Here is a 71,317-nt window from a genome sequence, read left to right on the forward strand (position 1 = left end):
AAAGTATTACCATTAATGTAATGTTAACAGTACTGTTGTGGGGCATTTCAGTTTCCCTAATGATTCTTATTTTCTAAAATTTTCATCACCTTTAGCCTGCATTATTTTTAAATTTTTAAAATTACAATTATCAATTCAAGTATAAATGCATCTCCATAATGTTCAAGGATTATTAAAAAAACAATGTTGAGAGCACAACTGAGTATTCTTATCTGATAAGATATGCATTTAAGTTATTCAGAATAGGCAACGGCCAGAAACTGTTTGTTGTTTGGACACCTTCTTCTTGCCCCACCTTGTAGGTCCTCAGAGATAAATCATCACTGCTCTTATGTTCTATTTATTTTTTTGTAAAGGCTGCACCAAATAGTATAAATATGGGTGCAAATATTTAATTCACATTAAGACACATATAAACTCACCCTGTGATTTAACTTTCTTAGACAATATGGTGTCTGTGCAGAGGTGGCCAGAGAAGTGTTGGGCACTCTTACAACTATTGCTGGTGGTGTCTGTCTCTCAGTGTGAGGAGCTGGTGTGCAGACGGAGAGGGGATCCTGAGAACCCCCAGCTATCTAATGATGGAGACATTATCTTAGGGGGAATCCTCTCTTTCCACAGCAGCTGGAAAACCAGACAGGACAACTACATGCACAAGCCACTGCCACTGCAATGCACCAGGTAAGTTATACTGAAGAAATCGATTTTGATTTTGATTTATATGTGGAAGTTTGTAAAGATACAAAACAGGTACAAATACTGCTAATAACATAATAATATATATCAAATTGAATATTAAAATAAGAAATATTGCCTCTTTTATGTAATACCATTAAATGCTTTGATTTCCTGTGCTACTGTTTGAATTCCAATAATACATTGTATGCAATTCCAATATTTATATCTATCAACATTTAGTTTGAATTTAAGAGCTTTCCAGCTTGCCCAGGCTATGCGCTTTGCCATAGTGGAGATTAATAACAGGACAGACCTGCTGCCTGGCATCTCTCTGGGCTATAAGATCTATGATGCCTGTCGCTCCATGGCCAGAGCTGTGAGGGTTACACTGGCTTTGGCTAATGGTAATGAGGTGTTATCTGCACCCTCGAAAGCACCTTGTACCAGATCAGCCCAAGTGCAGGCCATTATTGGAGAGACCTCTTCCTCTCCTTCCATGGCCATAGCTACTGTAATCGGAAGCTTTCATATCCCAGTGGTGGGTAAGATTGTTCAAAATGAATTAATGAGATTAACTTTACTTAATAGTCATTTTAATGTTAACAACAATGAATTGATAATTGAATACTGTTTACTAATTATTAACACTGCAATATTTATGTTAATTTAACAGTATTGTTACAAATATTGTAACTTTTCTCCACCATATTTTGTATTTCTTCAGGATTTAAATATTTAACACGTAAGAAATTATTTGCAAAAAAAAAAATTATATTGATGGACCAGATATTTTTAACACTTTGTTGATTGGTTTTTAACGTGTTTATACCCATCATTTGTATGTTTATTATACAGCTGCAACTGATGATTTTACTTTGTTAAATGGTTAATAAATATTGTGTAGGGCATCTACAAAAAGTGCACCATTATACTGGACAACCATATAATGTTTATAGACAATTTAAAAAAACAATTATTAACCATTAACAAACTCTTACTGCTATCTTGTCTGATGTTATATTTTTTCGACAAACAATTTATTTAAGATTTATAAATAAGTTGATCATCATTTTCAGATAGGCAAGAAAGGACATGAAGTGATAAAGTTGTAAAGTAAATATATCTGGCATTGGCAATTGTTGTAAGTAGTGATTATTTAATATATCATTGTTTAACAGTAAAGTTATTGAACAAATCAATGACCATTATTAACAATAAATTTACCATTTATCAATTATGATTATTTCTGAATGTTTCCACATTGTAGTGTGTTGTGTGATTGTATTATATTTCAAATATTTATCTCAGGATATCGTTTTTATTTTTCTTTTTTTCTCCTAGATCAGCCCCTTTGCCACCTGTGCTTGTCTCAGTGATAAAACCAAGTACCCATCCTTCCTCAGGACAATACCCAGTGACGACTACCAGAGCAGAGCCCTGGCACAGTTGGTCAAGCACTTTGGTTGGACTTGGGTTGGAGCTATTAGAACAAATGATGATTATGGGAACAATGGCATGGCCACATTTACAGAAACAGCCCAGCAGCTGGGCATCTGTCTGGAGTACTCTGTGTCTTTCTTTAGAACAGATCCACCAGACAAATTACAAAAGATAATTGACATCATCAAGGCTTCCACTTCCAAGGTGATTGTCACTTTCCTCGCCCTTGCCGATATTGACATGCTGATACATGAGATGTCTCACCACAACTTGACTGGGTACCAGTGGGTCGGTAGTGAAAGCTGGATCTTTGATCCTGAAACTGCAGCCATAGATAAACATCACATTCTGGATGGTGCCATAGGCCTGTCCATCCCCAAAGCACATGTCAGTGGCATGAAAGAGTTCATGTTGGATGTGAAGCCACTCAGTTCATCTGGTACTGAACTATTTACGGAGTTTTGGGAGACATTATTCAGCTGTAAGTTTAAGCAGTCAAAGTTGTCCAGAGAGAATCACAGAGAATGTACCGGACATGAAAATCTGACTAGAGTGCAGAACAGCTTCACTGATATGTCACTCATGCCTATCTTAAACAATGTCTATAAAGGAGTGTATGCTGTGGCCCACGCACTTCACAGTATTCTTAGTTGTAACTTAACATGTAACATGACGGTACAGCTAAATCCATATACGGTGAGTTCATAAATAAATCACGATCATGGTGTATTGCCACCAGGCCTGTAGGCTGTTTGTCAGATAATGATCTACATTGATTCGTGTCTTTTTAGATTTTACAACACATAAAAAGGATTCATTTCAAAACAAAGGAAGGAGAGGAAGTTTACTTTAATGAGAATGGAGACCCAGCAGCAAAGTATGAAATTATAAATTGGCAGCCAAAAGAAAATGGCATTGTGGACTTTGTCACAGTTGGTTTTTATGATACATCTTCACCTGCAGACAAACAGCTGAATCTACAAAATGAGTCTTTAATTTGGGCAAACAACTCACAACAAGTAAGCTACTGTAATGTTCATATGGTCTATTTTAAAAGTTAAATATTGTATATGTCACTAGGTGTTGTGTCATAATGCTTGTTTAAAATGCATCAAACTGCTTAACAGAACCTAAAAAAGACAGTACCTTGTCAACGTGAATGCCAGCATATTTTCTTTTAATCATTTTGTTAATGTAGGAGCCTGTGTCAGTTTGCAGTGGTAAGTGTCGTCCAGGAACTCGCAAGGTTCTCCAGAAAGGAAAGCCTGTCTGCTGCTATGACTGTTTAAGATGTGCAGAGGGAGAGATAAGCAACATGACAGGTGTAGTATTATTTTGTCATTAGAAAAAAAAAAAAAAAAATATATATATATATATATATATATATATATATACCTGTTGAGGTTGAGGTTGAGGTTTTTCCCTCTCTCTTTCTAAAACTCCAATTATTGAGATTGGGAGAAATTGTGTTTACAATTGGACTGAAAATTGAAATTGTAAAAAAAAAAAAAAAAAAAAAACAACAACATACAGTGCTTTGTTGTTAAGAAATACAACATAGCAAATACAACCAAAAATAAAAATGTCATAAGGCTTTCCATTTATTTAATGGGAATTATGTGATGTATGTCTTATAGAGAGAAAAACATCAAATGTACCTGACAAGGCTTGCACCTGTTTCAAAATCAATTTTCAGATTCTATCACCTGTGTGCGATGCCACCCTGAGTTCTGGTCAAATGAGAGAAGAGATGCCTGTGTAAAGAAGGAGGCAGAGTTTCTATCATATGAAGAGATAATGGGAGCACTGCTCACTGCAGCGTCCTTGCTGGGAACATGCATCACTGCTGTTGTGGCATTCATTTTCTTCAGATACAGGAAAACTCCTATTGTTCGGGCCAACAACTCTGAGCTGAGCTTCCTGCTGCTCTTCTCCTTGACTCTGTGTTTCCTGTGTTCTCTGACCTTCATCGGCCGGCCCTCTGAGTGGTCCTGCATGCTGCGACACACAGCATTTGGAATCACATTTGTTCTCTGTATCTCATGTTTGCTGGGGAAAACTATAGTGGTGTTAATGGCCTTCAGGGCAACACTTCCTGGTAGTAATGTGATGAAATGGTTTGGGCCTGCACAGCAGAGGCTCACTGTTCTGGGTTTCACTTTTGTACAAGTTATCATATGTATCCTCTGGTTAACAATTTCTCCTCCTTTTCCATTCAAGAACTTTAAACAATTTAAAGACAGAATTATTTTAGAGTGCACTCTGGGCTCAGCTGTAGGCTTCTGGGCTGTTCTTGGGTACATCGGACTTCTGGCCATGTTATGTTTTATTCTTGCTTTCCTGGCTCGGAAACTGCCTGATAATTTCAATGAAGCCAAATTTATCACGTTTAGCATGCTGATATTCTGTGCAGTATGGATCACCTTTATTCCAGCATATGTCAGCTCTCCTGGGAAGTTCAGTGTTGCTGTGGAGATATTTGCTATTCTGGCCTCCAGTTTTGGACTGCTCATTTGTATATTTTTTCCAAAATGTTATATTATCTTACTGAAACCTGAGAAGAATACAAAAAAGGAGATGATGGGGAAGGGGGCACCAAAATCATTTTGAAAACTTAAAATATAATTATGGAAAATGCCATTATAATTTTGACATAAATTCGAGATAACAGCTTTAAATACAACTTGATCAGCAATTACATAAACCATTGTGGTTAGAACAATAAATTTTAATTTCTGTGTGTGTGTGTGTGTGTGTGTGTGTGTGTGTGTGTGTGTGTGTGTGTGTGTGTCTGTTTGTCTGTGTGTGTCTCTGAGAGTGTATGGATCTTTCTGTCTGCAGCTAATCTCAAATACTGTACATTGACTCCTCTAAACCATCATTGACTCCTCACTCTTCTTCAGCAGCTGGTTGGTGTTGCAAAGTTTCTGAAGAACTTGAACTTGCCTTCAAACATAAAGCCTAACTTAGTCTGTTGTAGGCCACACGTAAGCCTTTATTGTAGTTAAAAAACTGACATCCATAGGATTGTTTGGTCTTATTTTGAACCAACCAGAGCATCTGTAGATTAATTTTATATCTGATATGTTACGATCCACTAAAGTGAGGCAGGATACCATATGAATAAGTCATTTTTTTTTTGTCATTTTTGACACTATCTTGACGGTAAGTGAGCAGGATGGGGCCAATTCCATTGAGTGCTACTGCACTGTGTTCCAGCCACCATGGCTGCAACCCAGTTTTGTTACATCCACCACATGGTGCTTCGACCCAAAGTAAATGAATGGGCTATGTAGTTAAACATTTTAATTTTTGTATTTTTAAAAAAAAATTTCATTGTTGTTATTTCCTACTTTGATGTACCGTGGCTTACACACAAAGCTAATGCTGTTAAAAGTTCAGTCATGAATGACATGGATCAAAGATTTCTGGCTGTGTTTTAAAAATGCATTCATCCTCATAATTATATTGTATCTATATTTTACATACAGTGAACTCAGTCTGCTTTGTGCAACACACCACAGCTTCATCAAAAATAAATTAGTTACATATTTTTCTTAGCATGTTCGACTCTTCTGACATCTGGAATCATTAATCATCTAGTGTGGCAGCGATCAGCCTTGATCTGCATCTGAGTGCACTTTTCTAGTTTTGTTTTGACTTGTTTAAAGGGCCTCTTGGGGGCAGTGAAAGAAGTGTTACATACAGCATTATCACCTTATAAACCTCTTGGGTTTGTCTCAGGCTGTGCTCAGCAGAGAAGGAGAACTGCTGATCCGAACTGAGGATATCGCTGGGCAATGAAAGGCGTACTTTGAGGAACTCCTGAACTTGGCTGTTACATCCACTGTGGAGGAGGCAGAGTTTGAAGACTCCCCAGCGGCAAGGCGCCAGGTGTGGATGAGATTCGCCCTGAGATGCTGAAGGCTCTGGACCCTGTTTGGCTGTCTTGGCTGACATGCCTTTCCAGTGTCGCGTGGAGGTCAGGTATGATGCCTGCACCTTTGCAGCCCGGGGTGGTGGTCCCTGTTATTAAACATGGGGACCGGAGGTTGTGCTCCAACTATTGGGGTATCACACTGCTAAGCCTCCTGGTTAAAGTTTACTCCAGGGTGCTGGAAAGGAGGCTCCAATTGGCATCCAGTCCCTGTATGACCAAAGTGAGAGCTGCGTCTTCATACTCAGCGCAAAGTCACACACGTTCTTAGTGGGTGTTGGCCTCTGTCAGGGTTGTCCCTTGTCATAGAACATGTTTGTGATATTCATAGACAGGATCTCAAGGCGCAGCTGGGGAGAGGAAGGGGTTCAGTTTGGGGACCTCGGAATTGTATCTCTGCTTTTTGCAGATGATGTGGTTCCATTGGCTTCATCACTCCATGACCTCAAGCATGCACTGGGGCAGTTTGCAGCTGAGTGTGAAGTGGTCGGGATAAGAGTCAGCACCTCCAAATCTGAGGCCATGGTTCTCTGCCAGAAACCGGTGGATTGCCCCCTCCAGGTTGGCAGAGAGATACTGCCTAAAGTGAGGTAGTTCAAGTATTTTGGGTTCTTGTTGCCAAATTAGGGTAGAATGGAGAATGAGATGTATTGGCAGTTTGGTAGGGCTTCTGCAGTAATGTGGGCGCTGTGCTAGATTGCAGATACAAGCGGCGGAAATACGTTTTCTCCATGGGGTGGCTTGGCTCAGCCTTAGAGATGGGGTAAGGTGCTCGCACATCCAGAGGGAACTCAAATTAGAGCTGCTGCTCTGTCGCATAGAAAGGGGTCAGTTGAGGTGGTTCAGGCATCTGATCAGGATGTCTCCTGGGCATCTACTGTTGGAGGTGTTCCAGGCAAGTCCCACTGGTAGGGAGCCCCAGGGTAGACCCAGGACACGCTGGAGGGATTTCATATCTCATCTGGCCTGGGAATGCCTTGGGGTCTTCCAGGAGGTGCTGGAAAATGTTGCTGAGGAGAGGGACATCTGGGGTGCTCTGCTTGGACTGCTGCCTCCATGACCCGGCCCCAGATAAGTGGATGACAATGGATGGATGAATGGATGGATGGGAGCAGGGAAACAAGCATTACATAGAACATTATCACCTTATAAAGTTGATAGGGCTATTGTACCTGATCAATGTAAGTCCGACATTGATTCTCCTTGTAGTTCTGTTTTGGTGCTTGGGCAGGTGAAGGAGGTTGTCAAGTGGAAAACCACAAAACCACAGTTCGGGGAGGCTAGAGAGAAGGGCTTTCGGTCAGCCTCAGGAAAGTTCTGGCAAACCGTTAAAGAACTCAGGAAGGGAAAACCGGGCTTTTCACATTGCTGTTGTTGGCATGAGAAGTGTGGATCTAAACTGAAGAGATTGTCAAATGGTGGAGAGAGCACTTTAAATAACTCCTGAACCCAACCAACATGTCCTCTGTGGAGAAGGCACACTTTGAAGATTAGGGGAACACTTCACACATATCCCTGGTAGAAATCAGATAATCAAGAAGCTCCTCAGTGGCAAGGGGCCAGGTTTGGTTGACATTAGCCTGAGATGCTGAAGGATCTGGACTGATATTGGCTCACACACCTCTGTAGTATTGCATGGAGATCGGAACAGTGCAGACCAGGAAGGTTGTTCCCAATTTTATAGAAAGAGACCAGTAATTGTGCTCCAATTATCAGGTTTAATCACACTACTCAGCATTCATGACAAACATTATTGCAGGGTGCTGGAAACAAGGCTCTGACTGACTGATATCCATGGGGAGCAATGTGCATTCTGGTTTGGCCATGTAACATGTGTTTTATGGACTTGGAAAAGGCTTAGGACTGTGTCCCCAGGGCAGTCCTGTGGGGGTACTGCAGGGGTATAGGGTACTAGGATCCTTGCTACAAGCCATTAGGGTTTTTTATATATCCAAAGTACTCTACAAATCAAACACTTTTTTGTGGGGTTGTTGGTGGTTTGTTTACTCTAATCAGCTGTGTTTGTGATATTAATGGACAGGATTTAAGGACACAGCTGAGGACAAGGGAGTGTCCCAGGACCTCCTGAATGCGAGTCTCCTCTCTTCAGACAGTGTGGTTCTATTGGCTTCATCAGGCTGTGACCTCCAGCACTCACTGGGGTGAGTTGCGGCCAAGTGTGAGGCGATTGAATATATATGTATATATATATCAAACTGAAATCATATCATGGCAGACTTTGTAATATTAGCAAATAGCGTATTGCTGTGCAAGAAACTGATGTAGTGTCGTCATGTGATGACAGTGATGCACACCCCTCGTTGTAACATTTACGTATTTCTGCTGTAAAGTTGTACATTTTAACATGGATGTCTTTGGGGGCTGAGTTGCTTGTGGAGCCAGCCTTGAGTGGCCATTCAAGGAAATGTATTACATCACCGATTGGTGCTCTGAAGAGGGGAGTGTTGTGTTAGAGCATGCACAAAGAAGCTTGATCAGTGGGTACAGCTCAAGGGAAAGCACGTCTCTTTTGCTGTGTGAGAATGATGTTTGGTTTAAATTGTGTAATTTAGTGAGACATTTTTGGGCTTGACTGCATCATTGATGCTAGAATGAAAGGCCATCAGTCTGAGACTGACTGAGTGCTGTCACTTCCTGGATCAAGTTAAAATTCCTCATTTCAAAGTAAAAGCCCTGACTTGTTTCATACACAGTCCAGTAATATACTAGGTTTTGACCTGAGCCCTGTAGTTCGAAACCTAGATGAGGGATTAAGCCGGGATATGTTCGTTATCCTGGCTTAATTTAGCATTGATTCGGTTGTTCGAAAGCAGAGGCACATATGTTGCCATGGAGATTTATTCTGTGCACTTAGCCTGGTCCCGACCAGGCTAACAACCAGGCTTAGTTTAGCCTGGTCCCTTATCTGTCCAGTCAGTTGTCAATGCGATCGGAAATCAATGTGTTTTACGTCATTTCATGTTCTTATGTACATATTTGCCTCATTTTTGAATAAAAATACATTAAGCCTATAATAATAAAAAAAAAACATTTAACATTTAATACTTTTTGTCATAGCCTAATTATCCATGTGATAATGTGTTTGTCTGTATATCTATGTTTTATGTTCAATGTCCTTTATGTTGGAACCTGTATCAATGAGCTGTACTGGAAACAAATTCCACCAGCCTGGCTGTGTGGTCATTAAAAGAATCAATCAATCAATCAATAAGCATCATCAGATGCATACAGGGTGCATATAATATTGGGGTTCAGCATCTTGCCCAAGCATACTTTGACATGCACATATCCTTACCAATAAAAAAGGATTAATTGTTGGAATAAACATACAAGTAGGTGTATTTGGCATTAACACAGTTTGTGGTTATTAGGTGTCATAACTGTATGACCTTCCCAAATTATATTCCCAGTTAACTGGACCAATAACTCCAGTGTACTTTACATCAATGAATGAAAACATGAAGATGAAACCACAATATTCTTTGACCTCATTTTATTTAAATGAAAAATACTAAAATCAGTCACTGTCTGATTTGAGCTGTGGAGAGAAAGAGAGAAATAATATTGATTAATACATTGCATCACAGTCATGCTTACAATGTGCATTAAAATCACTTACTTCTTTCTGTAGTTTTTCTTAATTTCTAAGTCCAGTTTCCTTAAGGTCTTTCTTTTAATTTGTCTGTCAAGCTCCATGTCCTGAAGCTTTCTCTTTTCACACTGGAGCTTGACATCTGCCAGGGCTATTTGCTTCCTCAGATGAGTAGCATATAGCTATCTGACAGTTTGTGAATTCTGTAAAACACATATCTATTAGCACAGCAATTGTAGACACCGTGGATGTCCTTCAGGCAATACTCACTACATATCCAGGCAGGCTGTCAGGCTGTTCATCTGTGTCCTGTTACAAATATATTTTCTATGAGCACCACATCACTGACTTCTTATACATTAAGGACTAAATTATCTCCACAAGACTGGCAGGTTACCTCAAACCTTCTGGAGTCCAGATAAAGTGTCTCCTCCTCATCTGCTGCATCCACTGCTGCAGACGTGCCTTCACCCTGCCACATTAAATAGAATTTGTATTGACCTAATGTAAACTTGCAAGACATGTCAAGCAAATGGCTCTAATGAATAACACTCACCGGATCATCTTCCGGTGGCTCCAGAAGGGTCAGTGTGTCACCTGATACTGCAAGACAATCCAAAGTCAGACAGTCCACATAACACCAGTGGTTGATTAATGAATGAATAAAATGATTGATTCCATGTACAGTATACTGGAATAATGTACCTTGTATGAAGAGGGCCGTTTCTGTGGGTGGGACTGTTACGCCCCGGTCTAGGGGTGTGGGTGCGTAACATAAGGACACACAGAAACACGGAAGTAAATGTACAGGTGAGCAATTTATTGCTACACACTCCAAAAACACACTGTACAATATCGCACACAAAATGGAGCAAAAGACGTCAGGGTGAGCCCAGGCCAAAACAACAAACAAAAAGCAACCTGTCTACCGACCGGCGAAATAACTAATCCCTAACAAAAACAAAAGAAACAAAAATACAATACTAGGCCTAACTCCCTAGGCTAACGAAAAACAGGAGAAAACAGGTATAACAAAAATAACAGCTCACCCCTACGCTCCGTGCAAACAATAATATGTGACAATGACTATTTACAATATACACAAACGACTCAGTTGGCCCTAAGGTGCTGGTCTTAACAAAAGAATTAATTATTTAGCAAGCAAGCTAAATAATCACACGTGGATCACACAACAAAGTACTTATCAATCACAAAACCAGAGAACGATACAATGTGCTGCTGCCATGTACGAGAGTAGGGCCGTGGCTTCCGTGTGGCCGGCGTTATGAAGGCCGAGCCCCTTGCTCCACCAACCCGGCAGCGGTGACGTCACGCTTGTTATCCAGTAGGCGACCGTTGACACTGAAGGCCGAGCCCCTTGCTCAGCCAATCCAGTCGGAGCAACGTCACGATCGTCCAGCGAATCACCTGCACACCTGTTAACACAATACACACATGATCTCCGGACAGAAAGAGAGGTCTGACTCTCCACTAAACATGATCAAATCCATAGACTACATAGACATAAACACATACACATAATAAATACACAGGCGGCTGGGGAACGTAACAGGGACAGAGTCTGAAGCTGTCCCCCCCTGTATCCCCTCCACCATCGACCTGCCTCAGTTCTGATCCAGGGCGAGCTCTTCCGCTGGTGTGAAATCAGCAGTTGGTGCCCCCTCATGGTACATTTCCTGAGTAATATTAACTTCCACTGCTCACCTTTAAGGTGAAGTGTACAACTGTAAATTTGTGGAAGGAACTGTAATTGTAATTATGACAGATTCATTTGCGCAGCAAGTGTATATTTTTAGATTGCTTACGCATTCAGTCGGTCCGCAGTTGTTTGCCACGCACTCTCTCTCTGCTTTATTATCGCTGCAGTGTTTCCTTTCTTCGTGATTATATGTTTTACCTCTTGTCCATGATGAGACGCTGCTCACTGGGTGAGAAGTATGCGGCACGCGTCCTCTCCATTGCTGCATCGGTGAACCTGTGATCGATCTTAGGGTCTATTTAAGAAAGCCAAGGAAGCGCACTTATCCGAATGAGTTACACCTGGCTTGACAAAGCCACGCCTCCTCAGCCTGGCTTGGCGTTCAAACAACCAATTAAGCCAGGATGGACTTTGGGGAATTTGTCCAGCCTTGCTTTTCCACTTATCCTGGATTAGTTAATTCTACTTTCGAACAACAGGCCCCTGGTCTTGTTATCATTATTATTATTATTATTATTTTGTATGATGAATTATTGAGAAAAACTACAAAATACGAAATTCACACTTTAAATACAAGTAACAGAAATGCTACCCACCTCTTATTTTTATTTTGCTTGGAGGCTCTATACACAAAGTTAAGGTGATGACATTGTGTACCTGAGAATCTCAAAGGAAAAATACTAGCAACAAATCATTCCTACCTACATTTTTTTATAATTTTAGGTTCAGTTCCAGATTTACATATTTAGTTAAGAAATTACTTTGTAATTTCCGTCATAATTAAAGTGGCTCTATGCAAACGTCAAAACGTATATTTTTCACACTGGGGCTTTAACCTGAGCTAAGTGCTAAGTGTTTGGAATTAGTCAGCACCTCTAGGTCTGAGGCCATGGTGGATTTTTTTCCCCTGTGTTAGAATGTGTGGCCCCAAATGAAAGAGTACTTGGGGACTTGTTCACGAGTGAGGGTAAAATGGAGCGTGGGATAGAAAGGCGGATTGGTGCAGCATGATGGGGGCATTGCAATATTGTTGTCAAAAGGGAGCTGAGCTGTAAGACAAAGCTTTGGACTTAGAAAGCAGTCTACGTTTCAACCCTTACCGTTGGTCATGAACTTTGGGTAGTGAATGAAAGAATGAGATTGTGAATACAAGTGGCTGAAATGAGTTTCCCCTATAGGATGGCCGGGCTCACTCTTCTCGACTGGGTGAAGAACTCACACATTTAGTGGGAGCTAAGAGTCAAGCCAATGCTTTCTTTGTGTAGGGGAAATACCTTTTTGAGAATATTTGCACTCGTAATAAAATTTTGGGGCACCACCCTCCTAATGAGGCAAGCGACTAATCAAATTAATAACTCCTTAAACCAATTATTAATTAGTCAGCACGCTTTTCAATAATGAATCAATCTCAGTATCTGGGTTATGAATCCTCTATACAGGGATCTCAGCTCATGTCCAAAAGATATACACAGACAACGACTTGGCGATAAATGAAGATTTATTTAAGCTAAATATGTAATAACTGAATAAATGAATAGCAAATGATAATTATATGACACAACACAGAGTCAACAGTATATAAATGGAATGAAATGAGAGGCAACACTCGTGTGAGTTATTTAGTTTGGCGATAGTGGGACAGAGTATGTAGATAAATTGGGAACGCAGGGATGTGCAAAACCATTCACCTAATGAAACCTAAATTAAAATCAGGATAATTAACTAAGCCTCCTGCTTGAACCTCACTCTTCATCGCACAGCTTCTTACTCAAGTTATGGAAGTTCTTTGCCTACTTTTTTAGCAGCAGGGATCAAAGGTGAAGCTCCTCTTGGGGCCCCAGACTGTCGCTTCGCAGCTCCCGGACTTTCCAGCAGAATGAAGCCGGCTGTCCCACAGCAGTGTGGGAACGGTTGAGTCTGTGATGTCCTGCAGGTGGCCCCAAACGTTGTTTCCCTTGCGTTGCAGAGTCTTTGGGTTTGGCGCAAGAACCACGGTGATGAGTGGCTGGCAGCTGCTGGTTCTGATGAATCTGGGGCAAAGAGGTCAGTCGGCATTTGCTGGTTTACTTCATTATGATTACTCGCTTATAATAATCGTGAAAACACTATTGTTGGCCGTTCGATATTGTTGTCAAAATTATTATTGATGCGAAAAAATGGCGAAAACACTGGAGATAAAAGAAAACTGGATAAGCAAAATTTAAAAGTTTAAAAAATTGAGTTTAAAATTGATCATGAGCACAAAAGAGTTACGTAGAAACCAAACATAACTGGTTAAAAAAATAAGATACGCAAAAGCAAATAGATAATGCAAAAACAAAAGAGTGTAAGCAAAACATAAAAGCAAGAGGCTAAAATGAAGAAGAGCACAACAAGAGAGTAACAGAAAACTAGATAGCAAGAGAATACAAGAAGCGGAAATTACAAGGACAGAAAATACAAGAGGCCACAGCGCACCAGAGCGCACATGTTTTTAATCGGCCAAAGTGGACGGGACTGAAAAGGTGGCCCCTTAGTGAAAAAAACAAAGTATATTTTATTTTGGAGGAAACTTAATGCTTTTCTTATACGAGATCATATACTTTGATACGTTACGCACGATGGACACATACTCTTCCCATTATGGTCAACATTGATTCTTAACATCCAATTAAAAATACAAATTAACATTAAATCCAAATACAATTATTATGCGTATATATATATGTATATAAGTGGAGTACCATATAAACTAAGCTACTTCAAATACACACACTCTAGACTAACCTATAGTTGGAATATATAATAATAATAACTTAAAAAGCATTTGAAGCACCTCAAATTAAATCTTTACACCCCCTTTGGGAACCCGGATGTCTGGAGGACGCATCCCTCCTGACCGGAGTAAGCTCGGGGACAGGGTAATAAACATTTGACCCTCGCTTGTGGCCTTCCCATTGTCTATTTACTTGTAGTCCAGAATCTGGAGAGTTTAGGTCACCTGTATGCTCTTACATTTGTATGTTTTCCAGGCATGTCCAACTGGTAGGAGACCCTGAGGAAGACCCGGAACATGCTGGAGTGAGTACACATCTCATCTCACCGGGGAACACTAGGAAAGGTTGCCTAAAAAGGGACGCATGGACAGCCTTCCTTCGCCTGCTGCCACCATGATGTGGCACACAGTTTAAAAAAAAGGGATATAAAAAGGTGATGGTGAAAGTGAAGTACAGCGAAGTTGCAGTTTGCCCGTAGCCAGAGGGATGCAACATTTTTTGTCCCCAAGAATGTTTCAAACAAGGCAGTACTGCTTGGAAAATAATGACAATAATAACTAGAACTGCAAGCAGTTATGAACGGGGGCCAAGCCCCCCTGTGCGACTCGGTCCCCGCGTCCCGCGGAGCCCATGAAAGTTCTCCCCGAAGGACGATGGGCTCCGGGCGAGCCCATGTTTATGAATGTGTCATTTAAAATGTGGAAGTTACAGGCAAAACTGCCTTTGCATCCGTTATAGCGCCACCTATAGACCAATTTGCGGTGGCACAAAGCCTCTGGATGACCTCAGGAAAGAGTGACTAAAGTTTGATGTTGAAAGCATCTACTTTGAGCGAAATATGAAACAATGTGTGTTTTTTAGCTAGCAAAAAAGATTGTTTGGTTGGAACAAGCGCATTTTTTGGAGTGCCAAAATTCTTTTGATAACTTTTCATCAGACACATCTGGAGATTCTATGTGCAAAGTTTCAGGCAGGTGGCACTTAAAATGTAGGAGGAATTCGAAAAAGTAGGTTTTGGACATGTGGCGAATTAGCAAAGAGAATGTGCAGCAGAAGTGGGCGGGGCCTGTGTCAGAAAACCCAGCTCTATCCAGGGAACACATGGATATAATGTTTGTGAAAGTGTCATTTAAAATGTGTAAGTTGCAGGCAAAAACGCATTTGCATCCGTTTTAGCGCCACCTAGTGGAGTACATGTGCAACTTTGGTACGGAAGATCTGTGTCGTATTCTATATGTACCCTTAAAATTTCAAAGCCCTCAGCATAATAGTTTGGCTGAAATTAATGTTTGTTGTTTATCTTGTAATAAGCCACGCCCACATTGACCAGTCATGACCACCTTCAAGATATGACCTCAGAATTGGCCCTACATCATACCAACCGCATTTCGTAGAAATTGGTGCAGCCGTTCAAGAGATATAAACTTACCATATTTGTAGCGCCCCCTAGTTGCCAAAATTTGCCAAATTCGGCTCATACCCTCACAGTCTCATGCCAACCAATGATCTCAAATTTGGTGTTAATAGCATTTAGTTTGACCGAGATATCCAACAGTTTGCATTTTTATAGCTAGCTATAGAAGTTTGTTTGTTAATAATTTGCGCATTTTTTGACCGAATAAAATTCTTTTGATAATTTTAGATCAGGTCCAGTAGAAGAGTGTATATGTCAAGTTTCACGCAGATTGGACAAAATCCCAAGGAGAAGTTTGAAAAAGTAGGTTTTCCAGTTTTCGCGATTTTGCAAAAAAACTTCCTAGGCGCAAGTGGGCGTGGCCTATGGCAAAGTGATTCAGCTCTATTCAGGGAAGCTGGGGATACAAGATTTTTGAATGTGCGACATACGGTGTGGGAGCTATAGGCAAAAGCGCATTGGCCTAGGTTATAACGCCCCCTGCAGGCAGATATACATAGTTCTTTGCATCTCAGGTACGTGCAGGGGTCTGGACCGCCCCTCCAAATTGCACCGCCCTCCCTTGCACGGTTTAGCCTGCAGCACCACTTTTACCTACGGAAGAATAAAAATAAAAATCTTTACAAAAACAATAGGGTTCCTAGCACCGCTGGTCCTAGGAAACGCATCTGCTTGCATACGCGTTCCCTCAGCCCCTCGGGCTTGGCCCCCTAATAATGCCAGTGGAACACAGACAAATGGACTAAGATACACGTACAGCCAGACCAGCCACCATGACTGTGAACAAAGAAGCTTAGTTTACAGCACACACAGAGGGGGCGTAACTTAATCTCTGCTGGAGACGCTGTTACTCTACTGTATCTTTATAAAACGAATAGTTGTTTGCTGCTAGATCAATGCTCTGAATGTTGCCTACAACTTCTTTAAAGTGTAAATATAGTACAAAATACACACACACACACACAAATTAAAATATATAGTTCAGACCATAACAGTTTATATAATTGTTGATCAAGTTGTATTTAAAGTTGTTATCTCTAATTTCTATGTCACAATTTTAATGACATTGTCCATAATGATATTTTATTTTGGTGCCCCCTTCCCCATCATCTCCTTTTTTGTATTCTTCTCAGGTTTCAGTAAGATAATATAACATTTTGGAAAAAATATACAAATGAGCAGTCCAAAACTGGAGGCCAGAATAGCAAATATCTCCACAGCAACACTGAACTTCCCAGGAGAGCTGACATATGCTGGAATAAAGGTGATCCATACTGCACAGAATATCAGCATGCTAAAAGTGATAAATTTGGCTTCATTGAAATTATCAGGGAGTTTCCGAGCCAGAAAAGCAAGAATAAAACATAACATGGCCAGAAGTCCGATGTACCCAAGAACAGCCCAAAAGCCTACAGCTGAACCCAGAGTGCACTCTAAGATGATTCTGTCTTTAAATTGTTTAAAGTTCTTGAATGGAAAAGGAGGTGAAATTGTTAACCAGAGGATACATATGATTACTTGTACAAAACTGAATGCCAGAACAGTGAGTCTCTGCTGTGCAGGCCCAAACCATTTCATCACATCACTACCAGGAAGTGTTGCCCTGAAGGCCATTAACACCACTATAGTTTTCCCCAGAACACATGAGATACAGAGAACAAAGGTGATGCCAAATGCTGTGTGTCGCAGCATGCAGGACCACTCAGAGGGCCGGCCAATGAAGGTCAGAGAACACAGGAAACAAAGAATCAAGGAGAAGAGCAGCAGGAAGCTCAGCTCAGAGTTGTTGGCCCTAACAATAGGAGTTTTCCTATATGTGAAGAAAATGAATGCCACAACAGCAGTGATGCATGTTCCCAGCAAGGACGCTGCAGTGAGCAGTGCTCCCATTATCTCTTCATATGATAGAAACTCTTTCTCCTTCTTTACACAGGCATCTCTTCTCTCATTTGACCAGAACTCAGGGTGGCATCTCACACAGGTGATAGAATCTGAAAATTGATTTTAAAACAGGCGTTAGCCTTTTTCGGTACATTTGATGTTTCCTCTCTATATTGTTTATTTTACGTGCATACAAGACGTACAGCACATAATTACTGAATAATAAATAGAAAGCTGTAGGACAGTTTTATTTTGGTTGTCTTTGTTTTATTTAATTTCTAAGCCTTGTAACTTTTTTAAATTGCAATTTTCAGTCCAATTGCGCACACAATTTCATCCACTCTAATTAATTCCAGTTTCAGAAAGAGAGATGTCAAAATCTCAGCACACACACAAACACACACACACACACACACACACACACACACACATATATATGTGTATATATATATATATATATCTATATATATATATACACACACTTTTTTTTCTTTTTCTAATGACATAATAATACTGCACCTGTCATGTTGCTTATCTCTCCCTCTGCACATCTTAAACAGTCATAGCAGCAGACAGGCTTTCCTTTCTGGAGAACCTTGCGAGTTCCTGGAAGACACTTCACACTGCAAACTGACACAGGCACCTACATTAACAAAATGATTAAGAGAAAATATGCTGGCAGGTGCTGTCTTTTTTAGGTTCTGTTATGCAGTTTGATGTATCTTAAACAAGCATTATGATACGAAATCATGTAACATATCCAATTATTAACTTTTAAAATAGACTACAGTACATAAATATTACAATAGCTTACCTGTTGTGAGTTGTTTGCCCAAATTAGAGACTTATTTTGCAGATTCAGCTGTTTGTCTGCAGGTAAAGATGCATCATAAAAACCAACTGTGACAAAGTCCACAATGCCATTTTCTGTTGGCTGCCAGTTTATAATTTCATACTTTGCTGCTGGGTCTCCATTCTCATTAAAGTAAACTTCCTCTCCTTCCTTTGTTTTGAAATGAATCCTTTTTATGTGTTGTAAAATCTAAAAAGATATGAATCAATGTAGATCATTACCTGACAAACATCTTGTAGGCCCAATGGCAATACAGTACAGAAGACTGATAAATTATTTATGAACTCACCGTATATGGATCAAGCGGCACCTCGCTGTAACATGTTTTATTACAGCTGAGTATACTATGTAGTGCGTGGGCCACAGCATACACTCCTTTATAGACATTGTTTAAGATAGGCATGGACGACATATCAGTGAAGCTGTTCTGCACTCCAGTCAGATCTTCATGTCCAGTACATTCTCTCTGATTCTCTGTGGATGACTTTGACTGCTTGAATTTACAGCTGAATAATGTCTCCCAAAACTCTGTAAACACTTCATTACTGGATGAATTGAGTGGCTTTACATCCAACATGAACTCTCTCATGCCACTGACATGTGCTTTGGGGATGGACAGGCCTATGGCACCATCCAGAATGTGATGCTTATCTGTGGCTGCAGTTTGGGGATCAAAGATCCAGCCTTCACTACCGACCCACTGGTACCCAGTCAAGTTGTGGTGAGACAATGGATGTATAAGTATAGGGATATCAGCGGGGGAGAGAAAAGCGACAATCACCTTGGAAGTGGAAGCCTTGATAATGTCGATTATCTTTTGTATTTTGTCTGGTGGATCTGTTCTAAACAAAGACACAGAGTACTCCAGACAGATGCCCAGCTGCTGGGCTGTTTCTGTAAATGTGGCCATGCCATTGTTCCCATAATCATCATCTGTTCTAATAGCTCCAACCCAAGTCCAACCAAAGTGCTTGACCAACTGTGCCAGGGCTCTGCTCTGGTAGTCGTCGCTGGGTATTGTCCTGAGGAAGGATGGGTACTTGGTTTTATCACTGAGACAAGCACAGGTGGCAAAGTGGCTGATCTAGGAGAAAAAGAAAACAATATCCTGAGATAAATATTTGAAATATAAAACATTTACACAGCACACTACAATGTGGAAACACTCAATATTACTCATCATTGATAAATGGTAAAGTTATTGTAAATAAACTTCAGTGAATAGTTTAATAATTTTACTGTTAACAAACAATGAAATATTAAATAATTACTACTTACAACTATTGGCAATACCATAAATATTTATTTGAACACTTTATCACTATATATACCTTCTTGCCTATCTGAAAATGATGATGAACGCATTTGTAAACCTTAAAGAAATTGTTCGTAAAAAATTATAACATCAGACCAGATATTTGTAAAACTTTGTTAATGGTTAATAATTGTTTTTAAACCATCTATAAACATTATATGGTTGTCCAGTATAATGCTGCACTTTTTGTAGATGCCCTACACAATATTTATTAACCAATTTACAAAGTATTAAAATTATCAGTTGCAGCTGTATAATAAACATCCAAATGACAGGTTTAAAAAAAAAAAAAGAGTTCAAAAACCAATCAATAAGCATTAACAAAGTGTTCCACATATCTGGTTAAACAATATAATGTAGTTTTAAAACATTTTCTTCAATGTTAAATATTTAAAATCTGAAGAAATACTAAATATGTGCAACAATAAACATATTGCAATGATAATAGTTAGCAAACAGTATTCAATTATCAGTTACTATTGTTAACATTAAAATGACTTAATGTCATTATTTCGTTTTGACCAATCTTACCCACCACTGGGATATGAAAGCTTCCGATTACAGTAGCTATGGCCATGGAAGGAGAGGAAGAGGTCTCTCCAATAATGGCCTGCACTTGGGCTGGTCTGGCACAAGGTGCTTTCGAGGGTGCAGATAACACCTCATTACCATTAGTCAAAGCCAGTGTAATCTTCACAGCTCTGGCCATGGAGCGACAGGAATCATATATCTTATAGCCCAGAGAGATGCCAGGCAGCAGGTCTGTTCTGTTATTAATCTCCACTATGGCAAAGCGCATAGCCTGGGCCAACTGGAAGGCTCTAAAATTCAAACTATATGTTGAGAGATACAAATATTGGAATTGCAAACAATTTATTCTTGGAATACAACAGTAGCACAGGAAATCAAAGCCTCTAATGGTATAAATACATACAAGAGGCAATATTTCTTATTTTAATACTCAATTTGAAAACCTTTTATATATTATTATATTATTAGTAATAGTATTTGTACCTGTTTCGTATCTTTACGAACTTCCACATATATATTAAAATCGAAGTAGATTTCTTCAGTATAACTTACCTGATGCATTGCAGTGGCAGTGGCTTGTGCATGTAGTTGTCCTGTTTGGTTTTCCAGCTTCTGTGGAAAGAGAAGATTCCCCCTAAGAAAATGTCTCCATCATTAGATAGCTGGGGGTTCTCAGGATCCCCTCTACGTCTACACACCAGATCCTCAGTCTGAGTGACAGACGCCACCAGCAACAGCTGTAAGAGTGCCCAACACTTCTCTGGCCACCTCTGCACGGACACCATATTGTCTAAGAGAGTTAAACCACGGGGTGGCTCAATATATACCTTAATGTGAATTAAAAGTTTGCACTGGTATTTATACATTTTGGAGCAGCATTTATAAGAAAAAATAAATAAATAAAATACAAGAGTAGTGATGATTTATCTCTGAGGACCTACAAGGTGGGGCAAGAAGAAGGTACCCAAACAACGAAGAGTTTTCGGCCATAGCCTATTCTAATGAACTTAACTGTATATCTTAACGGATAGGAATATTCAATTGTGCTCTCAATAATGTGTGCCCTTTTTTTATTATAATAATCCTTTAACATTACGGAGGTGCATTTATACTTGAATTGATAATTGTCATTCAAAAAATTGAAAAATAATGCAGGATGAAGGTGATGAAAAATTGAGAAAATAAGAGTCATTAGGCGTATGTGTGTGTGTGTGTGTGTGTGTGTGTGTGTATAGGTGTGTGTGTGTGCGTGTGTGTGTGTGTGTGTGTGTGTTGTTTGTGTGAAAGAGAGAGAGAGTGTATGGATCTTTCTGTCTGCAGCTAATCTCAAATACTGTACCGTGATTCAAAATTGTTGGAAAAACTGTTTCATTGATTCCATCACTGACCCCTCACTCCTCATTTCTCTTAAGCAGCTGGTAGGTGCTGCAAATTTTCTGGAAAACCTAAACTTGCCTTAGAACAAGTTGTAGGCTGTTGTAGGCCACACTTAAGCCTTTATTGTAGTTAAAAAACTGACGTCCATAGGAATGTTTGGTCTTATTTTGAACCAGAGCATCTGCAGAGTCATTTTATATCTGATATGTTACGATCCACTAAAGTTAGGCAGGATACCATATGAATAAGTCTGTTTTTTTGTCATTTTTGACACCATCTTGATGGTAAGTGAACAGGGTGGGGCCAATTTCACTGAGCGCTACTGCACTGTGTTCTGGCCACCATGGCTGCAACCCAGTTTTGTTAGATCCACCACATGGTGCTTCGACCCAAAGTAAGTGAATAGGCTATGGAAAATGAAAATTCAGCCATTATCTACTCACCCATATGCCGATGGAGGCCCTGGTGAAGTTTTAGAGTCCTCACATCCCTTGCAGAGATCGGTGGGGGCAGCGGCTAGCACACCTAATGGCTGACGGTGCCCCAGACTAACATCCAAGAGCACAAAATTGAATCCACAAAGTATCTCCAACATGCTCATCTGTAGTGATCCAAGTGTCCTGAAGCCCCGACATAAAAAGTTGTTTCGAAAAACGTCATTTGAACTCTGTTTTTAGCCTCATTCTAGCCTGTAGCTCTGACTGCTTCCCTGTGCTCCGCGCTCACGTGTGCGTGCTCAGGGTGATCGGTGATGCACAGTCTCTGAAGAGCAGCAGTCTCGTCAGTACCTATGTCCAGATTCTCAAGTGCAGGCATCGCTAATTCCCAGTCTGAGCAGCAAAGACCATTGGCATTGTTTTGCATTTGAAACAACTACACCACCAGGTTTCCAGTGCTCGACTCTGGTATTCTGCGGCTGACTGAGGGTTAGGCTCATGAGCTGCGGCGGCTGCTTCGTCCAGTAGCCTGAGTTCCGTGTCCGTATACTCAGGCTCAAACAAATACGGCTCAACAAAGAAATGCTGTTCCTCCTCAATTTCAAAGTCTTCAGACATGTTGGGCTGTCCTTTGCTAAAAGACCATAGTGCAAATTATCTTTTAGCTGCTGTGGTTACTGTTGTCTCTCCCTGCGGTGCACGTGTCACGTGATGTAAACATGGGTAAGTAAAGCTCATGCTTTCGCTGGTCTCGCGCAAGCGCGCACACGTGAGCGCGGAGCACAGAGAAGCAGTCAGAGCTAAAGGCTACAGTGAGGCTAAAAACAGAGTTCATATGACCTTTTTCAGCACACTTGGATCACTACGGATGAGCAGTATGGACATACTTTGTGGATTCAATTTTGTGTTCTTGGACGTTAGTCTGGGGCGCCGTCAGCCATTAGGTGTGCTAGCTGCTCCCCCCGCCGATCTCCACAAGGGATGTGAGGACTCTAAAACTTCATCAGAGCGTTCCTCAGCATGAGGGTGAGTAGATAATGGCTGAATTTTCATTTTTGGGTGCACTATCCCTTTAAAAGGCGCTGTAGTCAGCTAGGTAGGGGGTTTCTTCGCTGTTCCTGATCTTGTTATGGCTGTGTGCACATCAGACTAAGGTACGCTGTTTCCCCGTCTTGTGTTCTGTGTAGAATTACTAATGCATGTTGAGTAAACAGAATTTCACTCACCCCTCATGCAGGTGCTGTTTACAAGCATATCCAAGTTGCCGGGTGGTAGCTTTAGCCCTCTCCAATACAGTAGCACACTCGCAAGCTGGCGTGTGTGGCAGGCTTATATGCCCAGATGAGCACTCTTAACTTGCAGCTTAAAGGTATGCCTTTTATAACATGACAGTGATTCACATGTATCTGATAAATACTGATGTGCGCTTCTCAAAATAGGAGCGAAACAGCATGATGATGCCGTCCGGGTGGTTTAGCTTTGCTGTATTTGTTTGAGGTAAAGCGATATGACTATCGATACAAAGATTTCAAGTTAATATCATGTTTTTGCTTTTACTAGGAGGAGCTCTGTTGCCACTGCTGTTTTTGTCCCGTAGTTATTATTTTTTTTCTTCTTGTTGTATTATTTGTTTATGATTGCCAGTGGTTATTTTCTGCTATTTATTATCATGTGATTTTGTTTATTGTTTGGATTAAGAAACTTCCTTTAGTTTTATGTAGTTTATGTATGGGTTGTGATTGTAAGTAGTGACCTCTCTGTTTGCTAAACCAATGGCCGTGGGCGAAAGTTTATGTTGTTGGCGTTCATGCTGGTAGCAGGCTGGTTGGGTTGCTGGCTCCTACGGGTGGTGGATTGCTGGGTGGGGATTTCACCTTTTCCTCCAGGTTCACCTTGCATGTAATCTAATGTGTGTCTAACCTGTGTGTCAAATTTACTAATCCTGAGTGTGAGTTTCCGTGTGTTTACTGCATGCTGTTTTGCTGTGCACTGCTAACCCCGTGTGCCTTTCTCTTGTAGTGTGAGCAGTCGCATGACACGCTGATGGTGGTGGTGGGCATCTCTGCTCCTCTTTGTTCACCTCGGAACTTGTGTGCATATACTGAGTATATATTCTCTGGGTGAAATACCCAGAGTGGCATTGTCAGGTTCATGTAGGCTGGGTCTAGTCAGAGGCCCTGGTCACATTAATTTTGTTCATTGTAGTTATTTCCTACTTTGATGTACTGTAGCCTACAGACAGAGCTAATGCTGTTAAAAGTTCAGTCATGAATGATATGGATTTAAGATTTGTGGCTGTGTTTTAAAAATGCATTCATCCATATCTTATCTTATGCATAAGATCTTATCTTATCCTCATAATTACATTGTATCTATATTTTACAAACAGTGAACTCAGTCTGCTCTGTGCAAAACACCACAGCTTGGTCACAAATAAACTAATTACATATTTTTCTTAGCTTGTCAGACTCTTCTGAAACATGCTACACCGCATCTGCTGGAATCATTAATTGTCTAGAGTGCCAGTGATCAGCCTTGATCTAATCAGGGGGGTTCTGTGGGACTACGGGGTAGTCCCACAGTACCATAGACAGGATCTCAAGGTGCAGCTGGGGGGAGGAAGGGGTTCAGTTTGGGGACCTCAGAATTGTAACTCTGCTTTTTGCAGATGATGTGGTTCCATTGGCTTCATCACTCCATGACCTCCAGCATGCACTGGGGCAGTTTGCAGCTGAGTGTGAAGTGGTCGGCAGTTTGGTAGGGCTTCTGCAGTAATGTGGGCGCTGTGCTAGATTGCAGATACAAGCGGCGGAAATACGTTTTCTCCATGGGGTGGCTTGGCTCAGCCTTAGAGATGGGGTAAGGTGCTCGCACATCCAGAGGGAACTCAAATTAGAGCTGCTGCTCCGTCGCATAGAAAGGGGTCAGTTGAGGTGGTTCAGGCATCTGATCAGGATGTCTCCTGGGCATCTCCTGTTGGAGGTGTTCCAGGCAAGTCCCACTGGTAGGGAGCCCCGGGGCAGACCCAGGACACGCTGGAGGGATTTCATATCTCATCTGGCCTGGGAATGCCTTGGGGTCCTCCAGGAGGTGCTGGAAAATGTTGCTGAGGAGAGGGACATCTGGGGTGCTCTGCTTGGACTGCTGCCTCCATGACCCGGCCCCAGATAAGTGGATGACAATGGATGGATGAATGGATGGATGGGAGCAGGGAAACAAGCATTACATAGAACATTATCACCTTATAAAGTTGATAGGGCTATTGTACCTGATCAATGTAAGTCCGACATTGATTCTCCTTGTAGTTCTGTTTTGGTGCTTGGGCAGGTGAAGGAGGTTGTCAAGTGGAAAACCACAAAACCACAGTTCGGGGAGGCTAGAGAGAAGGGCTTTCGGTCAGCCTCAGGAAAGTTCTGGCAAACCGTTAAAGAACTCAGGAAGGGAAAACCGGGCTTTTCACATTGCTGTTGTTGGCATGAGAAGTGTGGATCTAAACTGAAGAGATTGTCAAATGGTGGAGAGAGCACTTTAAATAACTCCTGAACCCAACCAACATGTCCTCTGTGGAGAAGGCACACTTTGAAGATTAGGGGAACACTTCACACATATCCCTGGTAGAAATCAGATAATCAAGAAGCTCCTCAGTGGCAAGGGGCCAGGTTTGGTTGACATTAGCCTGAGATGCTGAAGGATCTGGACTGATATTGGCTCACACACCTCTGTAGTATTGCATGGAGATCGGAACAGTGCAGACCAGGAAGGTTGTTCCCAATTTTATAGAAAGAGACCAGTAATTGTGCTCCAATTATCAGGTTTAATCACACTACTCAGCATTCATGACAAACATTATTGCAGGGTGCTGGAAACAAGGCTCTGACTGACTGATATCCATGGGGAGCAATGTGCATTCTGGTTTGGCCATGTAACATGTGTTTTATGGACTTGGAAAAGGCTTAGGACTGTGTCCCCAGGGTAGTCCTGTGGGGGTACTGCAGGGGTATAGGGTACTAGGATCCTTGCTACAAGCCATTAGGGTTTTTTATATATCCAAAGTACTCTACAAATCAAACACTTTTTTGTGGGGTTGTTGGTGGTTTGTTTCCTCTAATCAGCTGTGTTTGTGATATTAATGGACAGGATTTAAGGACACAGCTGAGGACAAGGGAGTGTCCCAGGACCTCCTGAATGCGAATCTCCTCTCTTCAGGCTGTGACCTCCAGCACTCACTGGGGTGAGTTGCGGCCAAGTGTGAGGCGATTGAATATATATGTATATATATATCAAACTGAAATCATATCATGGCAGACTTTGTAATATTAGCAAATAGCGTATTGCTGTACAAGAAACTGATGTAATGTCATCATGTGATGACAGTGATGCACACCCCTCGCTGTAACATTTACGTATTTCTGCTGTAAAGTTGTACATTTTAACATGGATGTCTTTGGGGGCTGACTTGCTTGTGGAGCCAGCCTTGAGTGGCCATTCAAGGAAATGTATTACATCACCGATTGGTGCTGAAGAGGGGAGTGTTGTGTTAGAGCATGCACAAAGAAGCTTGATCAGTGGGTACAGCTCAAGGGAAAGCAGGTCTCTTTTGCTGTGTGAGAATGATGTTTGGTTTAAATTGTGTAATTTAGTGAGACATTTTTGGGCTTGACTGCATCATTGATGCTAGAATGAAAGGCCATCAGTCTGAGACTGACTGAGTGCTGTCACTTCCTGGATCAAGTTAAAATTCCTCATTTCAAAGTAAAAGCCCTGACTTGTTTCATACACAGTCCAGTAATATACTAGGTTTTGACCTGAGCCCTGTTGTTCGAAACCTAGATGAGGGATTAAGCCGGGATATGTTGGTTATCCTGGCTTAATTTAGCGTTGATTCGGTTGTTCGAAAACAGAGGCACATATGTTGCCATGGAGATTTATTCTGTGCACTTAGCCTGGTCCCGACCAGGCTAACAACCAGGCTTAGTTTAGCCTGGTCCCTTATCTGTCCAGTCAGTTGTCAATGCAATCGGAAATCAATGTGTTTTACGTCATTTCATGTTCTTATGTACATATTTGCCTCATTTTTGAACAAAATACATTAAGCCTATAATAATAATAAAAAAAACATTTAACATTTAAAACATTCTTTTTGTCATAGCCTAATTATCCATGTGATAATGTGTTTGTCTGAATATCTATGTTTTATGTTCAGTGTCCTTTATGTTGGAACCTGTATCAATGAGCTGTACTGGAAACAAATTCCACCAGCCTGGCTGTGTGGTCATTAAAAGAATCAATCAATCAATCAATAAGCATCGTCAGTTGCATACAGGGTGCATATAATATTGGGAGCAATCTGGGGTTCAGCATCTTGCCCAAGCATACTTTGACATGCACATATTCTTACCAGTAAAAAAGGATTAATTGTTGGAATAAACATACAAGTAGGTGTATTTGGCATTAACACAATTAGTGGTTATTAGGTGTCATAACTGTATGACCTTCCCAAATTATATTCCCAGTTAACTGGACCAATAACTCCAGTGTACTTTACATCAATGAATGAAAACATGAAGATGAAACCACAATATTCTTTGACCTCATTTTATTTAAATGAAAAATACTAAAATCAGTCACTGTCTGATTTGAGCTGTGGAGAGAAAGAGAGAAATAATATTGATTAATACATTGCATCACAGTCATGCTTACAATGTGCATTAAAATCACTTACTTCTTTCTGTAGTTTTTCTTAATTTCTAAGTCCAGTTTCCTTAAGGTCTTTCTTTTAATTTGTCTGTCAAGCTCCATGTCCTGAAGCTTTCTCTTTTCACACTGGAGCTTGACATCTGCCAGGGCTATTTGCTTCCTCAGATGAGTAGCATATAGCTATCTGACAGTTTGTGAATTCTGTAAAACACATATCTATTAGCACAGCAATTGTGGACACCGTGGATGTCCTTCAGGCAATACTCACTACATATCCAGGCAGGCTGTCAGGCTGTTCATCTGTGTCCTGTTACAAATATATTTTCTATGAGCACCACATCACTGACTTCTTATACATTAAGGACTAAATTATCTCCACAAGACTGGCAGGTTACCTCAAACCTTCTGGAGTCCAGATAAAGTGTCTCCTCCTCATCTGCTGCATCCACTGCTGCAGATGTGCCTTCACCCTGCCACATTAAATAGAATTTGTATTGACCTAATGTAAACTTGCAAGACATGTCAAGCAAATGGCTCTAATGAATAACACTCACCGGATCATCTTCCGGTGGCTCCAGAAGGGTCAGTGTGTCACCTGACACTGCAAGACAATCCAAAGTCAGACAGTCCACATAACACCAATGGTTGATTAATGAATGAATAAAATGATTGATTCCATGTACAGTATACTGGAATAATGTACCTTGTATGAAGAGTTTCTGTGGGTGGGACAGAGTCTGAAGCTGTCCCCCCCTGTATCCCCTCCACCATCGGCCTGCCTCAGTTCTGATCCAGGGCGAGCTCTTCCGCTGGTGTGAAATCAGCAGTTGGTGCCCCCTCATGGTACATTTCCTGAGTAATATTAACTTCCACTGCTCACCTTTAAGGTGAAGTGTACAACTGTAAATTTGTGGAAGGAACTGTAATTGTAATTATGACAGATTCATTTGCGCAGCAAGTGTATATTTTTAGATTGCTTACGCATTCAGTCGGTCCGCAGTTGTTTGCCACGCACTCTCTCTCTGCTTTATTATTGCTGCAGTGTTTCCTTTCTTCGTGATTATATGTTTTACCTCTTGTCCATGATGAGACGCTGCTCACTGGGTGAGAAGTTTGTGGCACGCGTCCTCTCCATTGCTGCATCGGTGAACCTGTGATCGATCTTGGGGTCTATTTAAGAAAGCCAAGGAAGCGCACTTATCCGAATGAGTTACACCTGGCTTGACAAAGCCGCGCCTCCTCAGCCTGGCTTGGCGTTCAAACAACCAATTAAGCCAGGATGGACTTTGGGGAATTTGTCCAGCCTTGCTTTTCCACTTATCCTGGATTGGTTAATTCTACTTTCGAACAACAGGCCCCTGGTCTTGTTATCATTATTATTATTATTATTATTATTATTATTATTATTATTTTGTATTATGAATTATTGAGAAAAACTACAAAATACGAAATTCACATTTTAAATACAAGTAACAGAAATGCCACCCACCTCTTATTTTTATTTTGCTTGGAGGCTCTATACACAAAGTTAAGGTGATGACATTGTGTACCTGAAAATCTCAAAGGAAAAATACTAGCAACAAATCATTCCTACCTACATTTTTTTATGATTTTAGGTTCAGTTCCAGATTTACATATTTAGTTAAGAAATTACTTTGTAATTTCCGTCATAATTAAAGTGGCTCTATGCAACGTCAAAACGTATATTTTTCACACTGGGGCTTTAACCTGAGCTAAGTGCTAAGTGTTTGGAATTAGTCAGCACCTCTATGTCTGAGGCCATGGTGAATTTTTTTCCCCTGTGTTAGAATGTGTGGCCCCAAATGAAAGAGTACTTGGGGACTTGTTCACGAGTGAGGGTAAAATGGAGCGTGGGATAGAAAGGTGGATTGGTGCAGCATGATGGGGGCATTGCAATATTGTTGTCAAAAGGGAGCTGAGCTGTAAGACAAAGCTTTGGACTTAGAAAGCAGTCTACATTTCAACCCTTACCGATGGTCATGAACTTTGGGTAGTGAATGAAAGAATGAGATTGTGAATACAAGTGGCTGAAATGAGTTTCCCCTATAGGATGGCCGGGCTCACTCTTCTCGACTGGGTGAAGAACTCACACATTTAGAGGGAGCTAAAAGTCAAGCCAATGCTTTCTTTGTGTAGGGGAAATACCTTTTTGAGAATATTTGCACTCGTAATAAAATTCTGGGGCACCACCCTCCTAATGAGGCAAGCGACTAATCAAATTAATAACTCCTTAAACCAATTATTAATTAGTCAGCACGCTTTTCAATAATGAATCAATCTCAGTATCTGGGTTATGAATCCTCTATACAGGGATCTCAGCTCATGTCCAAAAGATATACACAGACAACGACTTGGCGATAAATGAAGATTTATTTAAGCTAAATATGTAATAACTGAATAAATGAATAGCAAATGATAATTATATGACACAACACAGAGTCAACAGTATATAAATGGAATGAAATGAGAGGCAACACTCGTGTGAGTTATTTAGTTTGGCAATAGTGGGACAGAGTATGTAGATAAATTGGGAACGCAGGGATGTGCAAAACCATTCACCTAATGAAACCTAAATTAAAATCAGGATAATTAACTAAGCCTCCTGCTTGACCTCACTCTTCATCGCACAGCTTCTTACTCAAGTTATGGAAGTTCTTTGCCTACTTTTTTAGCAGCAGGGATCAAAGGTGAAGCTCCTCTTGGGGCCCCAGACTGTCGCTTCGCAGCTCCCGGACTTTCCAGCAGAATGAAGCCGGCTGTCCCACAGCAGTGTGGGAACGGTTGAGTCTGTGATGTCCTGCAGGTGGCCCCAAACGTTGTTTCCCTTGCGTTGCAGAGTCTTTGGGTTTGGCGCAAGAACCACGGTGATGAGTGGCTGGCAGCTGCTGGTTCTGATGAATCTGGGGCAAAGAGGTCAGTCAGCATTTGCTGGTTTACTTCATTATGATTACTCGCTTATAATAATCGTGAAAACACTATTGTTGGCCGTTCGATATTGTTGTCAAAATTATTATTGATGCGAAAAAATGGTGAAAACACTGGAGATAAAAGAAAACTGGATAAGCAAAATTTAAAAGTTTAAAAAATTGAGTTTAAAATTGATCATGAGCACAAAAGAGTTACGTAGAAACCAAACATAACTGGTTAAAAAAATAAGATACGCAAAAGCAAATAGATAATGCAAAAACAAAAGAGTGTAAGCAAAACATAAAAGCAAGAGGCTAAAATGAAGAAGAGCACAACAAGAGAGTAACAGAAAACTAGATAGCAAGAGAATACAAGAAGCGGAAATTACAAGGACAGAAAATACAAGAGGCCACAGCGCACCAGAGCGCACGTTTTTAATCGGCCAAAGTGGACAGGACTGAAAAGGTGGCCCCTTAGTGAAAAAAAACAAAGTATAAGCCTGTTATTTTATTTTGGAGGAAACTTAATGCTTTTCTTATACAAGATCATATACTTTGATACGTTACGCACGATGGACACATACTCTTCCCATTATGGTCAACATTGATTCTTAACATCCAATTAAAAATACAAATTAACATTAAATCCAAATACAATTATTATGCGTATATATATATATATGTAAGTGGAGTACCATATAAACTAGGTTACTTCAAATACACACACTCTAGACTAACCTATAGTTGGAATATATAATAATAATAACTTAAAAAGCATTTGAAGCACCTCAAATTAAATCTTTACACCCCCTTTGGGAACCCGGATGTCTGGAGGATGCATCCCTCCTGACCGGAGTAAGCTCGGGGGCAGGGTAATAAACATTTGACCCTCGCTTGTGGCCTTCCCATTGTCTATTTACTTGTAGTCCAGAATCTGGAGAGTTTAGGTCACCTGTATGCTCTTACATTTGTATGTTTTCCAGGCATGTCCAACTGGTAGGAGACCCTGAGGAAGACCCGGAACATGCTGGAGTGAGTACACATCTCATCTCACCGGGGAACACTAGAAAAGGTTGCCTAAAAAGGGACGCATGGACAGCCTTCCTTCGCCTGCTGCCACCATGATGTGGCACACAGTTTAAAAAAAAAGGGATATAAAAAGGTGATGGTGAAAGTGAAGTACAGCGAAGTTGCAGTTTGCCCGTAGCCAGAGGGATGCAACATTTTTTGTCCCCATGAATGTTTCAAACAAGGCAGTACTGCTTGGAAAATAATGACAATAATAACTAGAACTGCAAGCAGTTATGAACGGGGGCCAAGCCCCCCTGTGCGACTCGGTCCCCGCGTCCCGCGGAGCCCATGAAAGTTCTCCCCGAAGGACGACGGGCTCCGGGTGAGCGCATGTTTATGAATGTGGAATGTTAAAATGTGGAAGTTACAGGCAAAACTGCCTTTGCATCCGTTATAGCGCCACCTATAGACCGATTTGCGACGAATTTGGCACAAAGCCTCTGGATGACCTCGGGAAAGAGTGACTTAAGTTTGATGTTGAAAGCATCTACTTTGAGCGAAATATGAAACAATGTGTGTTTTTTAGCTAGCAAAAAAGATTGTTTGGTTGGAACAAGCGCATTTTTTGGAGTGCCAAAATTCTTTTGATAACTTTTCATCAGACACATCTGGAGATTCTATGTGCAAAGTTTCAGGCAGGTGGCACTTAAAATGTAGGAGGAGTTTGAAAAAGTAGGTTTTGGACATGTGGCGAATTAGCAAAGAGAATGTGCAGCAGAAGTGGGCGGGGCCTGTGTCAGAAAACCCAGCTCTATCCAGGGAACACATGGATATAATGTTTGTGAAAGTGTCATTTAAAATGTGTAAGTTGCAGGCAAAAACGCGTTTGCATCCGTTATAGCGCCACCTAGTGGAGTACATGTGCAATTTTTGGTACGGAAGATCTGTGTCCTATTCTATATGTACCCTTAAAATTTCAAAGCCCTCAGCATAATAGTTTGGCTGAAATTAATGTTTGTTGTTTATCTTGTAATAAGCCACGCCCACATTGACCAGTCAACCAACCGAATTTCGTAGAAATCGGTGCAGCCGTTCAAGAGATATAAACTTACCATATTTGTAGCGACCCTAGTTGCCAAAATTCGCCAAATTTGGCTCATACCCTCACAGTCTCATGCCAACCAATGATCTCAAATTTGGTGTTAATAGCATTTAGTTTGACCGAGATATCCAACAGTTTGCATTTTTATAGCTAGTTGTAGAAGTTTGTTTGTTAATAATTTGCGCATTTTTTGACCGAATAAAATTCTTTTGATAATTTTAGATCAGGTCCAGTAGAAGAGTGTATATGTCAAGTTTCACGCAGATTGGACAAAATCCCAAGGAGAAGTTCAGAAAAGTAGGTTTTCCAGTTTTCGCGATTTTGCGAAAAAACTTCCTAGGCGCGAATGGGCGTGGCCTATGGCAAAGTGATTCAGCTCTATTCAGGGAAGCTGGGGATACAAGATTTTTGAATGTGCGACATACGGTGTGGGAGCTAGAGGTAAAAACGCAATGGCCTAGGTTATAGCGCCCCCTGCAGGCAGATATACATAGTTTTTTGCGTCTCAGGTACGTGCAGGGGTCTGGACCACCCCTCCAAATTGCACCGCCCTCCCTTGGACAGTTTAGCCTGCAGCACCACTTTTACCTACAGAAGAATAAAAATAAAAATCTTTACAAAAACAATAGGGTTCCTAGCACCGCTGGTCCTAGGAAACGCATCTGCTTGCATACGCGTTCCCTCTGCCCCTCGGGCTTGGCCCCCTAATAATGCCAGTGGAACACAGACAAATGGACTAAGATACATGTACAGCCAGACCAGCCACCATGACTGTGAACAAAGAAGCTTAGTTTACAGCACACACAGAGGGGGCGTAACTTAATCTCTGCTGGAGACGCTGTTATTCTACTGTATCTTTATAAAACGAATAGTTGTTTGCTGCTAGATCAATGCTCTGAATGTTGCCTACAACTTCTTTAAAGTGTAAATATAGTACAAAATACACACACACACACACACAAATTAAAATATATAGTTCAAACCATAACAGTTTATATAATTGTTGATCAAATTGTATTTAAAGTTGTTATCTCTAATTTCTATGTCACAATTTTAATGACATTGTCCATAATGATATTTTATTTTGGTGCCCCCTTCCCCATCATCTCCTTTTTTGTATTCTTCTCAGGTTTCAGTAAGATAATATAACATTTTGGAAAAAATATACAAATGAGCAGTCCAAAACTGGAGGCCAGAATAGCAAATATCTCCACAGCAACACTGAACTTCCCAGGAGAGCTGACATATGCTGGAATAAAGGTGATCCATACTGCACAGAATATCAGCATGCTAAAAGTGATAAATTTGGCTTCATTGAAATTATCAGGCAGTTTCCGAGCCAGAAAAGCAAGAATAAAACATAACATGGCCAGAAGTCCAATGTACCCAAGAACAGCCCAAAAGCCTACAGCTGAACCCAGAGTGCACTCTAAGATGATTCTGTCTTTAAATTGTTTAAAGTTCTTGAATGGAAAAGGAGGTGAAATTGTTAACCAGAGGATACATATGATAACTTGTACAAAACTGAATGCCAGAACAGTGAGCCTCTGCTGTGCAGGCCCAAACCATTTCATCACATCACTACCAGGAAGTGTTGCCCTGAAGGCCATTAACACCACTATAGTTTTCCCCAGAACACATGAGATACAGAGAACAAAGGTGATGCCAAATGCTGTGTGTCGCAGCATGCAGGACCACTCAGAGGGCCGGCCGATGAAGGTCAGAGAACACAGGAAACAAAGAATCAAGGAGAAGAGCAGCAGGAAGCTCAGCTCAGAGTTGTTGGCCCTAACAATAGGAGTTTTCCTATATGTGAAGAAAATGAATGCCACAACAGCAGTGATGCATGTTCCCAGCAAGGATGCTGCAGTGAGCAGTGCTCCCATTATCTCTTCATATGATAGAAACTCTTTCTCCTTCTTTACACAGGCATTTCTTCTCTCATTTGACCAGAACTCAGGGTGGCATCTCACACAGGTGATAGAATCTGAAAATTGATTTTAAAACAGGCGTTAGCCTTTTTCGGTACATTTGATGTTTTTCTCTCTATATTGTTTATTTTACGTGCATACAAGACGTACAGCACATAATTACTGAATAATAAATAGAAAGCTGTATGACAGTTTTATTTTGGTTGTCTTTGCTTTGTTTTATTTAATTTCTAAGCCTTGTAACTTTTTTAAATTGCAATTTTCAGTCCAATTGCAAACACAATTTCATCCACTCTAATTAATTCCAGTTTCAGAAAGAGAGATGTCAAAATCTCAGCACACACACACACACACACACACACATATATATATACATATATATATATATATGTGTGTGTATATATATATATATATATATATAGACACACTTTTTTTTCTTTTTCTAATGACAAAATAATGCTACACCTGTCATGTTGCTTATCTCTCCCTCTGCACATCTTAAACAGTCATAGCAGCAGACAGGCTTTCCTTTCTGGAGAACCTTGCGAGTTCCTGGAAGACACTTCACATTGCAAACTGACACAGGCACCTACATTAACAAAATGATTAAGAGAAAATATGCTGGCAGGTGCTGTCTTTTTTAGGTTCTGTTATGCAGTTTGATGTATCTTAAACAAGCATTATGATACAACATCTTGTAACATATCCAATTTTTAACTTTTAAAATAGACTTCAGTATATAAACATTACAATAGCTTACCTGTTGTGAGTTGTTTGCCCAAATTAAAGACTTATTTTGCAGATTCAGCTGTTTGTCTGCAGGTAAAGATGCATCATAAAAACCAACTGTGACAAAGTCCACAATGCCATTTTCTGTTGGCTGCCAGTTTATAATTTCATACTTTGCTGCTGGGTCTCCATTCTCATTAAAATAAACCTCCTCTCCTTCCTTTGTTTTGAAATGAATCCTTTTTATGTGTTGTAAAATCTAAAAAGATATGAATCAATGTAGATCATTACCTGACAAACATCTTGTAGGCCCAATGGCAATACAGTACAGAAGACTGATAAATTATTTATGAACTCACCGTATATGGATCAAGCGGCACCTCGCTGTAACATGTTTTATTACAGCTGAGTATACTATGTAGTGCGTGGGCCACAGCATACACTCCTTTATAGACATTGTTAAAGATAGGCATGAGCGACATATCAGTGAAGCTGTTCTGCACTCCAGTCAGATCTTCATGTCCAGTACATTCTCTCTGATTCTCTGCTGATGACTTTGACTGCTTGAACTTACAGCTGAATAATGTCTCCCAAAACTCTGTAAACACTTCATTACTGGATGAATTGAGTGGCTTTACATCCAACATGAACTCTCTCATGCCACTGACATGTGCTTTGGGGATGGACAGGCCTATGGCACCATCCAGAATGTGATGCTTATCTGTGGCTGCAGTCTGGGGATCAAAGATCCAGCCTTCACTACCAACCCACTGGTACCCAGTCAAGTTGTGGTGAGACAACGGATGTATAAGTATAGGGATATCAGCGGGGGAGAGAAAAGCGACAATCACCTTGGAAGTGGAAGCCTTGATAATGTCGATTATCTTTTGTATTTTGTCTGGTGGATCTGTTCTAAACAAAGACACAGAGTACTCCAGACAGATGCCCAGCTGCTGGGCTGTTTCTGTAAATGTGGCCATGCCATTGTTCCCATAATCATCATTTGTTCTAATAGCTCCAACCCAAGTCCAACCAAAGTGCTTGACCAACTGTGCCAGGGCTCTGCTCTGGTAGTCGTCGCTGGGTATTGTCCTGAGGAAGGATGGGTACTTGGTTTTATCACTGAGACAAGCACAGGTGGCAAAGTGGCTGATCTAGGAGAAAAAGAAAACAATATCCTGAGATAAATATTTGAAATATGAAAACATTTACACAGCACACTACAATGTGGAAACACTCAATATTACTCATCATTGATAAATGGTAAAGTTATTGTAAATAAACTTCAGTGAATAGTTTAATAATTTTACTGTTAACAAACAATGAAATATTAAATAATTACTACTTACAACTATTGGCAATACCATAAATATTTATTTGAACACTTTATCACTATATATACCTTCTTGCCTATCTGAAAATGATGATGAACTCATTTGTAAACCTTAAAGAAATTGTTCGTAAAAAATTATAACATCAGACCAGATATTTGTAAAACTTTGTTAATGGTTAATAATTGTTTTTAAACCATCTATAAACATTATATGGTTGTCCAGTATAATGCTGCACTTTTTGTAGATGCCCTACACAATATTTATTAACCAATTTACAAAGTATTAAAATTATCAGTTGCAACTGTATAATAAACATCCAAATGACAGGTTTAAAAAAAAAAGAAGTTTAAAAACCAATCAATAAGCATTAACAAAGTGTTACAAATATCTGGTTAAACAATATAATGTAGTTTTAAAACATTTTCTTCAATGTTAAATAATTAAAATCTGAAGAAATACTAAATATGTGCAACAATAAACATATTGCAATGTTAATAGTTAGCAAACAGTATTCAATTATCAGTTACTATTGTTAACATTAAAATGACTTAATGTCATTATTTCTTTCTGACCAATCTTACCCACCACTGGGATATGAAAGCTTCCGATTACAGTAGCTATGGCCATGGAAGGAGAGGAAGAGGTCTCTCCAATAATGGCCTGCACTTGGGCTGGTCTGGCACAAGGTGCTTTCGAGGGTGCAGATAACACCTCATTACCATTAGTCAAAGCCAGTGTAATCTTCACAGCTCTGGCCATGGAGCGACAGGAATCATATATCTTATAGCCCAGAGAGATGCCAGGCAGCAGGTCTGTTCTGTTATTAATCTCCACTATGGCAAAGCGCATAGCCTGGACAAACTGGAAAGCTCTAAAATTCAAACTATATGTTGAGAGATACAAATATTGGAATTGCAAACAATTTATTCTTGGAATACAACAGTAGCACAGGAAATCAAAGCTTCTAATGGTATAAATACATACAAGAGGCAATATTTCTTATTTTAATACTCAATTTGAAAACCTTTTATATGTTATTATATTATTAGTAGTAGTATTTGTACCTGTTTCGTATCTTTACGAACTTCCACATATATATTAAAATCGAAGTAGATTTCTTCAGTATAACTTACCTGGTGCATTGCAGTGGCAGTGGCTTGTGCATGTAGTTGTCCTGTTTGGTTTTCCAGCTTCTGTGGAAAGAGAAGATTCCCCCTAAGAAAATGTCTCCATCATTAGATAGCTGGGGGTTCTCAGGATCCCCTCTACGTCTACACACCAGATCCTCAGTCTGAGTGACAGACGCCACCAGCAACAGCTGTAAGAGTGCCCAACACTTCTCTGGCCACCTCTGCATGGACACCATATTGTCTAAGAGAGTTAAACCACAGGGTGGCTCAATATATACCTTAATGTGAATTAAAAGTTTGCACTGGTATTTATACATTTTGGAGCAGCATTTATAAGAAAAAATAAATAAAATACAAGAGTAGTGATGATTTATCTCTGGGGACCTACAAGGTGGGCCAAGAAGAAGGTACCCAAACAACGAAGAGTTTTCGGCCATAGCCTATTCTAATGAACTTAACTGTATATCTTAATGGATAGGAATATTCAATTGTGCTCTCAATAATGTGTGCCCTTTTTTATTATAACAATCCTTTAACATTACGGAGGTGCATTTATACTTGAATTGATAATTGTCATTCAAAAAATTGAAAAATAATGCAGGATGAAGGTGATGAAAAATTGAGAAAATAAGAGTCATTAGGCGTGTGTATGTGTGTGTGTGTATAAGTGTGTGTGTGTGTGTGGGTGTGTGTGTGTGTGTGTGTGTGTGTGTGTGTTGTTTGTGTGAAAGAGAGAGAGTGTATGGATCTTTCTGTCTGCAGCTAATCTCAAATACTGTACCATGATTCAAAATTGTTGGAAAAACTGTTTCATTGACTCCTCTAAACCATCACTGACTCCTCACTCCTCATTTCTCTTAAGCAGCTGGTAGGTGCTGCAAATTTTCTGGAAAACCTAAACTTGCCTTAGAACAAGTTGTAGGCTGTTGTAGGCCACACTTAAGCCTTTATTGTAGTTAAAAAACTGACATCCATAGGAATGTTTGGTCTTATTTTGAACCAGAGCATCTGCAGAGTCATTTTATATCTGATATGTTACCATACACTAAAGTTAGGCAGGATACCATATGAATAAGTCTGTTTATTTGTCACTTTTGATGCCATCTTGATGGTAAGTGAACAGGGTGGGGCCAATTCCACTGAGCGCTACTGCACTGTGTTCTGGCCACCATGGCTGCAACCCAGTTTTGTTAGATCCACCACATGGTGCTTCGACCCAAAGTAAGTGAATAGGCTATGGAAAATGAAAATTCAGCCATTATCTACTCACCCATATGCCGATGGAGGCCCTGGTGAAGTTTTAGAGTCCTCACATCCCTTGCAGAGATCGGCGGGGGCAGCGGCTAGCACACCTAATGGCTGACAGTGCCCCAGACTAACATCCAAGAGCACAAAATTGAATCCACAAAGTATCTCCAACATGCTCATCTGTAGTGATCCAAGTGTCCTGAAGCCCCGACATAAAAAGTTGTTTCGAAAAACGTCATTTGAACTCTGTTTTTAGCCTCATTCTAGCCTGTAGCTCTGACTGCTTCCCTGTGCTCCGCGCTCACGTGTGCGTGCTCAGGGTGATCGGTGATGCACAGTCTCTGAAGAGCAGCAGTCTCGTCAGTACTGATGTCCAGATTCTCAAGTGCAGGCATCGCCAATTCCCAGTCTGAGCAGCAAAGACCGTTGGCATTGTTTTGCATTTGAAACAACTACACCACCAGGTTTCCAGTGCTCGACTCTGGTATTCTGCGGCTGACTGAGGGTTAGGCTCATGAGCTGCGGCGGCTGCTTCGTCCAGTAGCCCAAGTTCCGTGTCCGTATACTCAGGCTCAAACAAATACGGCTCAACAAAGAAATGCTGTTCCTCCTCAATTTCAAAGTCTTCAGACATGTTGGGCTGTCCTTTGCTAAAAGACCGTAGTGCAAATTATCTTTTAGCTGCTGTGGTTACTGTTGTCTCTCCCTGCGGTGCACGTGTCACGTGATGTAAACATGGGTAAGCAAAGCTCATGCTTTCGCTGGTCTCGCGCAAGCGCGCACATGTGAGCGCAGAGCACAGAGAAGCAGTCAGAGCTAAAGGCTACAGTGAGGCTAAAAACAGAGTTCATATGACCTTTTTCAGCACACTTGGATCACTACGGATGAGCAGTATGGACATACTTTGTGGATTCAATTTTGTGTTCTTGGACGTTAGTCTGGGGCGCCGTCAGCCATTAGGTGTGCTAGCCGCTCCCCCCGCCGATCTCCGCAAGGGATGTGAGGACTCTAAAACTTCATCAGAGCGTTCCTCAGCATGAGGGTGAGTAGATAATGGCTGAATTTTCATTTTTGGGTGCACTATCTCTTTAAAAGGCGCTGTAGTCAGCTAGGTAGGGGGTTTCTTCGCTGTTCCTGATCTTGTTATGGCTGTGTGCACATCAGACTAAGGTACGCTGTTTCCCCGTCTTGTGTTCTGTGTAGAATTACTAATGCATGTTGAGTAAACAGAATTTCACTCACCCCTCATGCAGGTGCTGTTTACAAGCATATCCAAGTTGCCGGGTGGTAGCTTTAGCCCTCTCCAATACAGTAGCACACTCGCAAGCTGGCGTGTGTGGCAGGCTTATATGCCCAGATGAGCACTCTTAACTTGCAGCTTAAAGGTATGCCTTTTATAACATGACAGTGATTCACATGTATCTGATAAATACTGATGTGCGCTTCTCAAAATAGGAGCGAAGCAGCACGATGATGCCGTCCGGGTGGTTTAGCTTTGCTGTATTTGTTTGAGATAAAGCGATATGACTATTGTTGCAAAGATTTCAAGTTAATATCATGTTTTTGCTTTTACTAGGAGGAGCTCTGTTGCCACTGCTGTTTTTGTCCCGTAGTTATTATTTTTTTTCTTCTTGTTGTATAATTTGTTTATGATTGCCAGTGGTTATTTTCTGCTATTTTCATGTGATTTTGTTTATTGTTTGCATTAAGAAACTTCCTTTAGTTTTATGTAGTTTATGTATGGGTTGTGATTGTAAGTAGTGACCTCTCTGTTTGCTAAACCAATGGCCGTGGGCGAAAGTTTATGTTGTTGGCGTTCATGCTGGTAGCAGGCTGGTTGGGTTGCTGGGTCCTACGGGTGGTGGATTGCTGGGTGGGGATTTCACCTTTTCCTCCAGGTTCACCTTGCATGTAATCTAATGTGTGTCTAACCTGTGTGTCAAATTTACTAATCCTGAGTGTGAGTTTCCGTGTGTTTACTGCATGCTGTTTTGCTGTGCACTGCTAACCCCGTGTGCCTTTCTCTGACACCCTTCCCCCCTCTACTGGTAACGAACCCCTCTACAATTTTGAGATCTATTTTTGTAAGAAAGAAATATATATATATATATATATATATATATATATATATATACACACATACATATATATATTAAGTAAAAGTATTCCTTTTTAATAGGAAATAAATCCTAAATTAATTGCTTCTGCATTTTCAATAAGTAATTTCTTATTGGGCTTAAAATATACTTCTCTGCTCCTCTTTGTTCACCTCGGAACTTGTGTGCATATACTGATTATATATTCTCTGGGTGAAATACCCAGAGTGGCATTGTCAGGTTCATGTAGGCTGGGTCTAGTCAGAGGCCCTGGTCACATTAATTTTGTTCATTGTAGTTATTTCCTACTTTGATGTACTGTAGACTACAGACAGAGCTAATGCTGTTAAAAGTTCAGTCATGAATGATATATATCTAAGATTTGTGGCTGTGTTTTAAAAATGCATTCATCCATATCTTATCTTATGCATAAGATCTTATCTTATCCTCATAATTACATTGTATCTATATTTTACATACAGTGAACTCAGTCTGCTCTGTGCAACACACCACAGCTTGGTCACAAATAAACTAATTACATATTTTTCTTAGCTTGTCAGACTCTTCTGAAACATGCTACACCGCATCTGCTGGAATCATTAATCGTCTAGAGTGCCAGTGATCAGCCTTGATCTAATGGGGGGGTACTGTGGGACTACGGGGTAGTCCCACAGTACCATAGACAGGATCTCAAGGTGCAGCTGGGGGGAGGAAGGGGTTCAGTTTGGGGACCTCAGAATTGTAACTCTGCTTTTTGCAGATGATGTGGTTCCATTGGCTTCATCACTCCATGACCTCCAGCATGCACTGGGGCAGTTTGCAGCTGAGTGTGAAGTGGTCGGGATAAGAGTCAGCACCTCCAAATCTGAGGCCATGGTTCTCTGCCAGAAACCGGTGGATTGCCCCCTCCAGGTTGGCAGAGAGATACTGCCTAAAGTGAGGTAGTTCAAGTATTTTGGGTTCTTGTTGCCGAATTAGGGTAGAATGGAGAATGAGATGTATTGGCAGTTTGGTAGGGCTTCTGCAGTAATGTGGGCGCTGTGCTAGATTGCAGATACAAGCGGCAGAAATACGTTTTCTCCATGGGGTGGCTTGGCTCAGCCTTAGAGGTGGGGTAAGGTGCTCGCACATCCAGAGGGAACTCAAATTAGAGCTGCTGCTCCGTCGCATAGAAAGGGGTCAGTTGAGGTGGTTCAGGCATCTCATCAGGATGTCTCCTGGGCATCTCCCGTTGGAGGTGTTCCAGGCAAGTCCCACTGGTAGGGAGCCCTGGGGCAGACCCAGGACACGCTGGAGGGATTTCATATCTCATCTGGCCTGGGAATGCCTTGGGGTCCTCCAGGAGGTGCTGGAAAATGTTGCTGAGGAGAGGGACATCTGGGGTGCTCTGCTTGGACTGCTGCCTCCATGACCCGGCCCCAGATAAGTGGATGACAATGGATGGATGAATGGATGGATGGGAGCAGGGAAACAAGCATTACATAGAACATTATCACCTTATAAAGTTGATATGGCTATTGTACCTGATCAATGTAAGTCCGACATTGATTCTCCTTGTAGTTCTGTTTTGGTGCTTGGGCAAGTGAAGGAGGTTGTCAAGTGGAAAACCACAAAACCACAGTTCGGGGAGTTAGAGAGAAGGACTTTCGGTCAGCCTCAGGAAAGTTCTGGCAAACCGTTAGAGAACTCAGGAAGGGAAAACCGGGCTTTTCACATTGCTGTTGTTGGCATGAGAAGTGTGGATCTAAACTGAAGAGACTGTCAAATGGTGGAGAGAGCACTTTAAGTAACTCCTGAACCCAACCAACATGTCCTCTGTGGAGAAGGCACACTTTGAAGATTAGGGGAACACTTCACACATATCCCTGGTAGAAATCAGATAATCAAGAAGCTCCTCAGTGGCAAGGGGCCAGGTTTGGTTGACATTAGCCTGAGATACTGAAGGATCTGGACTGATATTGGCTCACACACTTCTGTAGTATTGCATGGAGATCAGAACAGTGCAGACCAGGAAGGTTGTTCCCAATTTTATAGAAAGAGACCAGTAATTGTGCTCCAATTATCAGGTTTAATCACACTACTCAGCATTCATGACAAACATTATTGCAGGGTGCTGGAAACAAGGCTCTGACTGACTGATATCCATGGGGAGCAATGTGCATTCTGGTTTGGCCATGTAACATGTGTTTTATGGACTTGGAAAAGGCTTAGGACTGTGTCCCCAGGGCAGTCCTGTGGGGGTACTGCAGGAATATAGGGTACTAGGATCCTTTCTACAAGCCATTAGGGTTTTTTATATATCCAAAGTACTCTACAAATCAAACACTTTTTTGTGGGGTTGTTGGTGGTTTGTTTCCTCTCATCAACTGTGTTTGTGATATTAATGGACAGGATTTAAGGACACAGCTGAGGACAAGGGAGTGTCCCAGGACCTCCTGAATGCGAGTCTCCTTTCGTCAGACAGTGTGGTTCTATTGGCTTCATCAGGCTGTGACCTCCAGCACTCACTGGGGAGAGTTGCAGCCAGCTGTGAGGCAATTGAATACATATGTATATATTAAATTGAAATGACATCATGGCAGACTTTGTAATATTGGCAAATAGTGTATTGTTGTGCAAAGAATTGATGTCATGTCGTTACATGATGACAGTGATGCACACCCCTTGCTGTAACATTTATTTCTGCTGTAAAGTTGCAAATTTTAACATGGATATCTTTTGGGGATGACTTGTTTGTGGAGCCAGCCTTAAGTGGCCATTCAAGGAAATGCATTACATCACCGATCGGCACTGAAAAGGGGAGGGTTGTGTTAGAATGTGCACAAAGAAGCTCTCTCTTACTTTCATTTTGCTTGGAGGCTCTATACACAAAGTTAAGGTGATGACTCTCAGAGGAAAAATACTAGCGAAAAATAAATCACTCCTACCTACATTTATTAGGATTTTAGGTTCAGTTCCAGATTTACATATTTAATTAAGAAAGTACTTTGTAATTTCCATCATAATTAGAGTAGCTCTATGCAAACTTCAGAACGTATGACAGCAGGACAGCTTGCAGCTAGCAGTGCTAACTCCATAAACAGCACTAGACAACACCAACATTGCTGACAGAGCTAACAGTCTTAACCCAAGACCCAGACACAGAGGGTGGACACTATGCTTCCAAGATGACGCCATCCCGATAGTAGCACCAACTGTCATATGTGCCCAATGCAATGCAGCAATGATGAACAAGCCACTGGGATACACAAATACACTAACATGCACACACTGACTGGCTTTCCATAACAAACCACAGAGAAGCTCTAATTAAAACACACACAGAGGTAGTGTGACTGTGTTCTCTGCTCAGGATGCCAATACTTCACTATATTTTGCCATAGCAAATGGTGGCATGCTATATTATAGCATGGATGTTGCATACAGAATCTTTTATAATTTCTGACCTTTTGATTTGTATTGGTTGCATACATATATGCCTCAATCCCTCCATTCTCCCTCCCTGACTGTGACCAAAGAAGCCTCAGAATGAATAGGCTGAAAACAAGATGACTGCAATATTTCCAGGGATTTCTCATTTCCCTATACACAATGAAATTGGAGCAATTTCAAATTCACTCAAATTAAATACATTTTTTCACACTGGGGCTTTAACCTTGATATGCTTTTCAAAGATTGTGCATACATTTATGTAGCGTACTTCAGAATTATGTGTCAGTATACGTTTGGCATATTTGATGCAATGAATTTTTAAATAATACTTTTTGGGGTTTGTTTCAAAATGGCATGCTTTTGAAATCAGAATACAATACAAGGCTATCATTTCTAAAATTGACATGTCACCTTTTAAGCCTTAGTTTTGTGTAGCATTAAAGCTCACTAAACCTGTATTCTTGCCTATATCTCCCACAGCTCTCCTTTTAGCTCTTTTTTGGTCTCAAACATTTTTTCAGTTGCTAAATGCTCTACTTTTTTAACCAGGTAGTTGCTAACTGTTGCTGGGCAGTTGAAGGGGGGCATCAAGCTAAAAGGAGAGGTCTTCTGGTCTTGGTTGTCTAGGGGTCTCCTGTAGCAACGGACATGTCAAGTACTGGGGTGCAAAAGCGATGGAAGTTGCCAAAGCACAAGCCTGGGTGTAGAAAGAGTTTGAAGAAACTTTGTTAGATGGACTTTTAGTGGGCCTCAATGAATATCTGGCAAACTACTTGGACTACTCAGGAAGAGCTCAAGAAGTTTGGCATAGCTATTTTTGGCAGAGGAGAAGGATTGCAAACCTGGACTGTGGATGTTGTTGAATGGTGGAACGAGCATTTTGAGGACCTGCTGAACTCAACCAGCATGTTGTTTGTGAAGGAGGCAGAGTTCAAGACTCAGAAATAACCTCAAACATATCTTTGAAAGTTGCCCCCAGGTAGTCAAGAAGTTCCATGATGGCAAAGTGCAAAGTGTGGATGAGATTTGCCCTGAGATGTTGAAGGATATGGACATTGTTGGGCTATCTTGACTGGCATGCCTCTTTAGTGTTGCATGGAGGTCTGGGACAGTACACAAAGTCAAACAAATTTCCCTAGGTTATAGCCTCTGCCAGAGTTGTTCCTCTTTGCCAGATCTGTTTGTGATTTTCATGGACAGGATTTCAAGGCACAGCCAATGGAAGCAGAGTCTGGAGTTGTGTTTCTGTTGTTTTAGATGATGTTTTTTCCTTTGGATTCACAAGACTGCTGAGCTAAGTGCTAAGCGATTGGAATTAGTCAGCACCTCTAGGTCTGAGGCCATGTTTTGCTGCTGAAAGATGGTGGATTTTTTTCCCGTGTTAGAATTTATGGCCCCAAATGAAAGAGCACTTGGGGACTTGTTCACCAGTGAGGGTAAAATGGAGCGTGGGACAGAAAGGAGGATAGGTGCAGCATGATGGGGGCATTGCAATATTGTGGTCAAAAGGGAGCTGAGCTGTAAGGCAAAGCTTTGGACTTAGCTAGTAGTCTACGTTTCAACCCTTACCGATGGTCATGAACTTTGGGTAGTGAATGAAAGAAAGAGATTGTGAATAAAAGTGGCTGAAATTAGTTTCTGCTATAGAATGGCTGGGCTCACTCTTAGAAACTGGGTGAAGAACTCAGACATTTAGAGGGAGCTTAGAGTCAAGCCAATGCTTTCTTTTGATGTTTTCCAGGCATGTCCAACTGGTACGAGACCCTAGGGAAGACCCAGAACATGCTGGAGTGAGTACATATCTTATCTCACCTATAAACACTAGAAAAGGTTGCCTAAAAAGGGACGCATGGACAGCCTTCCTTCGCCTGCTACCACCATGATGTGGCACACAGTTAAAAAAAAAAAAAAAAAGGGATATAAAAGGTTGATGGTGAAAGTTGTGATTGTAAATTTAAGGTCTACATCTTGCATATTATGTCTGAACCTCTTACTTTCACAATGACATGTAAAATCCTGCAGGATGCCCCGGTTGTGGAAGATCACCCTAGGGGGGGGGATACTGGTCCCCACAGCAAACATCTATTTTGTGTACTGTGTCTGGACCTCTTGCTCTCACAATGACATGTAAAATCCTGCAGGAAGCACCAAGGGGTGCTGTTTAGCTCTCCCCCTGCTCAGGGTCTTTCGTAATTCTTCTGACCGCTCGTGTGATGACTGACCTTTTCTTTGCAAAGAAAATAAAAACCTTGTCAGCCAGCACAAGTCTCTATTTCATTATTCACCAGCAGCAGAGAATTTCCACAACAAAGTACAGTACAGTGCAGTTGCAGTTTGCCCATACCCAGAGGGCTGAATCATTTTTTGTCCCCAAGAATGTTTCAAACAAAGCAGTACACACCTGGACAATAATGACAATAATAATAATGCCAGTGGAACACAGACAAATGGACTAAGATACACGTACAGTCAGACCAGCCACCATGACTATGAACAAAGAAGCTTAGTTTACAGCGCACACTACAACTTCTTTATAGTGTAAATATAGTACAAAATACACACACACACACACACACACACACACACACAGTGAAGTTGCAGTTTGGCCGTAGCCAGAGGGATGCAACATTTTTTGTCCCCAAGAATGTTTCAAACAAGGCAGTACACCATTATATGAACAAAGAAGCTTAGTTCACAGCACACACAGAGGGGGCGTAACTTAATCTCTGCTTGAGATGCTGTTACTCTACTGTATCTTTAGAAAACAAATAGTTGTTTGCTTTTACATCAGTGCTCTGAATGTTGCCTACAACTTCTTTGAAGTGTATAGTACAATACACTCACACACACACAAATTAAAATATACAGTTCAAACCATAACAGTTTATATAATTGTTGATGAAGTTGTATTCAAAGCTGTTATCGCTAATCTTATGTCAAAATTTTAATGGCATTTTCTATGATGATTTTTTATTTTGGTGCCCCCTTCCCCATCATCTCCTTTTTTGTATTCTTCTCAGGTTTCAGTAAGATAATATAACATTTTGGAAAAAATATACAAATGAGCAGTCCAAAACTGGAGGCCAGAATAGCAAATATCTCCACAGCAACACTGAACTTCCCAGGAGAGCTGACATATGCTGGAATAAAGGTGATCCATACTGCACAGAATATCAGCATGCTAAAAGTGATAAATTTGGCTTCATTGAAATTATCAGGCAGTTTCCGAGCCAGGAAAGCAAGAATAAAACATAACATGGCCAGAAGTCCAATGTACCCAAGAACAGCCCAGAAGCCTACAGCTGAACCCAGAGTGCACTCTAAGATGATTCTGTCTTTAAATTGTTCAAAATTCTTGAATGGAAAAGGAGGTGAAATTGTTAACCAGAGGATACATATGATAACTTGTACAAAAGTGAATGCCAGAACACTGAGCCTCTGCTGTGCAGGCCCAAACCATTTCATCACATTACTGCCTGGAAGTGTTGCCCTGAAGGCCATTAACACCACTATAGTTTTCCCCAGAATACATGAGATACAGAGGACAAAGGTGATGCCAAATGCTGTGTGTCGCAGCATGCAGGACCATTCAGAGGGCCGGCCGATGAAGGTCAGAGAACACAAGAAACACAGAGTCAAGGAGAAGAGCAGCAGGAAGCTCAGCTCAGAGTTGTTGGCCCTAACAATAGGAGTTTTCCTGTATCTGAAGAAAATGAATGCCACAACAGCAGTGATGCATGTTCCCAGCAAGGACGCTGCAGTGAGCAGTGCTCCCATTATCTCTTCATATGATAGAAACTCTTTCTCCTTCTTTACACAGGCATCTCTTCTCTCATTTGACCAGAACTCAGGGTGGCATCTCACACAGGTGATAGAATCTGAAAATTGATTTTAAAACAGGCGTTAGCCTTTTTCGGTACATTTGATGTTTCCTCTCTATATTGTTTATTTTACGTGCATACAAGACGTACAGCACATAATTACTGAATAATAAATAGAAAGCTGTAGGACAGTTTTATTTTGGTTGTCTTTGCTTTGTTTTATTTCATAACAGCTAAGCCTTGTAACTTTTTTAAATTGCAATTTTCAGTCCAATTGCAAACACAATTTCATCCACTCTAATTAATTCCAGTTTCAGAAAGAGAGATGTCAAAATCTCAGCACACACACACACATATATATATATATATATATATATATATATATACACACACACACACTTTTTTTTCTTTTTCTAATGACAAAATAATACTACACCTGTCATGTTGCTTATCTCTCCCTCTGCACATCTTAAACAGTCATAGCAGCAGACAGGCTTTCCTTTCTGGAGAACCTTGCGAGTTCCTGGAAGACACTTCACACTGCAAACTGACACAGGCACCTACATTAACAAAATGATTAAGAGAAAATATGCTGGCAGGTGCTGTCTCTTTAGGTTCTGTTATGCAGTTTGATGTATCTTAAACAAGCATTATGATACAACATCTTGGAACATATTCAATTTTTAACTTTTAAAATACACTTCAGCATATAAACATTACAATAGCTTACCTGTTGTGAGTTGTTTGCCCAAATTAAAGACTTATTTTGCAGATTCAGCTGTTTGTCTGCAGGTAAAGATGCATCATAAAAACCAACTGTGACAAAGTCCACAATGCCATTTTCTATTGGCTGCCAATTTATAATTTCATACTTTGCTGCTGGGTCTCCATTTTCATTAAAGTAAACTTCCTCTCCTTCCTTTGTTTTGAAATGAATCATTTTTATGTGCTGTAAAATCTAAAAAGGCATGAATCAATGTAGATCATTATGTGACACACAGTTTGTAGGCCTTGTGGTGATATACCATGATAGTCTTGTGATTTGTTTATGAACTCACCGCATATGGATCTAGCTGCACCTTCATGTTACATGTTTTGTTACAACTACGAATACTGTGAAGTGCATGGGCCACAGCATACACTCCTTTATAGATGTTGTTTAAGATAGGCATGAGCGACATATCAGTGAAGCTGTTCTGCACTCCAGTCAGATTTTCATGTCCAGTACATTCTCTCTGATTCTCTGCAGATGACTTTGACTGCTTAAACTTACAGCTGAATAATGTCTCCCAAAACTCTGTAAATAATTCATTACCAGATGAATTGAGAGGCTTCACATCCAACATGAACTCTCTCATGCCACTGACATGTGCTTTGGGGATGGACAGGCCTATGGCACCATCCAGAATGTGATGTTTATCTATGGCTGCAGTTTCAGGATCAAAGATCCAGCTTTCACTACCGACCCACTGGTACCTAGTCAAGTTGTAGTGAGACATCTCATGTATTAGCATGTCGATATCCGCAAGGGCGAGGAAAGTGACAATCACCTTGGAAGTGGAAGCTTTGATAATGTCAATTATCTTTTGTATTTTGTCTGGTGGATCTGTTCTGAAGAAAGATACAGAGTATTCCAGGCAGATGCCCAGCTGCTGGGCTGTTTCTGTAAATGTGGCCATGCCATTGTTCCCATAATCATCATTTGTTCTAATAGCTCCAACCCAAGTCCAACCAAAGTGCTTGACCAACTGTGCCAGGGCTCTGCTCTGATAGTCGTCACTGGGTATTGTCCTGAGGAAGGATGGGTACTTGGTTTTATCACTGAGACAAGCACAAGTGGCAAAGGGGCTGATCTAGGAGAAAAAGAAAACAATATCCTGAGATAAATATTTTAAATATAAAACATTTACACAGCACACTACAATGTGGAAACACTCAATATTACTCATCATTGATAAATAGTAAATTTATTGTAAATAAACTTCAGTGAATAGTTTAATAATTTTACTGTTAACAAACAATGAAATATTAAATAATTACTACTTACAACTATTGGCAATACCATAAATATTTATTTGAACACTTTATCACTATATATACCTTCTTGCCTATCTGAAAATGATGATGAACGCATTTGTAAACCTTAAAGAAATTGTTCGTAAAAAATTATAACATCTGACCAGATATTTGTAAAACTTTGTTAATGGTTAATAATTGTTTTTAAACCATCTATAAACATTATATGGTTGTCTAGTATAATGCTGCACTTTTTGTAGATGCCCTACACAATATTTATTAACCAATTTACAAAGTATTAAAATTATCAGTTGCAACTGTATAATGAACATCCAAATGACAGGTTTAAAAAAAAAAAGTTCAAAAACCAATCAATAAGCATTAACAAAGTGTTACAAATAGCTGGTTAAACAATATAATGTAGTTGTAAAACATTTTCTTCAATGTTAAATATTTAAAATCTGAAGAATTACTAAATATGTGCAACAATAAACATATTGCAATGTTAGTTAGCAAACAGTATTCAATTATCAATTACTATTGTTAACATTAAAATGACTGTTAACTGAAGTTAATGTCATTATTTCGTTTTGACCAATCTTACCCACCACTGGGATATGAAAGCTTCCGATTACAGTAGCTATGGCCATGGAAGGAGAGGAAGAGGTCTCTCCAATAATGGCCTGCACTTGGGCTGGTCTGGCACAAGGTGCTTTCGAGGGTGCAGATAACACCTCATTACCATTAGTCAAAGCCAGTGTAACCCTCACAGCTCTGGCCATGGAGCGACAGGAATCATATATCTTATAGCCCAGAGAGATGCCAGGCAGCAGGTCTGTTCTGTTATTAATCTCCACTATGGCAAAGCGCATAGCCTGGGCAAACTGGAAAGCTCTAAAATTCAAACTATATGTTGAGAGATACAAATATTGGAATTGCAAACAATTTATTCTTGGAATACAACAGTAGCACAGGAAATCAAAGCCTCTAATGGTATAAATACATACAAGAGGCAATATTTCTTATTTTAATACTCAATTTGAAAACCTTTTATATATTATTATATTATTTGTACCTGTTTCGTATCTTTACGAACTTCCACATATATATTAAAATCGAAGTAGATTTCTTCAGTATAACTTACCTGGTGCATTGCAGTGGCAGTGGCTTGTGCATGTAGTTGTCCTGTCTGGTTTTCCAGCTGCTGTGGAAAGAGAAGATTCCCCCTAAGAAAATGTCTCCAGCATTAGATAGCTGGGGGTTCTCAGGATCCCCTCTACGTCTACACACCAGATCCTCAGCCTGAGTGACAGACGCCACCAGCAACAGCTGTAAGAGTGCCCAACACTTCTCTGGCCACCTCTGCACGGACACCATATTGTCTAAGAGATTTAAACCACGGGGTGGCTTAATATATACCTTAATGTGAATTAAAAGTTTGCACTGGTATTTATACATTTTGGAGCAGCATTTATAAGAAAAAATAAATAAATAAAATACAAGAGTAGTGATGATTTATCTCTGAGGACCTACAAGGTGGGGCAAGAAGAAGGTACCCAAACAACGAAGAGTTTTCGGCCATAGCCTATTCTAATGAACTTAACTGTATATCTTAACGGATAGGAATATTCAATGGTGCTCTCAATAATGTGTGCCCTTTTTTTATTATAATAATCCTTTAACATTACAGAGGTGCATTTATACTTGAATTGATAATTGTCATTCAAAAATTGAAAAATAATACAGGATGTAGGTGATGAAAAATTGAGAAAATATGAGTCATTAGGCGTGTGTGTGTGTGTGTGTATAGGTGTGTGTGTGTGTGTGTGCGTGTGTGTGTGTGTGTTTGTTTGTGTGAAAGAGAGAGAGTGTATGGATCTTTCTGTCTGCAGCTAATCTCAAATACTGTACCGTGATTCAAAATTGTTGGAAAAACTGTTTCATTGACTCCTCTAAACCATCACTGACTCCTCACTCCTCATTTCTCTTAAGCAGCTGGTTGGTGCTGCAAATTTTCTGGAAAACCTAAACTTGCCTTAGAACAAGTTGTAGGCTGTTGTAGGCCACACTTAAGCCTTTATTGTAGTTAAAAAACTGACATCCATAGGAATGTTTGGTCTTATTTTGAACCAGAGCATCTGCAGAGTCATTTTATATCTGATATGTTACGATCCACTAAAGTTAGGCAGGATACCATATGAATAAGTCAATTTTTTTGTCATTTTCGACGCCATCTTGATGGTAAGTGAACAGGGTAAGGCCAATTCCACTGAGCGCTACTGCACTGTGTTCTGGCCACCAAGGCTGCAATCCAGTTTTGTTACATCCACCACATGGTGCTTCAACCCAAAGTAAGTGAATAGGCTATGGAGTTTTCATTTGTGTCTATTTTAATGTAAAGAGTGGAGCTTCCTCCTGTTTGTCCCATCCCATAATCACTGACCAGAAGTAAACATCAGCTGTTTGTAATCTAGTCTCCCCTTAAAGGGATAGTGCACCCAAAAATGAAAATTCAGCCATTATCTACTCACCCATACACCGATGGAGGCCCTGGTGAATTTTTAGAGTCCTTACATCCCTTGCAGAGATCGGCGGGGGCAGCGGCTAGCACACCTAATGGCTGACGGTGCCCCCGACTAACATCCAAGAGCACAAAATTGAATCCACAAAGTATCTCCAACATGCTCATCTGTAGTGATCCAAGTGTCCTGAAGCCCCGACATAAAAAGTTGTTTCGAAAAACGTCATTAGAACTCTGTTTTTAGCCTCATTCTAGCCTGTAGCTCTGACTGCTTCTCTGTGCTCCGCGCTCACGTGTGCGTGCTCAGGGTGATCGGTGATGCACGGTCTCTGAAGAGCAGCAGTCTCGTCAGTACTGATGTCCAGATTCTCAAGTGCAGGCATCGCCAATTCCCAGTCTGAGCAGCAAAGACTGTTGGCATTGCTATGCATTTGAAACAACTACACCACCAGGTTTCCAGTGCTCGACTCTGGTATTCTGCGGCTGGCTGAGGGTTAGGCTCATGAGCTGCGGCGGCTGCTTCGTCCAGTAGCCCGAGTTCCGTGTCCGTATACTCAGGCTCAAACAAATACGGCTCAACAAAGAAATGCTGTTCCTCCTCAATTTCAAAGTCTTCAGACATGTTGGGCTGTCCTTTGCTAAAAGACCATAGTGCAAATTATCTTTTAGCTGCTGTGGTTACTGTTGTCTCTCCCTGCGGTGCACGTGTCACGTGATGTAAACATGGGTAAGCAAAGCTCATGCTTTCGCTGGTCTCGCGCAAGCGCGCACATGTGAGCGCGGAGCACAGAGTCAGAGCTAAAGGCTACAGTGAGGCTAAAAACAGAGTTCATATGACCTTTTTTCAGGACACTTGGATCACTACGGATGAGCAGTATGGACATACTTTGTGGATTCAATTTTGTGCTCTTGGACGTTAGTCTGGGGCGCCGTCAGCCATTAGGTGTGCTAGCCGCTCCCCCCGCCGATCTCTGCAAGGGATGTGAGGACTCTAAAACTTCATCAGAGCGTTCCTCAGCATGAGGGTGAGTAGATAATGGCTGAATTTTCATTTTTGGGTGCACTATCTCTTTAAAAGGCGCTGTAGTCAGCTAGGTAGGGGGTTTCTTCGCTGTTCCTGATCTTGTTATGGCTGTGTGCACATCAGACTAAGGTACGCTGTTTCCCCGTCTTGTGTTCTGTGTAGAATTACTAATGCATGTTGAGTAAACAGAATTTCACTCACCCCTCATGCAGGTGCTGTTTACAAGCATATCCAAGTTGCCGGGTGGTAGCTTTAGCCCTCTCCAATACAGTAGCACACTCGCAAGCTGGCGTGTGTGGCAGGCTTATATGCCCAGATGAGCACTCTTAACTTGCAGCTTAAAGGTATGCCTTTTATAACATGACAGTGATTCACATGTATCTGATAAATACTGATGTGCGCTTCTCAAAATAGGAGCGAAGCAGCACGATGATGCCGTCCGGGTGGTTTAGCTTTGCTGTATTTGTTTGAGGTAAAGCGATATGACTATTGTTGCAAAGATTTCAAGTTAATATCATGTTTTTGCTTTTACTAGGAGGAGCTCTGTTGCCACTGCTGTTTTTGTCCCGTAGTTATTATTTTTTTTCTTCTTGTTGTATAATTTGTTTATGATTGCCAGTGGTTATTTTCTGCTATTTATTATCATGTGATTTTGTTTATTGTTTGGATTAAGAAACTTCCTTTAGTTTTATGTAGTTTATGTATGGGTTGTGATTGTAAGTAGTGACCTCTCTGTTTGCTAAACCAATGGCCGTGGGCGAAAGTTTATGTTGTTGGTGTTCATGCTGGTAGCAGGCTGGTTGGGTTGCTGGGTCCTACGGGTGGTGGACTGCCGGGTGGGGATTTCACCTTTTCCTCCACCTTGCATGTAATCTAATGTGTTTCTAACCTGTGTGTCAAATTTACTAATCCTGAGTGTGAGTTTCCGTGTGTTTACTGCATGCAATTTTGCTGTGCACTGCTAACCCCGTGTGCCTTTCTCTTGTAGTGTGAGCAGTCGCATGACACGCTGATGGTGGTGGTGAAACACCCTAATCCTCTCTCCTCACTCCCCTCAACCTGTGGGTTTCTCTGGCACCCTTCACCCTCTACTGGTAACGAACCCCTCTACAATTTTGAGATCTATTTTTGTAAGAAAGAAACACATATATATATATATATATATATATATATATATATATATATATATATATATATAGATACATATATTAAGTAAAAGTCTTCCTTTTTAATAGGAAATAAATCCTAAATTAATTGCTTCTGCATTTTGAATAAGTAATTTCTTATTGGGCTTAAAATATACGTCTCTGCTCCTCTTTGTTCACCTCGGAACTTGTGTGCATATACTGAGTATATATTCTCTGGGTGAAATTCCCAGAGTGGCATTGTCAGGTTCATGTAGGCTGGGTCTAGTCAGAGGCCCTGGTCACATTAATTTTGTTCATTGTAGTTACTTCCTACTTTGATGTACTGTAGCCTACAGACAGAGCTAATGCTGTTAAAAGTTCAGTCATGAATGATATATATCTAAGATTTGTGGCTGTGTTTTAAAAATGCATTCATCCATATCTTATCTTATGCATAAGATCTTATCTTATCCTCATAATTACATTGTATCTATATTTTACATACAGTGAACTCAGTCTGCTCTGTGCAACACACCACAGCTTGGTCACAAATAAACTAATTACATATTTTTCTTAGCTTGTCAGACTCTTCTGAAACATGCTACACCGCATCTGCTGGAATCATTAATCGTCTAGAGTGCCAGTGATCAGCCTTGATCTAATGGGGGGGTACTGTGGGACTACGGGGTACCAGGCTCGCTGCTACCAGACATCCAGTCCCTGTATGACCAAAGTGAGACCTGCGTCTGCATACTCAGCGCAAAGTCACACACGTTCTTAGTGGGTGTTGGCCCCTGTCAGGGTTGTCCCTTGTCATAGAACATGTTTGTGATATGCATTGACAGGATCTCAAGGTGCAGCTGGGGGGAGGAAGGGGTTCAGTTTGGGGACCTCAGAATTGTAACTCTGCTTTTTGCAGATGATGTGGTTCCATTGGCTTCATCACTCCATGACCTCCAGCATGCACTGGGGCAGTTTGCAGCTGAGTGTGAAGTGGTCGGGATAAGAGTCAGCACCTCCAAATCTGAGGCCATGGTTCTCTGCCAGAAACCGGTGGATTGCCCCCTCCAGGTTGGCAGAGAGATACTGCCTAAAGTGAGGTAGTTCAAGTATTTTGGGTTCTTGTTGCCGAATTAGGGTAGAATGGAGATGTGGGCGCTGTGCTAGATTGCAGATACAAGCGGCAGAAATACGTTTTCTCCATGGGGTGGCTTGGCTCAGCCTTAGAGATGGGGTAAGGTGCTCGCACATCCAGAGGGAACTCAAATTAGAGCTGCTGCTCCGTCGCATAGAAAGGGGTCAGTTGAGGTGGTTCAGGCATCTCATCAGGATGTCTCCTGGGCATCTCCCGTTGGAGGTGTTCCAGGCAAGTCCCACTGGTAGGGAGCCCCGGGGCAGACCCAGGACATGCTGGAGGGATTTCATATCTCATCTGGCCTGGGAATGCCTTGGGGTCCTCCAGGAGGTGCTGGAAAATGTTGCTGAGGAGAGGGACATCTGGGGTGCTCTGCTTGGACTGCTGCCTCCATGACCCGGCCCCAGATAAGTGGATGACAATGGATGGATGAATAGATGGATGGGAGCAGGGAAACAAGCATTACATAGAACATTATCACCTTATAAAGTTGATATGGCTATTGTACCTGATCAATGTAAGTCCGACATTGATTCTCCTTGTAGTTCTGTTTTGGTGCTTGGGCAGGTGAAGGAGGCTGTCAAGCGGAAAAAGGAAGCCTTTGGGCCTTTGCTAGTCCCGGGGTCTCATGAAGCAACAGACAAGTACTGGGGGGCCAGAGGAGCTGCCCCCACAATGATTGCCAGAGCAAAAATCAGAGTGTGGGAGGAGTTCGGGGAGGCTAGAGAGAAGGGCTTTCGGTCAGCCTCAGGAAAGTTCTGGCAAACCGTTAGAGAACTCAGGAAGGGAAAACCGGGCTTTTCACATTGCTGTTGTTGGCATGAGAAGTGTGGATCTAAACTGAAGAGACTGTCAAATGGTGGAGAGAGCACTTTAAGTAACTCCTGAACCCAACCAACATGTCCTCTGTGGAGAAGGCACACTTTGAAGATTAGGGGAACACTTCACACATATCCCTGGTAGAAATCAGATAATCAAGAAGCTCCTCAGTGGCAAGGGGCCAGGTTTGGTTGACATTAGCCTGAGATACTGAAGGATCTGGACTGATATTGGCTCACACACTTCTGTAGTATTGCATGGAGATCAGAACAGTGCAGACCAGGAAGGTTGTTCCCAATTTTATAGAAAGAGACCAGTAATTGTGCTCCAATTATCAGGTTTAATCACACCACTCAGCATTCATGACAAACATTATTGCAGGGTGCTGGAAACAAGGCTCTGACTGACTGATATCCATGGGGAGCAATGTGCATTCTGGTTTGGCCATGTAACATGTGTTTTATGGACTTGGAAAAGGCTTAGGACTGTGTCCCCAGGGCAGTCCTGTGGGGGTACTGCAGGAATATAGGGTACTAGGATCCTTTCTACAAGCCATTAGGGTTTTTTATATATCCAAAGTACTCTACAAATCAAACACTTTTTTGTGGGGTTGTTGGTGGTTTGTTTCCTCTCATCAACTGTGTTTGTGATATTAATGGACAGGATTTAAGGACACAGCTGAGGACAAGGGAGTGTCCCAGGACCTCCTGAATGCGAGTCTCCTTTCGTCAGACAGTGTGGTTCTATTGGCTTCATCAGGCTGTGACCTCCAGCACTCACTGGGGAGAGTTGCAGCCAGCTGTGAGGCAATTGAATACATATGTATATATTAAATTGAAATGACATCATGGCAGACTTTGTAATATTGGCAAATAGTGTATTGTTGTGCAAAGAATTGATGTCATGTCGTTACATGATGACAGTGATGCACACCCCTTGCTGTAACATTTATTTCTGCTGTAAAGTTGCAAATTTTAACATGGATATCTTTTGGGGATGACTTGTTTGTGGAGCCAGCCTTAAGTGGCCATTCAAGGAAATGCATTACATCACCGATCGGCACTGAAAAGGGGAGGGTTGTGTTAGAATGTGCACAAAGAAGCTCTCTCTTACTTTCATTTTGCTTGGAGGCTCTATACACAAAGTTAAGGTGATGACTCTCAGAGGAAAAATACTAGCGAAAAATAAATCACTCCTACCTACATTTATTAGGATTTTAGGTTCAGTTCCAGATTTACATATTTAATTAAGAAAGTACTTTGTAATTTCCATCATAATTAGAGTAGCTCTATGCAAACTTCAGAACGTATGACATCAGGACAGCTTGCAGCTAGCAGTGCTAACTCCATAAACAGCACTAGACAACACCAACATTGCTGACAGAGCTAACAGTCTTAACCCAAGACCCAGACACAGAGGGTGGACACTATGCTTCCACGATGACGCCATCCCGATAGTAGCACCAACTGTCATATGTGCCCAATGCAATGCAGCAATGATGAACAAGCCACTGGGATACACAAATACACTAACATGCACACACTGACTGGCTTTCCATAACAAACCACAGAGAAGCTCTAATTAAAACACACACAGAGGTAGTGTGACTGTGTTCTCTGCTCAGGATGCCAATACTTCACTATATTTTGCCATAGCAAATGGTGGCATGCTATATTATAGCATGGATGTTGCATACAGAATCTTTTATAATTTCTGACCTTTTGATTTGTATTGGTTGCATACATATATGCCTCAATCCCTCCATTCTCCCTCCCTGACTGTGACCAAAGAAGCCTCAGAATGAATAGGCTGAAAACAAGATGACTGCAATATTTCCAGGGATTTCTCATTTCCCTATACACAATGAAATTGGAGCAATTTCAAATTCACTCAAATTAAATACATTTTTTCACACTGGGGCTTTAACCTTGATATGCTTTTCAAAGATTGTGCATACATTTATGTAGCGTACTTCAGAATTATGTGTCAGTATACGTTTGGCATATTTGATGCAATGAATTTTTAAATAATACTATTGTTTTTTTGGGTTTGTTTCAAAATGGCATGCTTTTGAAATCAGAATACAATACAAGGCTATCATTTCTAAAATTGACATGTCACCTTTTAAGCCTTAGTTTTGTGTAGCATTAAAGCTCACTAAACCTGTATTCTTGCCTATATCTCCCACAGCTCTCCTTTTAGCTCTTTTTTGGTCTCAAACATCTTTTCAGTTGCTAAATGCTCTACTTTTTTAACCAGGTAGTTGCTAACTGTTGCTGGGCAGTTGAAGGGGGGCATCAAGCTAAAAAGAGAGGTCTTCTGGTCTTGGTTGTCTAGGGGTCTCCTGTAGCAACGGACATGTCAGGTACTGGGGTGCAAAAGCGATGGAAGTTGCCAAAGCACAAGCCTGGGTGTAGAAAGAGTTTGAAGAAGCTTTGTAGATGGACTTTTAGTGGGCCTCAATGAATATCTGGCAAACTACTTGGACTACTCAGGAAGAGCTCAAGAAGTTTGGCATAGCTATTTTTGGCAGAGGAGAAGGATTGCAAACCTGGACTGTGGATGTTGTTGAATGGTGGAAAGAGCATTTTGAGGACCTGCTGAACTCAACCAGCATGTTGTTTGTGAAGGAGGCAGAGTTCAAGACTCAGAAATAACCTCAAACATATCTTTGAAAGTTGCCCCCAGGTAGTCAAGAAGTTCCATGATGGCAAAGCGCAAAGTGTGGATGAGATTTGCCCTGAGATGTTGAAGGATATGGACATTGTTGGGCTATCTTGACTGGCATGCCTCTTTAGTGTTGCATGGAGGTCTGGGACAGTACACAAAGTCAAACAAATTTCCCTAGGTTATAGCCTCTGCCAGAGTTGTTCCTCTTTGCCAGATCTGTTTGTGATTTTCATGGACAGGATTTCAAGGCACAGCCAATGGAAGCAGAGTCTGGAGTTGTGTTTCTGTTGTTTTAGATGATGTTTTTTCCTTTGGATTCACAAGACTGCTGAGCTAAGTGCTAAGCGATTGGAATTAGTCAGCACCTCTAGGTCTGAGGCCATGTTTTGCTGCTGAAAGATGGTGGATTTTTTTCCCGTGTTAGAATTTATGGCCCCAAATGAAAGAGCACTTGGGGACTTGTTCACCAGTGAGGGTAAAATGGAGCGTGGGACAGAAAGGCGGATAGGTGCAGTATGATGGGGGCATTGCAATATTGTGGTCAAAAGAATCAGAATCAGAATCAGAATCACAAATACTTTATTGATCCCCGAGGGGAAAGTATTTATGTTACAGGTGCTCCTTGCAAGAGAGGAAAGATATGTCAAAATATAATTAATTTAAACAATAGTATTAACAAATATATAGTTAAATAAACAGGAATTATTAACAAACATAAATGTAAATAAATATATATATATACAGTACAGGCCAAAAGTTTGGACACACCTTCTCATTCAATGCGTTTTCTTTATTTTCATGACTATTTACATTGTAGATTCTCACTGAAGGCATCAAAACTATGAATGAACACATGTGGAGTTATGTACTTAACAAAAAAAGGTGAAATAACTGAAAACATGTTTTATATTCTAGTTTCTTCAAAATAGCCACCCTTTGCTCTGATTACTGCTTTGCACACTCTTGGCATTCTCTCCATGAGCTTCAAGAGGTAGTCACCTGAAATGGTTTTCCAACAGTCTTGAAGGAGCTCCAACTAAACGCAAACCGGATGGGATGGCATGTCGCTGCAGGATGCTGTGGTAGCCATGCTGGTTCAGTGTGCCTTCAATTTTGAATAAATCCCCAACAGTGTCACCAGCAAAACACCCCCACACCATCACACCTCCTCCTCCATGCTTCACAGTGGGAACCAGGCATGTGGAATCCATCTGTTCACCTTTTCTGCGTTTCACAAAGACACGGCGGTTGGAACCAAAGATCTCAAATTTGGACTCATCAGACCAAAGCACAGATTTCCACTGGTCTAATGTCCATTCCTTGTGTTTCTTGGCCCAAACAAATCTCTTCTGCTTGTTGCCTCTCCTTAGCAGTGGTTTCCTAGCAGCTATTTGACCATGAAGGCCTGATTGGCGCAGTCTCCTCTTAACAGTTGTTCTAGAGATGGGTCTGCTGCTAGAACTCTGTGTGGCATTCATCTGGTCTCTGATCTGAGCTGCTGTTAACTTGCGATTTCTGAGGCTGGTGACTCGGATGAACTTATCCTCAGAAGCAGAGGTGACTCTTGGTCTTCCTTTCCTGGGTCGGTCCTCATGTGTGCCAGTTTCGTTGTAGCGCTTGATGGTTTTTGCGACTCCACTTGGGGACACATTTAAAGTTTTTGCAATTTTCCGGACTGACTGACCTTCATTTCTTAAAGTAATGATGGCCACTCGTTTTTCTTTAGTTAGCTGATTGGTTCTTGCCATAATATGAATTTTAACAGTTGTCCAATAGGGCTGTCGGCTGTGTATTAACCTGACTTCTGCACAACACAACTGATGGTCCCAACCCCATTGATAAAGCAAGAAATTCCACTAATTAACCCTGATAAGGCACACCTGTGAAGTGGAAACCATTTCAGGTGACTACCTCTTGAAGCTCATCGAGAGAATGCCAAGATTGTGCAAAGCAGTAATCAGAGCAAAGGGTGGCTATTTTGAAGAAACTAGAATATAAAACATGTTTTTAGTTATTTCACCTTTTTTTGTTAAGTACATAACTCCACATGTGTTCATTCATAGTTTTGATGCCTTCAGTGAGAATCTACAATGTAAATAGTCATGAAAATAAAGAAAACGCATTGAATGAGAAGGTGTGTCCAAACTTTTGGCCTGTACTGTACATATATATAAACTACTAAACTGAACAAGATTATTTACACAAACAGAATATATACAGTCAGGGTGAATGGGGTTATTGCACAAGTTAAATTAAATTATTGCAGTGTGTGAAAAAGTCTCAGGGCCACTCAGAGGGAGGAGTTGTACAGTTTGATGGCCACAGGCAGGAATGATTTCCTGTGGTGCTCAGTGGTACATCTTGGTGGTATGAATCTCCCACTGAAAGTACTCTTGTGCCTGACCAGCACATGGTGGAGTGGGTGTGAGACATTGTCCAAGATAGTTCGTAGCTTAGACAGCATCCTCCTCTCTGACACCACCATCAGAGTCACACTCCGTTCCCACAAAGTCACTGGCCTTGCGGATCAGTTTGTTGAGTCTGTTGGCGTCCGCCACCCTCAGCCTGCTGCCCCAGCACACAACAGCATAGAGGATAGCACTGGCCACCACAGACTCATAGAAAATCCTGAGCATAGTCTGGCAGATGTTGAAGGACCTCAGTCGCCTCAGAAAATAGAGACGGCTCTGGCCCTTCCTGTAGAGAGCGTTAGTGTTCTTAACCCAGTCCAGTTTATTGTCAGTGTGTACCCCCAGGTACTTATAGTCCTCTACAATGTCCACACTGACCCCTTGGATGGAAACAGGGGTCACCAGTGTCTTGGTCCTCCTCAGATCCACAGCCAGTTCCTTTGTCTTTGCCATGTTGAGCTGCAGATGGTTCTGCTCACACCATGTGACAAAGTTATCCACAACTGCCCTGTACTCATCCTCATCACCCTTGCTGATACATCCAACTATAGCAGAGTCATCAGAAAACTTCTGAAGATGGCAGGTCTCAGTGCAATAGCTGAAGTCTGTGGTGTAGAGGGTGAAGAGGAAGGGAGAGAGGACAGTCCCCTGCGGGGCCCCGGTATTGCTGACCACTCTGTCTGACACACAGCGTTGCAAGCGCACATACTGTGGTCTGCCAGTCAAGTAGTCTACAATCCAGGACACCAGGGGGGCATCCACCTGCATTGCTGTCAGCTTGTCACCCAGTAGAGCTGGACGGATGGTGTTGAACGCACTAGAGAAGTCAAAAAACATGACCCTCACAGGGCTCGCCGGCTTATCCAGATGGGCGTAGACACGGTTGAGCAGGTAGATGATGGCGTCCTCAATTCCAAGTCGGGGCTGATAGGCGAACTGGAGGGGGTCCAAAAGTGGCTTGACCATGGGCCGGAGCTGCTCCAAGACGAGTCTCTCCAGGGTCTTCATGATGTGGGAGGTCAATGCCACGGGTCTGTAGTCCTTGGAGCCAATGGGACGCGACGTCTTTGGCACAGGAACGAGGCAGGATGTCTTCCACAGCAAGGGGACCCTCTGGAGACTCAGGCTCATGTTGAAGACATGCTGAAGTACTCCACATAGCTGGGGGGCCCAGGCTTTGAGCACCCTGGGGCTGACACCATCAGGGCCTGCAGCCTTATTTGAGTGGAGTCTCATCAGCTGTCTTCTCACATGGTCAGCAGTGAAGCACATTGTGGAGGTGACGACATGTGGGGGACCTCTCTGATGTTGTTCTGCTGGAGTTTCCTCTCCAGCTTCCTCCTGTACCTCTCCTTAGCCTCCCTGATCTTCATCTTCAGCTCCCCCTGTATTGTTCTCACCTCCTCCCTGTTACCAGCTCTGAAGGCCCTCTTCTTTGCATTGAGGATGGCTTTGATGTCCTTTGTTACCCACGGTTTGTTATTTGGGTAACAATGGACAGTCCTGGCTGGGACAGTGGAGTCCACACAGAAACTGATGTAGTCCGTGATGCATTCTGTGAGCCCGTCGATGTCCTCCCCATGTGGCTCACAGAGTGCCTGCCAGTCTGTCGCACCAAAACAGCCCTGCAGTGTCTCATAACTCTCCTCCGACCATCTCCTCACTGTCCTCATGGTCGCAGGCTGGCTCTTGACTAGTGGTACATAGCAGGGGTTGAGGAGCACCAGGTTGTGGTCTGACCTACCCAGAGGGGGGAGGGGGGAGCAGCTGTATGCATCTTTGGCATTTGCATACAGCAAGTCACCCGAGATAGCTATGAAGGCACTCAGGTGTTTAGTCTGCAGGCGGGCTATGGCGGAGTGAATGACGTCACATGCCGACGTCGGGTTGGCAGAGGGGGGGACGCAAACAGTTACAATAATTGCATGTGAAAACTCCCTGGGCAAATAATACGGCCTGAGTCCAACAGCAAACAGTTCAATGTCCAGGCAACAGATACGTTCCTTAATGGAAATATGGTCAGGACTGCACCAGCGGTTATTTACTAGAACAGCAAGCCCCCCTCCTTTGCGCTTACCGCTCTCGGTGCAGTCCCGGTCAGCCCAAACAGTCTGGAAGCCGCTGATGGAGACGTTGTTGTCGGGAATGTCCTGGTGAAGCCATGTCTCAGTGAAGCACATAAGACTACATTCCCGGTACTCCTTCTGACTTTTGGCAACCGCTGTCAGCTCGTCCATCTTATTTGCCAGTGACCTCACGTTGCCCATGATGAGAGAGGGGAGACACGGCTTATATCTTCTCTTCTCCATAAGCCTCCGTTGTCTCAACCCTGCTTTTTTCCGCCGCTGTTTACTTCCTCCCCTGCATCCTCTGTGTGTTTTCCTCCACAGTTCAGCTGGTATCTCCGATGTTCCGGCCGCCAAGCCGGCCGGCCTCAGCGCGATCAGCTGATCTCTGGAGTAAACAATGCGGCCATGAAGTTGTTGCGCAATGGTGCCGGGTCCGAATGAAATAAGTAATTCCAGGGTGAGGAAAACAAGTACAACTCTCTCAATCAGCATGTTTTGAGAGGGCACAGTTCCAAAATGACAATCACAAAAAGCCAGCACAAATACCAAACTTAATAAAGCAAAAAAAGTAAGAAAACCGAGAAAACAAGCAGGAGCGACTGCAACAGGCTGCAAGCGCATGCGCAGTAGGTTCCTCAGGAGCTGAGGGAGCTGAGCTGTAAGGCAAAACTTTGGACTTAGCAAGTAGTCTACGTTTCAACCCTTACCGATGGTCATGAACTTTGGGTAGTGAATGAAAGAATGAGATTGTGAATAAAAGTGGCTGAAATTACTTTCCGCTATAGGATGGCTGGGCTCACTCTTAGAAACTGGGTGAAGAACTCAGACATTTAGAGGGAGCTAAGAGTCAAGCCAATGCTTTCTTTTGATGTTTTCCAGGCATGTCCAACTGGTACGAGACCCTAGGGAAGACCCGGAACATGCTGGAGTGAGTACATATCTTATCTCACCTATAAACACTAGAAAAGGTTGCCTAAAAAGGGACGCATGGACAGCCTTCCTTCGCCTGCTGCCACCATGATGTGGCACACAGTTAAAAACAAAAAAGGTTGATGGTGAAAGTACAGTACAGCGCAGTTGCAGTTTGCCCATAGCCAGAGGGATGAATCATTTTTTGTCCCTAAGAATGTTTCAAACAAGGCAGTACATGCCTGGACAATAATAATAATGCCAGTGGAACACAGAAAAATGGACTAAGATACGCGTACAGCCAGACCAGCCACCATGACTATGAACAAAGAAGCTTAGTTTACAGAGCACACTACAACTTCTTTAGAGTGTAAATATAGTACAAAATACACACACACACACACACACACACACACACAGTGAAGTTGCAGTTTGGCCGTAGCCAGAGGGATGCAACATTTTTTGTCCCCAAGAATGTTTAAAACAAGGCAGTACACCATTATATGAACAAAGAAGCTTAGTTCACAGCACACACAGAGGGGGCGTAACTTAATAGCTTAACAGCTTGAGATGCTGTTACTCTACTGTATCTTTAGAAAACAAATAGTTGTTTGCTTTTACATCAATGCTCTGAATGTTGCCTACAACTTCTTTAAAGTGTATAGTACAATACACACACACACAAATTAAAATATATGGTTCAAACCATAACAGTTTATATAATTGTTGAAGAAGTTGTATTCAAAGCTGTTATCTCTACTCTTGTGTCAAAATTTTAATGGCATTTTCTATGATGATTTTTTATTTTGGTGCCCCCTTCCCCATCATCTCCTTTTTTGTATTCTTCTCAGGTTTCAGTAAGATAATATAACATTTTGGAAAAAATATACAAATGAGCAGTCCAAAACTGGAGGCCAGAATAGCAAATATCTCCACAGCAACACTGAACTTCCCAGGAGAGCTGACATATGCTGGAATAAAGGTGATCCATACTGCACAGAATATCAGCATGCTAAAAGTGATAAATTTGGCTTCATTGAAATTATCAGGCAGTTTCCGAGCCAGAAAAGCAAGAATAAAACATAACATGGCCAGAAGTCCAATGTACCCAAGAACAGCCCAGAAGCCTACAGCTGAACCCAGAGTGCACTCTAAGATGATTCTGTCTTTAAATTGTTTAAAGTTCTTGAATGGAAAAGGAGGTGAAATTGTTAACCAGAGGATACATATGATAACTTGTACAAAAGTGAATGCCAGAACACTGAGCCTCTGCTGTGCAGGCCCAAACCATTTCATCACATTACTGCCTGGAAGTGTTGCCCTGAAGGCCATTAACACCACTATAGTTTTCCCCAGAACACATGAGATACAGAGGACAAAGGTGATGCCAAATGCTGTGTGTCGCAGCATGCAGGACCACTCAGAGGGCCGGCCGATGAAGGTCAGAGAACACAAGAAACACAGAGTCAAGGAGAAGAGCAGCAGGAAGCTCAGCTCAGAGTTGTTGGCCCTAACAATAGGAGTTTTCCTGTATGTGAAGAAAATGAATGCCACAACAGCAGTGATGCATGTTCCCAGCAAGGACGCTGCAGTGAGCAGTGCTCCCATTATATCTTCATATGATAAAAACTCTACCTCCTTCTTTACACAGGCATCTCTTCTCTCATTTGACCAGAACTCAGGGTGGCATCTCACACAGGTGACAGAATCTGAAAAATTATTTTGAAGCAGGTGTTAGACTTGTTCGGTTCATTTGATGTTTTTTGTCTCTATATTGTTTATTTTACATGCATACAAGACATACAAGCACATAATTACTGTATAATAAACAGAAAGCAACATGACAGTTTTATTTTGGTTGTATTTGCTTTTTTTTGTTTCATAATAGCTAAGCCTTGTAACTTTTTAAAATTACAATTTTCAGTCCGATTGCAAACACAATTTCATCCACTCTCATTAATTCCAGTTTCAGAAAGAGAGATGTCAAAACCTCAGGAGAGAAATATAATATATATTTATTTTTCTTCTAATGACAAACTAATACTACACCTGTAATGTTGCTTATCTCTCCCTCTGCACATCTTAAACAGTCATAGCAGCAGACAGGCTTTCCTTTCTGGAGAACCTTGCGAGTTCCTGGACGACACTTCACACTGCAAACTGACACAGGCACCTACATTAACAAAATGATTAGGAGAAAATATGCTGGTATTCACATTGACAAGATACTAACATTTTTAGGTTCTGTTATGCAGTTTGATGCATCTTAAACAAGCATTATGATACAACATCTTGTAACATATCCAATTTTAACGTTTAAAATAGACTACAGTATATAAACATTACAATAGCTTACCTGTTGTGAGTTATTTGCCCAAATTAAAGACTTATTTTGCAGATTCAGCTGTTTGTCTGCAGGTAAAGATGCATCATAAAAACCAACTGTGACAAAGTCCACAGTGCCATTTTCTGTTGGCTGCCAATTTATAATTTCATACTTTGCTGCTGGGTCTCCATTCTCATTAAAGTAAACTTCCTCTCCTTCCTTTGTTTTGAAATGAATCCTTTTTATGTGCTGTAAAATCTAAAAACACATGATTCAACGTAGATCATTATCTGACACACAGTTTGTAGGCCTTGTGGTGATACACCATGATAGTCTTGTGATTTATTTATGAACTCACCGTATATGGATCGAGCTGCACCTTCATGTTACATGTTTTGTTACAACTAAGAATACTGTGAAGTGCGTGGGCCACAGCATACACTCCTTTATAGATGTTGTTTAAGATAGGCATGAGCGACATATCAGTGAAGCTGTTCTGGACTCCAGTCAGATCCTCATGTCCAGTACATTCTCTCTGATTCTCTGCTGAGGACAACTTTGACTGCTTTAACTTACAGCTGAATAATGTCTCCCAAAACTCTATAAATAATTCATTGGTAGATGAATTGAGCAGCTTCACATCCAATATGAACTCTCTCATGCCACTGACATGTGCTTTGGGGATGGACAGGCCTATGGCACCATCCAGAATGTGATGCTTATCTATGGCTGCAGTTTGGGGATCAAAGATCCAGCTTTCACTACCGACCCACTGGTACCTAGTCAAGTTGTAGTGAGACATCTCATGTATTAGCATGTTGATATCCGCAAAGGCGAGGAAAGTGACAATCACCTTGGAAGTGGAAGCTTTGATAATGTCAATTATCTTTTGTATTTTGTCTGGTGGATCTGTTCTAAAGAAAGACACAGAGTACTCCAGACAGATGCCCAGCTGCTGGGCTGTTTCTGTAAATGTGGCCATGCCATTGTTCCCATAATCATCATTTGTTCTAATAGCTCCAACCCAAGTCCAACCAAAGTGCTTGACCAACTGTGCCAGGGCTCTGCTCTGGTAGTCGTCACTGGGTATTGTCCTGAGGAAGGATGGGTACTTGGTTTTATCACTGAGACAAGCACAAGTGGCAAAGGGGCTGATCTAGAAGAAAAAAATGGTAAATGTATTGTAAATAAACTTCAGTGAATGGTTTAATAATTTTGCTGTTAACAAACAATGATATATTGAATAATTACTACTTACAACTATTGGCAATACCATAAATATTTATTTGAACACTTCATCACTTTATATGCCTTGTTGCTTATCTGAAAATGATAATCAACTTATTTGTAAACCTTAAAGAAATTGTTCGTAAAAAAATATAACATCAGACTAGATATTTGTAAAACTTTGTTAATGGTTAATAATTGTTTTTAAACCATCTATAAACATTATATGTTTGTCCAGTATAATGCTGCACTTTTTGTAGATGCCCTACACAATATTTATTAACCAGTTTACAAAGTATTAAAATCATCAGTTGCAACTGTATAATAAACATCCAAATGACAGGTTTTAAAAAGAAAGTTTACAAACCAATCAATAAGCATTACAAATATCTGGTCCATCAATATTAAGCATTTCCTTAAATGTTAAATATTTAAAATCTGAAGAAATACTAAATATGAGCAACAATAAACGTATTGCAATGTTAATAGTTGGCAAACAATATTCAATTATCAATTACTATTGTTAACATTAAAATGACTGTTAACTGAAGTTAATGTCATTATTTCATTTTGACCAATCTTACCCACCACTGGGATATGAAAGCTTCCGATTACAGTAGCTATGGCCATGGAAGGAGAAGAAGAGGTCTCTCCAATAATGGCCTGCACTTGGGCTGGTCTGGCACAAGGTGCTTTCGAGGGTGCAGATAACACCTCATTACCATTAGTCAAAGCCAGGGTAACCCTCACAGCTCTGGCCATGGAGCGACAGGAATCATAGATCTTATAGCCCAGAGAGACGCCAGGCAGCAGGTCTGTCCTGTTATTAATCTCCACTATGGCAAAGAGCATAGCCTGGGCAAACTGGATTTCTCTAAAATTCAAACTAGATGTTGATAGAAATAAGTATTAGAATTGCAAACAATTTATTCTTGGAATACAACAGTAGCACAGGAAATCAAAGCCTTTAATGGTATAAATACATGCAAAAGGCAATATTTCTTATTTGAATACTCAATTTGAAAACCTTTTATATATTACTATATTATCAGTAGTAGTATTTACCTGATGCATTGCAGTGGCAGTGGCTTGTGCATGTAGTTGTCCTGTCTGGTTTTCCAGCTTCTGTGGAAAGAGAAGATTCCCCCTAAGAAAATGTCTCCATCATTAGATAGCTGGGGGTTCTCAGGATCCCCTCTACGTCTGCAAACCGGTTCCTCAGCCTGAGTGACAGACGCCACCAGCAACAATTGTAAGAGTGCCCAACACTTCTCTGGCCACCTCTGCATGGACACCATATTGTCTAAGAGAGTTAAACCACGGGGTGGCTTAATATGTGCCTTAATGTGAATTAAAAGTATGCACTCGTATTTATACATTTTGGAGCAGCCTTTATAAGAAAAAATGAATAAATAAAATACAAGAGCAGTGATGATTTATCTCTGAGGACCTACAAGGTGGGGCAAGAAGAAGGTGTCCAAACAACGAACAGTTTTTGGCCATAGCCCATTCTGAATAACTTCACTGTATATGTTATTGGATAAGAATATCCAGTTGTGTTCTCGATAATGTGGGCCTTTTTTTTTTTATAATAATCCTTCAACATTATAGAGGTGCATTTATACTTGAATTGATAATTGTAATTTTAAAAATTGAAAATAATGCAGGCTAAAGGTGATGACATATTTAGAAAATAAGAGTCATTAGGGAAACTGAAATGCCCCACAATAGTACTGTTAACATTACATTAACTGTAATGTTTTTTGTTATCTTTGTCAGGCACAAGCCTGGAGTGGATCATGTGTTTAGTCGTTTGTGTGCATGCATATGTGTGTGTGTGTGTGTGTGTGTCTGTGTCTGTGTCTGTGTGTCTGTGTGAGAGTGTATGGATCTTTCTGTCTGCAGCTAATCTGAAATACTGTAACGTGATTTAAAATTGTTTCATTGACTCCTATAAACCATCACTGACTCCTCACTCCTCTTAAGCAGCTGGATGGTGCAAATTTTCTGAAAAACAGAAAAGAAAAAACAAACAAAAAGCCTAAGTTAGTCTGTTGTAGGCCACACTTAAGCCTTTATCATAGTTAAAAAACTGACATCCATAGAAATGTTTGGTCTTATTTTGAACCAGAGCATCTGCAGATTAATTTAATATCTGATACAGTCAGGTCCATAATTATTTGGACAATGATACAGTTGTCGTCATTTTGGCTCTGTGCACCACCACAATGGGTTTTAAATGAAACAATGAATACCTGCTTAAAGTGCAGACTCTCAGCTTTCATTTAAGGCTTTTTTCAAAAATGTAGTATGAACCGTGTAGGAATTACAACCATTTCTTCACACAGTCCCCCAACTTTAAGGGCTCATAAGTATTTGGACAAACTAACATAATCATCAATTAAACAGTCAGTTTTAATACTTGGTTGCAAATCCTTTACAGTCAATGACTGCCTGAAGTGTTGGACCCATAGACATCATCAGATGCTGGGTTTCTTCCCTGGTGATGCTCTGCCAGCCCTTTACTCTAGCCATCTGCACTTCCTGCTTGTGTTTTGGGTGTTTTGCCCTCAGTTTTGGCTTCAGCAAGAGAAACGCATGCTCAGTTGGATTCAGGTCAGATGATATGACTTGGCCATTGCAGAACATTCCA

The 71,317-nt window shown here is 41.2% G+C and overlaps 5 protein-coding genes across 5 annotated transcripts; 1 reads left to right on the forward strand and 4 right to left on the reverse strand.

Moving 5' to 3' along the window:
- Positions 1-634: 634 nt before the first annotated feature.
- Positions 635-4,728, forward strand: LOC117260062 (extracellular calcium-sensing receptor-like). Its single transcript, XM_033631930.2, has 6 exons — positions 635-681; positions 919-1,216; positions 2,020-2,814; positions 2,910-3,137; positions 3,317-3,440; positions 3,815-4,728. The coding sequence occupies exons 1-6, from the start codon at positions 650-652 to the stop codon at positions 4,726-4,728; spliced, it is 2,391 nt and encodes a 796-aa protein (XP_033487821.2). The 5' UTR covers positions 635-649.
- Positions 4,729-16,641: 11,913 nt separating this feature from the next.
- LOC144462737 (extracellular calcium-sensing receptor-like) lies at positions 16,642-20,881 on the reverse strand. The gene is made up of 6 exons (XM_078167049.1): positions 20,691-20,881; positions 20,143-20,440; positions 18,582-19,376; positions 18,254-18,481; positions 17,959-18,082; positions 16,642-17,549 (listed from the first exon to the last, which is right to left on the reverse strand). The coding sequence occupies exons 1-6, from the start codon at positions 20,720-20,722 to the stop codon at positions 16,642-16,644; spliced, it is 2,385 nt and encodes a 794-aa protein (XP_078023175.1). The 5' UTR covers positions 20,723-20,881.
- Positions 20,882-33,768: 12,887 nt separating this feature from the next.
- LOC144462738 (extracellular calcium-sensing receptor-like) lies at positions 33,769-38,007 on the reverse strand. The gene is made up of 6 exons (XM_078167050.1): positions 37,817-38,007; positions 37,269-37,566; positions 35,709-36,503; positions 35,381-35,608; positions 35,086-35,209; positions 33,769-34,676 (listed from the first exon to the last, which is right to left on the reverse strand). Exons 1-6 carry the CDS (start codon positions 37,846-37,848, stop codon positions 33,769-33,771), a joined length of 2,385 nt encoding a protein of 794 aa, XP_078023176.1. The 5' UTR covers positions 37,849-38,007.
- A 9,552-nt stretch (positions 38,008-47,559) lies between these two features.
- LOC144462739 (extracellular calcium-sensing receptor-like) lies at positions 47,560-51,761 on the reverse strand. The gene is made up of 6 exons (XM_078167051.1): positions 51,571-51,761; positions 51,035-51,332; positions 49,469-50,263; positions 49,141-49,368; positions 48,847-48,970; positions 47,560-48,467 (listed from the first exon to the last, which is right to left on the reverse strand). The coding sequence occupies exons 1-6, from the start codon at positions 51,600-51,602 to the stop codon at positions 47,560-47,562; spliced, it is 2,385 nt and encodes a 794-aa protein (XP_078023177.1). The 5' UTR covers positions 51,603-51,761.
- Positions 51,762-65,912: 14,151 nt separating this feature from the next.
- On the reverse strand, positions 65,913-69,962 carry LOC117260020 (extracellular calcium-sensing receptor-like). Its single transcript, XM_078166798.1, has 6 exons — positions 69,730-69,962; positions 69,253-69,550; positions 67,796-68,593; positions 67,468-67,695; positions 67,161-67,284; positions 65,913-66,820 (listed from the first exon to the last, which is right to left on the reverse strand). Exons 1-6 carry the CDS (start codon positions 69,960-69,962, stop codon positions 65,913-65,915), a joined length of 2,589 nt encoding a protein of 862 aa, XP_078022924.1.
- Positions 69,963-71,317: the final 1,355 nt, after the last annotated feature.

Source organism: Epinephelus lanceolatus, chromosome 4, assembly GCF_041903045.1.
Source record: "Epinephelus lanceolatus isolate andai-2023 chromosome 4, ASM4190304v1, whole genome shotgun sequence".
Classification (NCBI taxonomy): Eukaryota; Metazoa; Chordata; class Actinopteri; order Perciformes; family Serranidae; genus Epinephelus; species Epinephelus lanceolatus.

Excerpts from the sequence above, each read along its gene's own strand:
- LOC144462738 (XM_078167050.1), bottom strand. The coding sequence starts at position 37,848 with ATGCACAAGCCACTGCCACTGCAATGCACCAG. Across the intron at positions 35,609-35,708 it reads TGCCGCTTGATCCATATACG|ATTTTACAACACATAAAAAG; the intron begins GTGAGTTCATAA and ends ATATCTTTTTAG. Across the intron at positions 34,677-35,085 it reads AGAGATAAGCAACATGACAG|ATTCTATCACCTGTGTGAGA; the intron begins GTGTAGCATTAT and ends ATCAATTTTCAG.
- LOC144462739 (XM_078167051.1), bottom strand. The coding sequence starts at position 51,602 with ATGCACAAGCCACTGCCACTGCAATGCACCAG. Across the intron at positions 49,369-49,468 it reads TGCAGCTAGATCCATATGCG|ATTTTACAGCACATAAAAAT; the intron begins GTGAGTTCATAA and ends ATGCCTTTTTAG. Across the intron at positions 48,971-49,140 it reads GGGCAAACAACTCACAACAG|GTGCCTGTGTCAGTTTGCAG; the intron begins GTAAGCTATTGT and ends TTGTTAATGTAG.
- LOC117260020 (XM_078166798.1), bottom strand. The coding sequence starts at position 69,962 with ATGGTGTCCATGCAGAGGTGGCCAGAGAAGTGTTGGGCACTCTTACAA. Across the intron at positions 67,696-67,795 it reads TGCAGCTCGATCCATATACG|ATTTTACAGCACATAAAAAG; the intron begins GTGAGTTCATAA and ends ATGTGTTTTTAG. Across the intron at positions 66,821-67,160 it reads AGAGATAAGCAACATTACAG|ATTCTGTCACCTGTGTGAGA; the intron begins GTGTAGTATTAG and ends ATAATTTTTCAG.
- LOC117260062 (XM_033631930.2), top strand. The coding sequence starts at position 650 with ATGCACAAGCCACTGCCACTGCAATGCACCAG. Across the intron at positions 3,138-3,316 it reads GGGCAAACAACTCACAACAA|GAGCCTGTGTCAGTTTGCAG; the intron begins GTAAGCTACTGT and ends TTGTTAATGTAG. Across the intron at positions 3,441-3,814 it reads AGAGATAAGCAACATGACAG|ATTCTATCACCTGTGTGCGA; the intron begins GTGTAGTATTAT and ends ATCAATTTTCAG.
- LOC144462737 (XM_078167049.1), bottom strand. The coding sequence starts at position 20,722 with ATGCACAAGCCACTGCCACTGCAATGCATCAG. Across the intron at positions 20,441-20,690 it reads CTGCCACTGCAATGCATCAG|TTTGAATTTTAGAGCCTTCC; the intron begins GTAAGTTATACT and ends CTCAACATATAG. Across the intron at positions 18,482-18,581 it reads TGCCGCTTGATCCATATACG|ATTTTACAACACATAAAAAG; the intron begins GTGAGTTCATAA and ends ATATCTTTTTAG.